Consider the following 72089-nt stretch of genomic DNA (forward strand, 5'->3'; position numbering starts at 1 on the left):
CGATTTATTAATCACCCTTAAATTCATATTCTTTGTAGAATCACACTTTATCAGGGGTATTGCTAGAGACCATCCTTGGTATTGATTTCATTACTTGTGGAAAGATACCATTAGCTGCTCCTGACAACAGCCACTGCTTCAATATCTACTGGCCCTATGGACACATGCCACTGCTTCATCCTCTGCTTGTCTAATGACACCTATTAACTGCTTCTTACTTCATCTGCTGGCCCTATGGACACACCAGCCACTGTTTCACTTTTCATCTGCTGGCCCAATGACACCTGCCCACTGCAAGGATGACAATGACTGCTCCCAGTCACCCGTTGTCACCACCTACTTCATCGGAGTTAAGAGATGCCTTTCATAGGGTAGCAGTATAATTTTTTGATGCTGGGACTGAATATTACTCCTCAAGGCTATGATTTTCACTTTTTTTTTTATTACTGAGGAGGTTAGGGTGTAAGGGGTGGAAAATAATCTCTGCTGTTTTTCGACAGAAATGGTTAGCAAATTCATTCAAAGCACAAAATTTACCAGAAAAAAAATTGTGTGGCATTGTGAGTGGGTTCACTTGAGATTGGGCTCCAATACGCCTCCGTGGCTTCTACGCGGCCTGAGGCAGTCTAGCGTGCAGCTCCAACGGTAGCTGATCATCCTCCCCTCTCCTGGCTGGTCACTGGATAAATGACTACTCTGGGGAAACTGTGGTAACCCGGATGTCCACACTGGCCCTGTGTCCCGGGAGTAATGGGCTCACCCCACCACAGGCTCAAGGGCCAATGTTACTGGAGATGAGCACACCGAGGCCACGCGCTAATGTAGTAAATAAATGTACCCTGGAAGTGGGGGTTGCCTCCAGCGGGGGGACTGGAAAGCGGGGTTGGGGGGGAATGAGCAGGGGTTACGGGAGGGTAGGGTAATTTGCAGGGGGTTGACGGAAGAGGGGTATCTGGACCCCCTCCCAACCCCCTCCCCACACCCATCTCTTTACCTTTTCACCCCCCTTCCCCCTTACCCCCTCTCGGACTAGCTGTATTGGAAGCGAGAAGGTGACAGGAGTAGAGGTGCCCAGCAGGGAGGAGGGGGGGGGTGACAGGAAGAAGGGATACTGAAGGAGTTAAGATAAGATCTTTCTTTGACCCTCGAATGACCACGACGATTATAATCACGGAAAAGGTTAAGGACATTAGGTTAATGACCAGGCTGAAATATGAATTTACTCTCTAATGCAAGTCCGAAAATAAAATAAAAAATCGCCGATTGAACGTAAGACTCGATAAATTATTTAGAAAGTTTTTTGCTGGATGTATTGTTGTATCATTCATCATTCTTATTTCTCATTTCTCAACTTGTTTCTTCTTATTTCTTTCCTCAACTTATATATATTTTTTTACTCCTGCTATTTGGTGCCATCTAACCCCTAAACACTGCAGCACTCAAGTCTTTTTTTTTCCTGATTTTTGCATTAATTAATGTCTTATATCTCATTTCTTAACTTCGATGTCGCATATGACCTTTAGGTTGTTGCCGCTGCATGAATTTACTCTTTTCCGTGAAAAAGGGATCGTAATGTCAATGTGTGTGTGTGTGTGTGTGTGTGTAGAAATGTGTGTTCCATTTCCCTCCGATTCTTGAGAAATCTGCGGCTAGCTCGAAATTTTGTGGGAAGGCCATCTTTTTTAGCCGATTATATGCTCCGAAGCGGAATTTAGTGAGGATTCTTATGGTATCTTCAAATTCCTCATACGTCTATTAGTTCCCAGAGTTACACCGAGAAAACTGAATTTTTTCTCTCGTCAGAGTAGCACTAACAAATAAAAACACTCATTAATTAATGTCTTATATCTCATTTTCTTAACATATTTCTCTCTTTATTTCTTTCTCAACTTGTGCATTTCTTTATATTTTTTCTTGCCTGCTCTTCGGTGTCATATGACCTAGACGTTGCCGCATCAGAGTTTTACCTTTTTTCCGTGAAAAAGGGATCATGTGTGTGTGTGTGTGTGTGTGTGTGTGTGTGTGTGTGTGTGTGTGTCCATTCCCTCCGATTCTTGAGTAATCTGCGGCTAGCTCGAAATTTTGTGGCTACCATCTTTTATTAGCCGATTATATGCTCCGAAGCGGAATTTAGTGAGGATTCTTATGGTATCTTCAAATTCCTCACACGTCTATTAGTCTCCCGAAGTTACACCGGGAGAAACCTGATTTTTTTTTTCTCTCTGCTAGTCAGAGTAGCCTAACAAAATAAAAACACTCATTAATTAATGTCTTATATCTCATTTTCTTAACTTATTTTCCTTATTTCTTTTCTCAACTTGCATTTCTTTATATTTTCTGTCTGCTCTTCGGTGTCATATGACCTTAGACGTTGCCGCATCGGTTTACCTTCTTTCCGTAGAAAAAGGTCGGCGTATCAACAATATTATTATTGTGTGTGTGTGTGTGTGTGTGTGTGTGTGTTCCATTCCTCTCCGATTCTTGAGAAAATCTGTGCGGCTAGCTCGAAATTTTGTAATGGGCCATCTTTTTTAGCCGATTATATGCTCTAGCCTTGGAATTTCAGTGAGAGATTCTTATGGGTATCTTCAAATTCCTCATATGCTCTATTAGGTTCCCAGAGTTAACCGAGAAAGCCCCAGTTTTTTTCTCTCTCGTCAGAGTAGCATAACAATGCTATACAAATCACCTTAATAATTAATGTCTTATATTTCATTTCTTAACTTATTTCTTCTTATTTCTTTCTCCTCAACTTACATTTCTTTATATTTTCTGGCCTGCTCTTCTGGTGTCCATATGACCTTTTAGACGTTGCCGCATCGAGTTTACCTTTTCCCCCGTGAAAAAGGGATCAAGTCAATGTGTGTGTGTGTGCGTGTGTGTGTGTGTGTGTGTTCCATTTCCTCCGATTCTTGAGAAATCTGCAGCTAGCTCGAAATTTTGTGGGCCATACTTTTTTTAGCCGATTATATGGCTCGAAGGAATTTAGTGAGGATTCTCTTATGGTATCTTCAAATTCCTCATACGTCTATTAGTTCCTGAGTTACACCAGAGAAAAACTGAATTTCTTTTTTTCTCTCGTCAGAGTAGCATAACAAATAAAAATCACTCATTAATTAATTCTTATATTTCATTTCTTAACTTATTTCGTCTTATTTCTTTTCTCAACTTGCATTTCCTTTATATTTTTCTGGCCTGCTCTTCGGTGTCATATGGACCCAGACGTTGCTTTTCGCATCGAGTCACTTTTTCCGTGAAAAGGGACTGTGTGTGTGTGTGTGTGTGTGTGTGTGTGTGTGTGTGTGTTCCATTTCCCTCTGATTCTTGAGAAATCTGCTGCTTGCTCTGTACCTGTGGGCCAACTTTTTTATTGCCAGATATATGTTCGAAAGCGGAATTTAGTGAGATTCTTATGGTACCTCTCAAATTCCTCATGCGTCTAATTAGTTCCTCGAGTTACACTGGAGAAAAACTGAATGTTATTCTCTCGTCAGAGTATGTCTAACAAATACAAATCGCTCAGAGCTCCTCATCTACGTTCCTTAGAAAGATTGCCATATGTTACTATTAAGAAACTTATCCCAACAACTGCAAAATTTGACGCACTTTTCATCGAAAAACTTAATTTTTAATAATTTTTTTATTTACTTTTTATGGCGCGTTTCGGCGTCATCGTCCGCCAGAACCTTTTACCCTTGATGACGCATGAAATGCACGGTCATCGTGCGCGAGAGGTTGTGTTAAGTCAGATTTATCTCAAATTCACTGTCTGGGCAGACAAATATTCGAAAAGAGAAGGCAAACCAGTTTGTAGATATATATAAATATGCCGTATATTCACGTCCTTATGGATATCTTCTTGTTGATTTTAGGTTAAATACTCTTGAATCCCTACAGTTTCGCTCAAACATTGTTGGAGAGCCTCCCAGATGACCGCGTATTCCAATGTAGAACTCCAGGAAAAAGGAACTTTCTTACATCGTTCTATACTCTCAACATAACGAACTCCTATGGTTTAAGCTTCTCAGCTACTTCTGATCTTACTCTCTTAATACTTTGCAGTTACTTTCTTTAAACCATCGAAGCCCGCCTTCCTGAAGTCCCAGGTATTAAGTCTTGTTTCTGCTGACTCTATCCTCCTCATTTAATATTAAATTTAATTTCCTTATGATCACTGTTACACTAATGAACCCCCAACCTCAATGTTTGCTTATTAATGTCCTTTATTAGTTAACAACAACAAATCCAAAATATTTTTTTCTTCCCTCGTTCGCACTGTTTTGTATATAGAACGAACTTACATTAAGCTGAACCCTGGCACACTCCTGGAAGAAGCAAATGGGTTCTACAAAGGGTACAATAAAATCCATTATGACCGATGAAGATGGCTTGGCACGTCACAAATGAACAAACTCACTGTCTTCTCTGTAAATACAGGTTTTAAAAGGTAAAGGAGTAAAAACATCATGACCATGAAAAAATCAGGAAACAATTACATTGTAAACTTATTTGTAATAGATGCAACGCTAAATGAAAAAAATCACAAATTGCAGCGTTTTTACTCATTTGCACATTATGCGATTGACGACATGACGTTAATCCCGCGTGAATTAACGCTACCTGGCTTTGAAAAATCAAACTAAGACCAAAACATTCAGTTCAGAAATACCATGAAGTCATCATAAATGACTTGAGATTTATTCCAACACGTATGTCTTTATGTCCTGTCTACTCATGGCTTTAGGCAAGTTCATTCATCAGCACTGGGAACGAGCCCATGTGCACACAACAGATGCTGAAAGATGTGCCAGCACCTGCGTTACCATTACTTGATCAAGGGAAAGCAGGTTTTTGTTAATGACTATATGGACTCGATGGAAACGACTTTCTGAGACACGTCTTCCATCCCGCGAAGAATTTTTTTTTCAATTCTGCTTCCAAGAAGCAGAACTTTCCAAAAGTGATTATAAAACATGCTCAGTAATGTTTGGAAAGTAGCTGGATGTCAGAGCCTGATGGACTATTTGTTGCTTTATGTAAAAGTGGATGTTGGCCTTCTATGTGATGTCTTCTAGAGTGGAGAGGTATTTTGAAAAACCCAGTGGAGGTTGGATATTGTAAATTATGTTAGCCTGCCAGGATTTGGCCTATGACTCTTTTTTGTTGGAAAAACACAGCAGGAATTAGAGATGCTTAGTAGCCCACATCATATCATTGCATTCAAACAAATGTGCATTAGGGGCTACACAAGTGTTAATGCGTCGTTTTGTACGCACCAATAACATCTACACGAACCTCAGTTTAATCCAAAACATGATAGAAAAACACTTTCCTTTCATATTCTTAGATTCTCTAACAGTCTTTATCCCACTGTAACACAAGAGAAAGTTACCAGCATATTGGAGATATGAAAGAAAACTAGGGATGAGACAGAAATGCACTGGTTTTTTTTGAGCGAGGGGGGGCTAGGTCAATCAAGCAACCGATGGCGATTTTTGGATCCACCTCTATTCCTGTACAATACTGAGGCTGTCTCACGTGAAGTCATTGAAAACGGATGACCTCACGTATAGAAGACACAATATCATCAATGAGATATATCGTCAGTCACACACGAATGGTATGAAGAAGAAAACCGTCCAGTACCGTGTAAGAACATAAAACAGATTGGAACACATGTTGCTCAGGAGAAAATACTGTTGCTCTGTCCTCCTTAAACTGCTATTCAACTAGGCCGGGTTGTTAAAAAATTGCATACTGTTTATATGTTTAAGCGGCTTTTCTTGCGGACTTCATTCAGGATAACATAAGAAGCCCGCAAAGGAGTGCTACTTGCCCTATCAAAGCACAATCAAGTGTATTTCAAACAGCATTTTTGGTGATACAGTGAGCGGCAAATATGGTAAGACATAGATATTGTCACCAACAGAAAAGTTTTGAAGCTGGCCCGAAATTATCCATACTTTAAACGCGTTTGTACCCCTCAATATTGATGGTCATGTATGATTTGTGATTCGCCATAAGAAATATTCGCAGGCAGATCATCCAAACTACATTGGCTACTACGTCCTAGAGCTGTCCAAGCTGCGACTATATGATTTCTTTACGGTATCATGAGGCTCATTACGGGGATCTGGAGCGAAACTAGTGTATTGTGACACTGATTCCTTAATAACAGAAACTTCAAACTCCTGATCTATTAACAGAGTACTGGGAACCGCTAAAGCTATATAAACACCAAGTAACTTTAGCTCCTCACATTCCTTGTACAACACAGACAACAAAAAAGCTCAGTTTCTCAAGTCTGAAGTGAGGAAAGAACCATCTCAGAATTTGTAGGTGTAAGAACAAAGTGCTACTCCATCCCCATGGCAGACAGTGACCGGTTGAGTTCAGCTAAGAGCGTTCCAAAGCTCATAAAGAAAAAAATTGCTCATCAGCGATACAAGACGTCCTATTCCAGAAGCAAACATTTACCTTTGGCTATCAGGGATTCACAGTGCGTAATGGACGAATGAGTACAGTAAAATATCCCAAGAGGGATATATGTAGTTCAGGACAAAAGACACTGCTTTAGCACCTTGGAGTTACGACCTTACGGTCATCCCGATAATTCTACAGGGGTAGAGGAGGAGGAGAAGGAAGCTGTAATCATAATTTGACCAAATTCAATAAACATTGAGTTTGTTTGACTTGTTTATATGTCCTTTATCAAAAATGAATGAAAAAACAATAATTGTCTTAAAATTTATTCGATTTGTGGAAACATGTAGACAAAACGCGTCTATGTTTCGATCTGGCTCATATAAAAAATAAAAAAGACTCGCGAAATGTGCGCGGCGGCGGCAAGCAGCAGGTCCTGCGGCGACATCATGCGACGACAGGATGCGACAGGATTGCGTGGGCTCGGGGCGGGGCGGGGCGGGGCGGCAGCACTGGGGCTAGTGGTGGTGACGAGTGAGGACCTGTGTGTGTAGCCAGACCACTGATTTAAGCGTGTTATAGAAACCACGATAAAGGAACTAGAAAATTATTTATGCTGAGAATAGCTTTATGGAATGTAATACACTTCAATATAAAGAAATTAATAAAGTCATTACTTACTTTTTATGAACACGTGTTAAAAGTTTGATGACATACGGGCATTAAAAACTTGCTGTAAGCGAATCTCATCACGTGTTCATCATTCCTCGAATATTCGGTCTTGGAAAACTCATACAAATTTTTCAAGAGTTTCTCTTACACCAAGTGTGAAACATTGTAGGCAAAGTACACGACATAAGCCCCGCACACATCCTTCGCGTGCTTTGAAGTCGAAATGCATTTTTATATATCCTGAGCCCAGGGTAAGCTATATTTAAAATAATCAGAGTATAATTTGAGGTCGAAGCATAACTATCTAAGAACACTATCATGTCCGGTTCATAGTAGAGACAAATCCAGTGTCTCATTTCTCTTTTAGAATAACTTGGTAGCGTGCTGCTGCCCACGCAATCCTGTCGCATCCTGTCGTCGCATGATGTCGCCGCAGGGCCGCTGCTGCCGCCGCCGCACATTTCGCGAGTCTTTTTTTTTTTTATATGAGCCAGATCGAAACATAGACGCGTTTGTCTACATGTTTCCACAAATCGAATAAATTTTAAGACAATTATTGTTTTTTCATTCATTTTTGATAAAGGACATATAAACAAGTCAAACAAACTCAATGTTTATTGGAATTTGGTCAAATTATGATTACAGCTTCCTTCTCTTCCTCCTCCTCCTCTACCCTGTAGAATTATCAGGATGACCGTAAGGTCGTAACTCCAAGGTGCTAAAGCAGTGTCTTTTGTCCTGAACTACAGATATCCTCTCTTGGGATATTTTACTGTACTCATTCGTCCATTACGCACTGTGAATCCCTGATAGCCAAAGGTAAATGTTTGCTTCTGGAATAGGACGTCTTTGTATCGCTGATGAGCAATTTTTTTCTTTATGAGCTTTGGAACGCTCTTAGCTGAACTCAACCGGTCACTGTCTGCCATGGGGATGGAGTAGCACTTTGTTCTTACACCTACAAATTCTGAGATGGTTCTTTCCTCACTTCAGACTTGAGAAATCCGAGCTTGTCTTGTTGTACAAGGAATGTGAGAGCTAAAGTTACTTGTGTCTATATAGCTTTTAAAGGGTTCCTGCGAGTACTCTGTTAATAGATCAGGAGTTTCAGTTTCTGTTATTAAGGAATCAGTGTCACAATACACTAGTTTCGCCCGATCCCCGTAATGAGCCTTCATGATACTGTAAAAGAAATCATATAGTCGCAGCTTGGACAGCTCTAGGACGTAGTAGCCAATGTAGTTTGGATGATTCGCCTGTGAATATTTCTTATGGCGAACTACAACTACATGACCATCATTGAGGGTACAACGCGTTTAAAGTAAGGACTTCGGGCCAGCTTCAAAACTTTTCGCGGTTGGTGACAATATCTATGTCTTCACTATATTTGGCCGCGTTCATCAGGTATCGACCAAAAATGCTGTTTGAAATACACTTGATTGCAGTTTTCTTGATAGGGCAAGTAGCACTTTTGCGGGCTTCTATGTTATCCTGAATGAAGTCCGCAAGAAAGTGCTTTGCAAACATATAAATAGCATGCACTTTTTAACAACCCGGCCTAGTTGAATAGCAGTTTAAGGAGGACAGAGCAAACAGTATTTTCTCCTGAGCAACATGTGTTCCAATCTGTTTTATGTTCTTACACGGTACTGGACGGTTTTCTTCTTCATACCATTCGTGTGCGGCTGACGATATATCTCTATTGATGATATTGTGTCTTCTGATGGTCAGTGGGAGGTCATCCGTTTTCTCAATGACTTCACGTGAGACAGCCTCAGTATTGCACAGAATGAGGTATCCAAAATCGCCATCAGTTTGCTTGATTGACCTAGCCCCCCTCCCGCTCAAAAACCAGTGCATTTCTGTCTCATCTAGTTTTCTCATATCTCCACATGGTAACTTCTCTTGCATTACAGTGGGATAAAGACTGTTGAAGTCAAGATATGAAAGGAAAGTGTTTCTATCATGTTTTGGATTAAACTGAGGGTTCGTGTAGATGTTATTGGTGCGTACAAAACGACGCCAATTGAAGGTACTAGGGATCACAGCAGCAATCAGCTCCTGAAATATTAGCCTGTCATGTTTTGGCAAAAAAGCTTTTATATTCTTATTAACATTTATTAATTACCCATTATATTCTTTGTAGATACACACTTTATGTATTGCTGGAGAATCCCAGCACAGTGTTCATTACTATGAAAAAGATACCATTAGCTGCTCCGGCAACAGCCACCCTTCAATATCTGCTGGCCCCGTCATGGACACCAGCCACTGTTTATCATCTGCTGGCCCTATGACACCAGCCACTGCTTCATCATCTGCTGGCCCAATGACACCTGCCGAGGTAAGGGATGACAATGAAGCTGTCCACCAGTCACCTACTTCATCGGAGTTAAAGAGATGCCTTTCATAGGGCAGCAGTATAATTTTTTGATGGTCATGAATATTACCTCAAGGCTATGACGGTCATTTTTTTTATTACTGAGGAGGTTAGGGTGGAAGGCTGGTGAAAATAATTTGTGCTGTTTTCGACAGAAATGATTAGCAAATTCATCTGTGGAAAGCAACAAAATTTACCGGAAAAAAATTGTGTGCCATTGTGAGGGTTCACTTGAGATTTCCAATACGCCTCTGTGGTCTAGGACCATGCTGCTCCTCAACGCGTTGGTTCAAATCCTGGGCAGTCGAACTACAGCTCACCGCTGATCATCCTTCTCGGGCTGGTCGATAAATGACGCTACCTGGAACCCGGATGTCACACTGGCCCTGTGGGCCTCTATTTACCTTTATTGGCTCGACTGACAGACATGGCTTTGTACGTCGAAGGTCACTGGTTCAATCCCCACGGCCAGCACTCTAACCTGGATTTTTCCGAGTTCCCTAGTGCCTTGATTAATTTCTCGGTGTTAAATGAGAAGATTTGCACTGGCACCCAGTCGGGTGTAACAAGATACGTTGTTACAATCAGGGCGTCATTTGGATTTCAAAAGTGGGAGGACATTAGGGCAGAGTTTTTATATATATATATATATATATATATATATATATATATATATATATATATATATATATATATATATATATATTTATTTTAAATCATTAGCTTATAAAACCTTTAGGCACCGATCATATTTGCATTTTATGTAGTCTGTGATGGAGGCAGGATATTCATTAGCACCTAATTAGACTCATGCTGCTCTCCAGTGCTCTCTGATGCACTCACAATCAAAGATGTTGTGTACCTCTATGGTAGCATTGAGTAATCTTAGGTCACCTGGTAAAGTGTTCACCTAAGTCCGACCCAAGCTGACAACATAAACCTCAGCGTGTTTGCAAGCTGAGTGCTTAGAATATTGGCATAATAATAAAAGATGCTGAAAACTAGATTCCACTACTTTATTGAATATATGAGTAATTATATACTGAATTTGTAATGGAGACAAGATAAAAAAGGTATGTTTTTCAGTGGTCATACCATGATCTCATGAAAATAATTAGGTTGACATATATAATTAATTACTACGTATTTTGTTATGACGACTATTGCACATTAATACCATAGCTTTGAATCCAATGATGAATATCTTCAAGCAAGACACAAATAGCAACAGATTGGTCACCAATTCACTCAGTAAACACAATACTCCACAAAAGTATACACTAATTCACAATAAAGTTGTTTTTCCACTTGGAACTTTGTAAACAGAAACCAAGTAACCTCGTTTTACTTCACTCATAAGTCAAGATGTAAGCGATGTAGTCGCCTCGACCTTTCGTTCCTCCTCCCTCACACTGGCAGACGTCACTAACAAACTTTCTTACCACCATTATCTCAATACGAATAACCGGCAAGAGTAATTTGTTTTCTAACTTGATTTTAAAGCAACAATAATTATAAATCATATTTTAAATTACATTTTAATGCAATTTTAATGTCATCTTTTTCATTTGCATGTGTGTACCTTTCTGCTGCAAATAAAAGTTTTTTTACCATGTTTCGTTTTCCTTAACTCAAATATTTCACATTTTAATCAATAACAAAGGCATCAAACACTAATTGTATGTTCAAGCTATGTAAGTTTTTTTTCTGTTCACATAAACTACTTCGTTTTCCTTTGGTGCCATTATTTTCAAATGGGTGCAGTCTATCACTCCCACAACACCGGCAAGTTGGTAAAATTCTACTTGATTTTCACGGACCTCCACCTTATCAAGGGGAGACTGGATAAACCTCCCGACTTCCTACGGGTCACTGAGGGCGGCCACAGTTTCCGCAATCACCCTGTTTACACTACTGTCTTTTTTTTTCTTTTCTTTTTTACAGCCAAGGAGACAGCTCAAGGGCGCAAAGAAAAAACAAACAAAAAAAAGGCCCGCTACTCACTGCTCCCGAACAGAGGTTAAATAAGTGTCCAAAATCAGAGGTCAATTTCGGGAGGAGAGGTGTCCTGATACCCTCCTCTTGAAAGAGTTCAAGTCGTAGGCAGGAGGAAATACAGATGAAGGAAGATTGTTCCGGAGTTTACCAGCGTGAGGGATGAAAGATTGAAGATGCTGGTTAACTCTTGCATAAGTGGTTTGGACAGTATAGGGATGAGCATGAGTAGAAAGTCGTGTGCAGCGGGGCCGCGGGAGGAGGGGAGGCATGCAGTTAGCAAGTTCAGAAGAGCAGTGAGCTTGAAAATATCGATAGAAGATAGAGAGGCAACATGGCGGCGGAATTTGAGAGGTAGAAGACTATCAGTATGAGGAGGAGAGCTGATGAGACGAAGAGCCTTTGATTCCACTCTGTCAAGGAGAGCTGTGAGTGGAACCCCCCACACACACACACATGAGATGCATACTCCATACGAGGGCGGACAAGGCCCCTGTATATGGACAGCAACTGTGCGGGGGAGAACTGGCGGAGACGGTACTGAACGCCCAGCCTTGAGGAAGCTGATTTAGTAAGGGATGAGATATGAAGTTTCCAGTTGAGATTTTGAGTTACGGATAGACCGAGGATGTTTAGTGTTGAGGAAGGTGATAGCTGAGTGTTGTCAAAGAATAGGGGATAGAAAACATCATTTTGAAGACTCTTTATAAAAGGCATAAAAGAGTCAGACGGGGGATGAGTAGGAGGAATATGCCCAGAATCGTCCAGAGTGGAGTTTTTAGAGAAGAGTTCAGCCTTAGAGATAGATGAGACGGCAGTGTTGCCGTCAGGACTGAGGAGTGGAGGGAAAGATGAAGAAGTGAAGTTGGAGGAGATGTTTTTGGCTAGATACTAGAAGTCACGGGAAGAGTTAGGGAAAGCAAGGTTTTGGCATTTTCTATTAATGAAAGAGTTTTTAGTTAGTCGGAGAATAGATTTGGCACGATTCCGGGCAGAAATGTAAAGTTCATAATTAGCATTAGTTTGAAGGCTCTGGTACATTTTGTGAGCTGCCTCTCTATCATTGACAGCACGAGAACAAGCGTGATTAAACCAAGGCTTTTTAGCGTGAGGAGTAGAGAAAGAACGAGGAATGTATGCCTCCATTCCAGAGACAATCACCTCTGTGATGCGCTGAGCACACACAGAGGGGTCTCTATCCTGGAAGCAATAATCATTCCACGGGGAATCGGAAAAGTATATCCTCAGATCGTCCCACCGAGCTGAAGCAGAATGCGAGAAGCATCGCCTCTTCGGTGGGTCCAGAGGGTGTACAGGAGCGATAGGACAGGATGCAGAAATAAGATTGTGATCGGAGGAGCCCAACGGAGAAAACAGTTTGACAGAATAAGCAGAAGGGTTTGAGGTAAGGAAGAGGTCTAGAATGTTGGGCCGGTCTCCAAGACGGTCGGGAATACGTGTAGGGTGCTGGACCAACTGCTCTAGATCGTTGAGGATAGCAAAGTTGTAGGCTTGTTCACCAGGATGGTCAGTGAAAGAGGATGAAAGCCAAAGCTGGTGGTGAACATTGAAATCTCCAAGGATGGAGATTTCAGCGAAGGGAGAGTGGGTCAAGATGTGCTCCACTTTAGAGTTCAAATAGTCAAATAATTTTACATAGTTTGTAGAGTTAGGTGAGAGATAAACTGCACAGATGTATTTAGTAATAGAATGACAATGAAGTCTTAGCCAGATGGTAGAAAATTCTGAAGAATCACGGTTGTGGGCACGACAGCAAGTGATGTCGTTGCGCACGTAGGCGCAACATCCAGCTTTGGATTGAAATTATAGAGAATGAATGAAGGAGGGAAGGAGGGAAGAAGTGATGGGGAAGAATGGAGGAGGAGGAGGAGGAGTAACCGCCTAGAGGGGGAAGAGGAGGTACATCCCACACACTCCCTCTTACTCCTTACTACTCTATCTATCTCTCTCTCTCTGAAAGAAAACAAGGAAGTAAAGGAAGAAAGAATGAAATAGAAGAAATTATAAAATATAGAATGAAAAGAAGGCGAATGAAAAGAGAAGGAGAGAGAGAGAGAGAGAGAGAGAGAGAGAGAGAGAGAGAGAGAGAGAGAGAGAGAGAGAGAGAGAGAGAGAGAGAGAGAGAGAGAGTCAGCTGTCCCCCCTTCTCCCCTTCTCAGTCAGCTGAAAAGGACACACCATCATCATATAATTATAATAATAATAATAATAATGCTAATAATAATAATCATAATAACAATAGAAAAAAAATAAAGAAAAGAAGGACAAGAATAGCAAGAAGAAAAAGTAGGTCAAAAGTAAAAGAGGAGAGGAAGAGAAAAAAAGGAAGAAATAGAAAAAGAAGAAAAAGAGGAAGTAGAGGAATTGAGAAAAATAATAATAATAATAATAATAATAATAATAATAATAATAATAATAATAATAACACTCACCTAACCCATGATGTAGATGTAGTTTTTTTTTCTTCTTCCTGTTCTTGCAACATATACCTATATAATTAAATTCGTGACAAAATATTAACGATATAACCGCACGCGCACACACATGCACAGACACTTTCACTATCACCATTATCTAGTATTATTATTATTTTCATCATCATCATTATTATTGTTATAATTATTATTTTCTAAGATGTTTCTAACTTATTTGCACATTATTTTACCTCATTTTTCCTTATTTTAATTTTCTAAGCATTTCGAAACAAATTTTCACATTTTGCCTTAATTTGATTTATTTTAATTTTCTAAGGATTTCCTAACATACTTTCACATTATTTTACCTTTTTACTTTTTTCTAATTTTCTAGGCATTTTCTTACTTTCACATTATTTTTAACTAATGTTTCCTTAATTTAATTTATTATAATTTTCTAAGGATTTCCTAACACACTTTCACATTATTTTACCTTATTTTATTTTTTTCGAATTTTCTAGGCATTTTCTTACTTTCACATTATTTTTAACTAATGTTTCCTTATTATTAATATCCAAGCTTTTTCTCATTATTTGAGTATCACTTTATATTTTTGACCTTATTTTTCCTTTCCATTATTTCTAAGCATCTTCTAACTAATTTTCACATGACTTTACCTTACTATCATTTTTTAGGCTATTTCTCACTAATTTTCACACGAATCTTACTTCATTATTTTCTAAGCATTTCCACACGCTCTTCCCCTTGTCTTTTCCTTGCTATCATTTTCTCTTTTTTTTTTCGTTAATTTTCCTTTTCAACACACGACTTCCCCGCTGTCTTGCCCTCCACCCTCCGCTCTTCTCTTTTTTCAACCTTATTTTAGCATTCCCACGCGTTAAGATTGGCACTGTATGATCTATGCCACCTCCTCTGTCTTTGCATGGCACTGCGGCACTCTGAGGAAACGCAATTTACTTTAAAAATGAAAAAAAATATCTGGCGCTAAAGCGGGGTGCAAGACATGACACCCCGCCATTTTCACTTCTCTCATCTTTTCTCTTATTTCAATCTTATTTCAGCCTTCCAGGGGGTTATAAATGGCACTGTATAACCATTGGCACCACTGATTTCTTTCTATGGCAGCACAACATTCCGGGAACACGTAATTCGCCTAAAAAATGTACAAATACAAGGTTGAAATTTCCCCGGGGTGGCACTTTCCCTCCCCTCCACTTCTCACCCAATTTTCCGCATGATGTAAGCTTTTCCAGGGATGGGATTGACACTGTATAATCTCTGGCACCTCTTCTTTCTTCCCTGGCACTGTGGTTCGCTGGCACTGCGTAATTTGTCGGAAAACGATAAAAAGGATTTAATATCACGGGTCACGCGAGCACCATCAGGGACGCCGCGCAGGAACTGATGCGGGCAGCGGACGCCGGACTGAGCCGCCGATGGTTCTGTACGCAGAGTCTACGGGATTACTATACGCAATGTTATAATTATTTTTAACTATTATTGATGTTATTATTATGATTCATGGAGGGAAAATAAGGAAAAAGATGTTATTAGGCCTTTATAAATAGGTGATGTGCGAATACATATTTGACAAGGCTTTCGCGGGCGTTGTGGGCGTTACCAGGGGTAGTTTTATGACCTTGGTGGTAGTTTGACCTTTCCACTTTACTGTAAACTTTAAAAAAAATACTCAATAGACACCGATTGACCTCTTTTCTGGCCTTTGAGAATAGTTAATGTGAGGGGCGGAGGCGTCTGAGGAAACATATCCGACAAGGCTTTCGTGGGCGTTGTGGGCGTTTCCAGGGGTAGTTAATGAGTCTGGTTGTAGTCTAACCCTTCTTCTTCACCCTGAGACTAAGTAAACAGTCATGATAACCCTTTAATCTACTTTTTGGCCTTTGAAAATAGTTATTTTGTGAGGCGGAGGCGTCTGAGCCCTGCAGAGAAGCGGGTGGGCGGGGCATCTTGCAAGGTTGCGTCACCCATTCATGTATTACTCACCCTATTTATTCTATGGCTACGGGAAGACCAATTACTTGCTCTCTTAGGCACACAGCTTCCCTATGTTTAAGGAAACAGCTCTATCACGCCCAAAACGAATAAAACGCAGCAGAAATTCCACAAAACCGCCCACAAGGGAAATAGATGAAGCGGTCACCAGCCACCTCACAGCGTACTCCGTGACCTCTGGCTAACCTTTCGGAGCTCAAGAACGCCCTATTGACAAGGCTTTCGTGGGCGTTGTGGGCGTGTCCTGGGGTAACTTAATGACCCTGGTGGAAGACTAACCTTTCTTCGTTACCATGAGCCTAAGAAAACAGTCCATAGAGTGCGATTAGACTCATTTTTAGCCTTTGGAAATAGTGGATATGTTCGCCCCCGCGGCCCGCCGTCTTTCTGTCATGTCGAGCTCGACCCCCACATAAGCACATTTGACAAGGCTTTTCATGAGCGTTGTGGGCGTTTCCATGGGTAGTTTGATGACCCTGGTGGTGATTTAACCTTTCTTCCTTACCCTGAATGTGCAAAAACACTCATGCAAACCCGATTGACCTCCTAGTTGAGCTTTAGAAATAGTCGACCTGGTCAACTCCACCGTCCCTGTCTTCTCGTCTGTACCCAAGGACCTGCCGGTCGGCCATATACGCCCATTTGACAAGGCTTTCGTGGGCATTGTAGGCGTTTCCAGGCGTAGTTTGATAACCCTGGTGATAGTTTAACCTTTCTTCTTTACTATGAACCTGAGAACACAGTCATGAGAACGCGATTGGGCTCATTTTTAGCATTTAGAAATAGTCGACGTGTTCACCCGCGACGTCTTTGTGTCTCTTCCTGAACCCGTTGGCACCCACGTATGCACATTTGGCAAGGCTTTCGTGGGCGTTGTGGGCGTTTCCAGGGGTAGTTTGGTGACCCTGGTGGTAGTTTAACCTTTTTTGTTTACCATGAATGTGCAAAAATACTAACGAGAACCCGATTGACCTCCTATTTAACCTTTAGAAATACTCGACGTGGTCACCCCGCCGGCCGTGTGTCTCCTCGCATGGACCCAGTGACCTGTTCCTGAACCTTACGTCGCCCAACTACCCCCATTTGGCAAGGCTTTCGTGGGCGTTGTGGGCGTTTCCAAGAGTAGCTTAACAACCCTGGTGATAGATTAACCTTTCTTCTTTACTCTGAACCAAAGAAAACAGTCAACAGAACCTGAATAAGCTCCTATTAGACCTTTAGAAATAGTAGACGTGGTTACCCTCATAGCTATGACATAATACCCTTATACAGCGCATGCTTGCCAAAAGGGGGCAGCACATAGCGGGGCATGTTTATACTTTTTCAGAGGATCCTTATACTTTTGACATAAGCTAATAGAGTGACTATGAGGGCATAGAAATGGCACCCTATAGTTGCCAGGAGTCGCCACTGTAACCATTCCCAACCCCTCATAGCCCCTCGGCAACCACACATCGCCCACAAAATCCCCACATAACCCCACGAAACCCCCATACGCACATTGTTATGGTTATGTTTTACTAACGAGACCAGAGCAATTTTCATGCTAGGAGCGGGGGTGTCATGCGGTGAAATCTCCCTAAACCTATTATAACCCACTTTCAAACCCCCACAACTCCCCCACAACCCCACGTAACCCCTCCCCAACCCACCACAACCACATATATAGGCCCTTGCCAACCCCTACAACCCCACTTGACCCCAACACACCCCTCCCTCAAGTGTCTTAAACAGCGATGGTCCGCCCCTGGCTTCCCCTACTCCCACCCCTCCCTCCTACCCTTCTCCTTGACACACTGTAAGGTTGAATGACACTGTGAGGATGACAGACAATAAGGTTGACAGACTCTGTGAGGCTGACACAGCGAGGTTGACAGACAATATGAGGTTGAGACACTGAGGTTGACAGACACTAAGGTTGACAGACCCTGTAAGGTTGACACAGTAAGGTTGAGACACTGTGAGGTTGAGACACTATGAGGTTGAATGACACTGTGAGGGTTCAGACACTGTGAGGTTGACAGACGCCATGGTTGACCCACTGTAAGGTTGAATGACACTGTGAGGTTGACAATACTGTAAGGTTGAATGACACGGTTTGGCTGACAGACACTGTGAGGTTGACAGATACTATGAGGTTGAATGACACTGTGAGGGCTCAGACACTATGAGGTTGACAGATACTGTGAGGTTGAATGACACGGTTTGACTGACAGACACTGTGAGGTTGACAGATACTGTGAGGTTGAATGACACTGTGAGGGTTCAGACACTTTGAGTTTGACAGACACCGAGGTTGACACACTGTGAGGGTTCAGACACTGTGAGGTTAAATGACACTGTGAGGGTTCAGACACTGTGAGGGTTCAGACACTGTGAGGGTTCAGACACTGTGAGGGTTCAGACACTGTGAGTTTGAATGACACTGTGAGATTGAATGACACTGTGAGGGTTCAGACACTTTGAGTTTGACAGACACCGAGGTTGACACACTGTGAGGGTTCAGACACTGTGAGGTTAAATGACACTGTGAGGGTTCAGACACTGTGAGTTTGACAGACACCGAGGTTGACACACTGTGAGGTTGAATGACACTCTGAGGTTGAATGACATTGTGAGGTTGACGGACACTGTGAGGTCGAATGACATTGTGATGTTGACAGACACTGTGAGGTTGAATGACACTGTGAGGTTAACAGACATTGTGAGGTTCATACACTGAGGTTGACTGACACTGAAACACTGTAAGATTGAATGGCACTGTGATGTTGACAGACACTGTGAGAATGAAACAGAGGTTGAATGGCACTGTGATGTTGACAGAAACTGAGGTTGACTGACATTGTGAGGTTGACAATCTGAGGTTGACACTGTTAGGTTGAATGACACAGTGAGGTTGACAATGCGAGGTTGACATTTTAAGGTTGACAGATATTGAGGTTGACAGACACTGTGAGGTTGAAAGACACTGTGAGGTTGACACACTCTGAGGTTGAGAGGCACTGTCAGGTTGACAAACTGTGAGGCTGGATGACACTTTGTGGTTGAGAGACACTGTGAGGTTGACACACTGTGAAGTTGACAGACACTGTGAGGTTGACATACACAGTGAGGTTGACAGACACTGTGAGGTTGACACACTGTGAAGTTGACAGACACTGTGAGGTTGACACACTGTGAAGTTGACAGACACTGTGAGGCTGCCACAGCACCTTACAGATGTAATACCCTTCATAACACACCCACCACAGCACCTTACAGATGTAATACCCTTCATAACACACCCACCACAGCACCTTACAGATGTAATACCCTTCATGACACACCCACCACAGCACCTTACAGATGTAATACCCTTCATAACACACCCACCACAGCACCTTACAGATGTAATACCCTTCATAACACACCCACCACAGCACCTTACAGATGTAATACCCTTCAGGTTAACACACCCACCACAGCACCTTACAGATGTAATACCCTTCATAACACACCCACCACAGCACCTTACAGATGTAATACCCTTCATAACACACCCACCACAGCACCTTACAGATGTAATACCCTTCATAACACACCCACCACAGCACCTTACAGATGTAATACCCTTCATAACACACCCACCACAGCACCTTACAGATGTAATACCCTTCATAACACACCCACCACAGCACCTTACAGATGTAATACCCTTCATAACACACCCACCACAGCACCTTACAGATGTAATACCCTTCATAACACACCCACCACAGCACCTTACAGATGTAATACCCTTCATAACACACCCACCACAGCACCTTACAGATGTAATACCCTTCATGACACCCACCACAGCACCTTACAGATGTAATACCCTTCATGACACCCACCACAGCACCTTACATAATTAATACCCTTCATGACACCCACCACAGCACCTTACATAATTAATACCCTTCATGACACCCACCACAGCACCTTACATAATTAATACCCTTCATGACACCCACCACAGCACCTTACATAATTAATATCCTTCAGGAGACCCACCAGAGCACCTTACAGATGCATATTTATTTTGGTAGTTCCAGCAGGGCCACCAGATGGCAGGTACAGTTCAGTGAAGAACCAAATTGCTTCTTTGGCTCTGCCAGCGCAAACTAGCATGCCAAAGGAAAGTAGAACGGTTGACTTGCATGGCGTGAACTCCTGAGGAATGAAGAAGGCACACGGGAAGGGAAGAGGAGAAAAAGACATGAAGAAAGGAAGAGATGAATGTGAAGTGATGTGATGACTGACATGACAGGAGGAGACTGGATGCTGCTGCTGCTGGCTACTTCAATACATCTCAAAACTCTCTGTATCATACACTCCCCAATACTTATGCAGCACACACGCACCGACATGCATACAACACCTCTCTTCAATACATCTCAACACGTCCTGCTGGGAGATCTCTGAACCATTACATTCATTTATACTCAGTAGTGGTGTATTCCAGGGAACATTTCAGGCATTGCATCTTATTCTTGTAAGTTTTGGCGGCTGTTCAGCCCATGGCAACGTTGCTGTACGGTTTTAAGTGTCTCCCTGTCTCCCTGCGTCCTGCTCCGATGACCCAGCCCATTAGTTGTACAAACGAATTTTATTTATAACAATCTAAGGAAGTAATTATTTTTGGAGATTTCAACTTGCCTCTAATTGCCTGGCATCAAGGAAGGCCCCCGTCAGTACACTGCCCTCCACTCCACCAGCCATTCATGCACTGCTTCATGTCTCCTGGTCTGCACCAGTGGGCGTCTGACCCAACTTTTGTCACATCTGGCAACATATTAGACTTAATTCTGACTTCGGATGGTTGGAGACGTGGATGTACCGGGTAATTTTCCCAACTGTGGTCACTCCCCATTGATTTTTCAGTAGGTACTGTTTCCAAGCGGGTACGGAGCAAAGGTACCTCCAGTCCTGTGACTGAGTATGCCTGGCACAGGGTGAACACAGGACAACAGACTCTCACCTGCATGATACTGACTGGCACTTTGAGTTTTCCAGTATGTCTGTTGATGCCGTGTTCTTGAGGCTTATAGAGCAATTGTGTCCCATCGGGTCTACGTTCCTATCACTGCGGCTCTAATTGTGTCTCCCTGTCCTCTGTCACCACTGGGTCCACTCTGGGGTGTCTTATTCATCGAGGGATTCGTGAATCAACAAACACATCTCCGGCTAATGACGTGAGATTATCCAATATAACGCAATTAAGATTATCCATTATGACGTAATATTATCCATTATGACGTAATATTATCCATGGAGGTGTTCATTCATGTATCAGCAAACACGTCTCCGGAGGCTGTGACGAAATATTATCCATTATGACGTAATATTATCCATGGAGGTGTTCATTCATGTATCAGCAAACACGTACGTCTCCGGAGGCTGTGACGTAATATTATCCATTATTACGTAATATTATCCATGGAGGTGTTCATTCATGTATCAGCAAACACGTCTCCGGAGGCTGTGACGTAATATTATCCATTATTACGTAATATTATCCATGGAGGTGTTCATGCATGTATCAGCAAACACGTCTCCGGAGGCTGTGACGTAATATTATCCATTATTACGTAATATTATCCATGTGTGTGTTCATTCATGTATCAGCAAACACGTACGTCTCCGGAGGCTGTGACGTAATATTATCCATTATGACGTAATATTATCCATGTGGGTGTTCATTCATGTATCAGCAAACACGTACGTCTCCGGAGGCTGTGACGTAATATTATCCATTATTACGTAATATTATCCATGTGGGTGTTCATTCATGTATCAGCAAACACGTACGTCTCCGGAGGCTGTGACGTAATATTATCCATTATGACGTAATATTATCCATGTGGGTGTTCATTCACGTATCAGCAAACACGTACGTCTCCGGAGGCTGTGATGCAAGATTTAAAGTCGCGCCTAAACAGCTGACGGGCTCGCCGGGCCCAGTGACCTCAACACCCACGTGAGGCATAGTACGGCACTGATATGGCTTGAGCCTTGAGGAGCCCCAGACCGGTAGAGAACACGTCCAGTACACGATCTAGCCTGTTACTTAGCATACAAAGGCTTAGGGAATCGTGAAGTACTCATATATGAACTCGTAAGCAAAACTTTATTCAACTGAAAAATGGCAACACCTCCTACCATACATACAGCCTTACACAAGCTGATACAGGCGTTATCATTGCACAGTGTGACAAACAGAAGATTAGTGTACATATCTTAACACTAAAACAACACTGGCATGGCCGCTGCAGCCTAAAATTATGAAGGAATATATCCGGTAAAGGCGTGGAGAATGGCAACACCTCCCGCCATATTTGCGGCCTTATTCGCTGAGACTGGTGTACGTTATTACTGCACAGTACGATAAACAGAAGACTACTGAACATATCTCAGTACTAAAACAACCCTACACGACATAATAAGGACCGGTACAGCCTTAACATATGGAGAAATGTATCCAGTAGTGAGGAATGGCAACACCCTACAGTTTCCATACTTCCAAAATTAAGCTCAAAGAGGCAATAACTGTATGATAAACAGAACACACAGTATGATAAACAGAACGTTGATTAACATATCACCAAAACAAACATTAGCAACACCAGCATGGCCGGTAAAGCCTCAGAACGTGGAGAAATAATATGACAGCTACTCGATCGACCGTCAGCTGGCGGCCCCAATGACCCGTAACTCGCACCACGTAACACAGTGATAGACAGCTTCAGGGGCTCATAAACTAGTACAAAACTCGTCCATTACAATACCTAGGCTTTCATTTAGCATAGAAAGACACCGGGAATACTTAAATCTGATAGCGACTGCCATCAGCTGGCGACCTCAATGACCACAAAACTATACGTCACATAACTCAATGATAGACGGCTTCAGGGGCTCCCACACTGGTACAAAACACGTCTGTTGCAATACCTAGGCTTTGTTTAGCATAGAAAGACATACTGAAGCGTCAAATGCTCATATACACACATAAGGAAAAAATGGTCAACTTGTGGGAAACGGCAACACCTCCTACCATGTATACAGGCTTATACCGTGCTTTGTTATCACGCAGCGTGGCTAACAGTGTACTAGTGAAGATATTTGACCACTGCAATACTGAAGAACAACAACACAATGATCGGTATTGCCTAAAAGCAGGATTAAATATATCGGCTTATGGCACCCTCACGCGGCAAAAAGGAAATTATTCAACAAGACTTTGGGCCCACGGCAACACCTCCCATCACATATACAGGCTTGTACGGGGCTTTGCTATCCCTCAGTGTGCTTAACAACAGACTGAACAAGATAACTAAACACTTTGATATGCAGGAACAACACTGCAATAACCGCTATGGCCTAAAAATAGGGTTAAATATATCCTCACATGGCACCCTCACGCCGCAACACACGATTCGTACCCAAAATATGCAAGTCGACTCGGCCAAACGGCAACACTTTTCAACACAGGTAACGCTCTCACAGGCCTACGAGGGCGTATATACCTGCACAGTGCGGGGAATATTACATAACTAAGCCTATTGTACCAGGAAGATAAACATAAACCACACTAGAGTCCCCGCCATGGCCTGAAAAAGGGAGAAATATACACTTGACGGCACGCTCCACATTCTCTCAATCAACCAGGCAGAATGAATGGCACCTGGCCGCATCGGGCGTACAGCCACTCCCGTTGAGGCCTATACTGGATCCTAGGGGTGCTGTAGGCCTATAAATCAACCTCAAGATAACTCCTGTCGCCTCAATACGCGATAATGGAAACTTTAACATTCCAAAAATTACATCGGGGTTGCGTTTTGGGGTTGACCTTTTGACCTTGAGACCCGGAGGAAAAGGAGGAGTTACGTTATCAAGGGAGGGAAAATTAACATAGGAGTGTTTCTACGGCTATATTGAGTCTATATCTATGTATCTATTTACCTATCTGTATGTCTATCTGTCTAACTACCACTGCAATAACCTCTTTCTATCTATTGACCATTTGTTGTGTATTTGCCCGTCTGTCTGTCTGTCTATCTGTTTATCTATCTACTTATCTATATCCGTTTATCTGTTTGTCTATCTATATCTCTGCCTATCTATCTATCTATCTATCTATCTATCCCTGTGCAATAACCTCAGTATCTATTGGTTTATTATCTGTTATCATGCAATAACCTGTGTAAATCTATCTGTCTGTCTAGCTATTTATCTATCCGCTTCATTCTACCCTCTCCACCTCCTCCTCCTCCTCCTCGTTTCATCTTTTCTTTTTATCTCCATCTCTCCCTCTATCTTCTCTTATTGTTTCCTCCTCCTCCTCCTCGTTTCATCTTTTCTTTTTATCTCCATCTCTCCCTCTATCTTCTCTTATTGTTTCCTCCTCCTCCTCCTCTCGTCTTTCTTCTCTTTCTCTTTTCAGTTTTCACTCTTCTTTTCCGCTTCCTCTATTTTCCTCTTTTCTTCCTCCTCCAATCCTCCTTTTCCTCCTCCTTCTCCTAGCTCATACATGTCTTTTGTTCAATATATACTTTCTCCTTCTATCTGGGTATATGCTAATTGTACCACCACTACTACTACTACTTCTGAAATGCCTGAATTTTTATCTTTACTCCCACACGACCACTGCGTGTAACGAAACACACGAGAAATGAATCCAGACAAGGGAAGTTTTGCCGGCGCCGGGGATCGAACCCGCGACCAGCGTAACGGGAGAGCCGCTCCTTTTCCAGTCGGCTAAGTGGGTTATGGGAGGCTCGGCCATCAGGCAAGTCGTGTCACTACACTACTACTACTACTACTACTACTAATGATAATAATAATATTAATAATAATAATGGATATGAAACATTGCTTGACTGTTTTGCACGTTCTATTTTGCTTTATTTAATTGGACAGCAGATAAAGACATGGTAAATACAACCAGGTAAACACACACACACACACACACACACACAGATTGAAGGAGATGGACTTGACGACACTGGAACAAAGAAGGGAGAGAGGAGATGTGATCATGCTGTATAAGTTGGTAAATAAGTTTGATGAGGTGGATAGAGATGATCTCTTCTCAACTGTGAGAGCACAGGGGCTGAGAGGATATGGAAAGAAACTTAATAAAGGAACCTGTTTGTGACTTGAAAAAGTAGGTTATAGTTTTCCACATAGAAGTGTTAACACATGGAACAGCTTGCAGGAAGAGGTGGTGGAGGCGAGCAGTGTCCACCAAACGAAGGAAAGGCTGGATGAATGTATTTATGGAGACGGGACTATTAGAGCTTAGCTCGGGCCACCTAGACTACAAATAGCTAAATACACACACACACACACACACACACACACACTTGTGAAAGCAGTGTAGCGGTACAGCGGTACAGTACCTATAATTTTTTTTTATATATATAGCCACGGACGCTAAATATATAGCTGCACCTTCCACCACCACACAACACCCAGCCGCACGTGCCCCAGTAATGAGATTCCCTTGTAGTTATGAGTGAAATCGTTATTCTGTTTTGGTAATGGTGGAGAGGGAGGAAGGGAGACCCGAGCCCCAGACCAAGGCCGAGCAGTGCCTGGCGGGGCGTGTTGACGTGTGTGTGTGTGTGTGTTGGTGAGCAGCGTTCATTGCAAGGTGTGTTCCTCCATATTTACCGCATAAAATGAAGACAAAGATTCTTGTGTTGCCCTGTAATGTGTTGTTCTATGGCTGTGTTGTTGTCAGTGCTAAGAGGCTGGGGGAGGGAGAGGCTTAGTGAAGCAGACTATGGTGATGCCAAGGTTATTTACTTTGTTGAATCTCGTCGACTACGGACACAGCTGAGGTGGACCTCCGCTGCTTCCCACTGGCTCCTCTCCTCTTGCTGAAGGTTTGTAGAAAAGATATATGAAGAGATAGTGATGTTTCATAAAGTAGATTATGAGATACTGGCACGGACCTAAAACGAATCTTTACCAAGACGATTTCCGTTGCCACTTGGATAACCTGGCGCTGGTGGCTGGTCAGGTACTGTTGACAGCCACTTGTCCAGGTGGTACTTGAAGGTGTCGGGTGCTACTGCAGTCAGGTTCCTTATGCTGGGAGGCACTGCATTGAATAGGCGTGCTCCAGTGTGGGTGAAGCTGTTGTGCACGATGGTTTTCACTCTTGAGGACTCTCTTGCCTCGCATTCATCTTCTGCCTCTCCGACTCAGGTTGCCTCTGGGGATGATTTGAGAATGTCTATTCGGGAGGAAATAGTAGAGATGGACGAGAGAAGAAAAAGGAAAGAATCAGTCATATTCAGGGGTGTAAAGGTCGAGTCTAATGAAGATGCAAGGACTAGCATTGCAAACATCACTCGCTATCTTCTGAATACCACTCCATCTATGTCTGATTTATTTTGTATTGATAGAATCAAGGGTCTTTACAGAGTTAAAATTGCCGATGATGACTCGCGTAGGAAGCTAGTGACGGAAGCAAAAAATCTTAGAAACAACCACGAGTTCAATGGCATTTATGTTAATAGGGATTTAACATTCAAACAAAGAAAAGAACTGTATGAGAGGCGACAAAGGAACAGGCTAGCTGGTGCCTCAGCTCAGCCTGTAGCCCAGCCTGCCAGTTCTGATTCTCTTGGCTCAACTGCCCCCCTACTACCCAACTAAATGTTAGTTTGTGTAATGTAAATAGTCTTATCAATAAGGTTGCATTTGTTAAGCACTTCTTATTTTCAAATAATGCACATGTATTAGGGGTTACTGAGACTTGGTTAATTAGTACTATTCCAGATGCTGCAGTTTCAATTACTAATTATAACTTATTCAGAAATGACGTTTCTGGTTCAGTTCATAAACATGGAGTTGGCATTTATGTACACAATTCTTACAGATGTCTCAACATGAACATCAAAATACCTAACGTCTGCTCAGTCTTTCTTCCAGATTACAAAATATTTATTGTAGTTGTTTATAGACCTCCCTCTTACTCTCTTCAAGACAATAATAAACTCATAGATTTTCTAACAGATTTTTGTACTAACAGGGAAGTAATAGTGATTGGTGATTTTAACCTTCCTTCTATCTCTTGGTTACTAGGCGGTGTAAATAATGTAACTGCTAATACTGATAAACTTTTTCTAGACTGTTTCACCTCATTAGGCCTCACTCAGTGGATTGATGAGCCAACAAACATCAGGGCAGGCAATACTTTAGATCTATTTCTCACTACTGAAACTGATCGAGTAGTCTCCTCTAATGTATTTCCCCCATTTCCCAACTGTGATCACTGTGTTATACTTTGTGGCTATATTTTCCAGTACAAACCTGTGAAGTCAAATGTCAGCGCTGCATCCCCTTTCTGGCCTAAAGCCAATTTTAAGCAAATTAATCAATTCTTGTCCACTGTAGACTGGGACTTTGAATTCCAGAATATGAACTCTAATGATTCATACAATAAATTTTGTCCTATATAAACTATCTTGGAAGAACATGTGCTCCACAAAAAACTCTTCGCTCCTCATCAAGTGCCCCTTACAAACCATGGGAATACAAACCTCCTAGAGCTCTTATAAACATCCGAAAGAATAGTTGGAACCATTACAAACAGATGAGAGCAGTACATGCTAGAAACTCTGTACTTGCTTTTGAAGCTTTGCAAACATTTCTGGATGTAAATTACCAGTACAGGAACTATTCCACTCAGAAACAGATTTCTTATGAGGAGGACATCCTTAATAATTACTCAGTTAAGCCCAAATTATTTCACTCGTACATACGCAGGAAAAAAGTAGGCTGTCCTTCCGTTGGTCCTCTCGGTAATGCAGAAAACTTAGTATCCGACCCTAAAGAGATGGCTCAGCTCTTAGGTGGTGCTTTTTCCTCAGTGTTTACCATACCCTCTGGTCTTCCACAGTCACCACACCAAATACATGATGGCTCCTTTCACCAGATACACTTCACAGTTCATGATGTTGCTAGGGAACTCGGTGCTATTAACCCTTCCACTGCAATGGGACCTGACTCTGTTCATCCAGTATTACTAAAACATTGCTCCACTAATTTAGCATATCCTCTGTTTAAAATATTCGTTTCATCTATAAATTCGGGGGAGATTCCTGAAATTTGGAAAAAATCTTCAGTAGTACCTATTTTCAAGAAAGGTAAACGAAGTGATCCTCTTAACTATCGCCCAGTAAGCCTCACTTCTGTTAGCTGTAAAATTTTAGAGAGAATAATTGTTGCTGCACTGCATAATTATTTGGAAGCCAATTCAATACTGAATGTCAACCAGTTTGGTTTTCGCTCTGGCAAGTCTGTGGAGGATCAGCTCTTACTTACGTATGATGCAGTCTCTGAGTGGATGGACACGGGCAATATGGTTGATCTTATTCTCTTTGATGTTTCAAAAGCCTTCGACACTGTTAATCACCAGATTCTATTTACTAAACTTAATTCAGTGGGCATTAATGGTGTTATTCTATCTTGGATCAAGACATTTCTATCCCATAGGACTATGGAAGTTGTAGTGGGCGGACAGATCAGTTCTTCATTTCCAGTAATTAGCGGTGTGCCACAGGGTTCTGTGTTAGGTCCTACTCTTTTCCTTATTTACATAAATCACATCTCCAATACTTTAGTATCAAACATAAAATTATTTGCTGATGATCTTAAACTTTATCTTCTGATAAAGCCTCAGAGCCTTAATACAGTGCTGGAGGGCATTAGTATTGTCCAAAGAGATATTGATTCTTTAATTAAAGTTGCAGAATCTTGGGACTTAAAGATTAATACTGACAAAACTAAACTCATGAGCTTTGGCACCGACCTCCGTCAGTCTTATGATTTGGGCCCGTATTCATTTTATACTGTTAAAGGCAATCCCCTAAGTTTCAGTTTTGCTGCAGTAGATCTTGGCATAACCACTGATCCATCATTAAGATTCCATCACCATATCCAATCTGTAGTGTCAAAGGCTGCTGGTTTGTCATATTCCTTTCTTAAGTCAACCTTGTGTCGCTCACCTTCCTTTATGGTTAAACTATTCATTACACATGTACGTCCACTTCTTGAATTTGCATCCCCAGTATGGAACACAGGTTATATTACTGACTTATCTCTTCTAGAATCAGTTCAGTGTCGATGGACTAAGCTTATCACAGGTTGTGAGACTATGTCTTATGATCAGCGACTTAAAACTTTAGATCTTTACTCTGTGAAAGGAAGACTATTGCGGGCAGATATTATTAAATGTTGGAAGATCTTCAATGGTATGTCAGCTATATCACCTACAGATCTATTCACCATGGCACCAACAAGGGATATTACTAGAGGGCACAAGTTCAAAATTTTTGTTCCTCACAGCACTTGCGAAGCCAGACATAGATTTTTCTCAGTTCGTGTGGTGAGGCTGTGGAACTCACTCCCCCCAGAGGTAGCAGAGTCAACCAACCTAAACTCTTTCAAGAAGGGACTTGCTGAGTTCCTGGGAGACACTTTATTTCATTACTGAGCTCAATCTACTTATTACCATTCTAAACAGGCTTTTAGCACACTTTCCAGTCTTATCTTTCTTTGTCTTGGATTTCTGTTGTTCTCTAATACACAAGAATGGCGTGCTAGCCACTGTGGGGTTCCCTCAAGGAGCCCAACCAGGTAAGAACCAGGTAAGTCTCCACGGCTGTGTGATACTGTTCGGGCAGGCAGGGAGGGGGCGGCCTGGTTCTCAGCGTTACCTTGGAGACTGGCTATTACCTTCTTTCTTCTTCTCCTCCTTTCCTCCTCCTCTCCTTCGTGCCTGTGTCAATGGCTTATTCTGTCTTTATCACGTGTTAGTCTCTACGGGTGTGTGATACTGTCATTGTTGGCAGGCCGGGGAGGGAGGGAGGCTTGTTCTCAGCACTGCCTTGGGGACTGTTTACCTTTTACCTTCTTCTTTCTTCTCCTTCTCCTATTTGGCAAGGCTTTCCTAGGAGTTGTGGGCATATCCAGGCTTGACCCTGGTGGTGGTGTGACCCTTCTGCACCGTAAACCTGAAGAAACACTCATTAGAGCACGCCTGACCCCCCTTTGACCTTTAGAAACAGCTGATGTGAGAACCAAAAGTGTCTTATGATACCGACCTCACCTTCAATCCAAGGTCTCACAAATAGACAAAAGAGGCTCAATTCTAATTTCTTACACAAGGCCACAGATGGGTGGGGGTGTTTGTCTAGTATTACACCCGGTGCCCCCAAGGCCCAGTCTGGTTGGCAGTGTCAGACGTTTCCACCACTCAACTCTTCCCAAAGGCCAAAAAGGAGATAAATCAGATTCTAATGAGTGTTATTGTAGGTTCATGGAACAGAGGAAGGGTCACACCACCACCAGGGTCATGAAGCTACCCTTGAAAACTCCCACAACTCCTATGAAAGCCTTGTCAAATGTGTGCACTTGGACGATGAAGTGCTTAAGAACATGACCACTGTCTTTAGGGTGTTTCACGGGGGTGGTGCAAGGGCTACAGATGGGGTGTTTGTCTAGTATTACACCCGGTGCCCCCATGGCCAGGCCTAACAATACTTGCTATGATTTTGTTATGGGTCACTCAAAATAGGTGAATACTCTGAGCCTTGCCGTGCCTTCTCAACACTGGCCTGTGACGTCTGGTGTGTGTAATTCCCTGCCAGATTAATATTTAGGAAGTTATTGGGACTGTGTAGATTACCTTTGGTCACACCACTGCCAGTGATAACAATGGTGAAGCATATTTCATATTTATCCTAAACAAATAACCTTAACAAATCTAACCTGATCAAACCCAACTATGGATAATGTTGAAGTGAGGGCAGCCACCTCTAGCAAAGTTAATACAACATGGATTCTTTTGTCATCCCTGAATGCAGTACAATAACAAATGACCTCCGGAAAATAGAAAGGGGGTGACGCCCCCCGCTAGGTAGGTTATGTAAGGTTGAATTAGGTTAGGTTGGTTTGAACTAGTTGGGCAAGCGGTGTCGGCTGACGGAAATACCCAGCGTGGGATTTAATGATTTTATTTAGTGATTTCTGGAGAAAAAAAACAATGAAGAGAATTGTATTTTGTTCAGAAACAAGCAGTCGGTGTCTCAACATTATTAGGCTGCCCTCTCCTCAATAGTCCCCCTGACTGTTTCTGTCCTAACTTGCTTCACCCCCAGCCCAAAATGCAGTGTGTCAGGCTGTGTTCATTAACTTCTAACATAACTATTGAATTTTCTTTAATTTTCCAAAAGTTATTATTTGCTGCCCTGGTCTTGGTCTTGGTCCTGGTTCGGGAGGTAGTTGTCCCTTTCGGATCCAACTACAGCCTTCATAACGGCCTACTCCCTCAGGGCCAACTCCCTGAAAATCCAAAAATAAAATATAACCGTCTGAAAGAGCCCGTAGAGGCACAGATGGGGACATCTACAGGAGTCCACCCTATCCGGTGCGCTCTGCAAAGGCTCTCTCTAGGAATTCCTTAACCCCTTCTATTGTTCTTCTGGTCATTGTCTGCAGTGTACTCAGACCTAGCAAGAATTCTATCACCCCTCCTACATCCCCCTCTAGCATCCTATTCCATACTTCTGTTCCTAATTCCTGTGTTATTATTTCTACCAAACTCTGCCTAACCCTATCATACCTAGGACACTCTAGTAGCATATGTTCTACTGTCTCGTCAACCCCCCCTTCACACATACGGCATACCTTGCTTCCCCCATTTGCCCACCTGTATGTCCTATTATTCACCTCTAAGGATTTAGTCCTGGCCTTGAAGAGCAACACACACCCCGGCTACCATCGTAGAAGGCTTCACACTTGGGTTTGGCCTTCAACTTGTACCATTCTAGAGAACTCTTTGCCCCCACCCTTTGGCTCCAGTCTATCTTGCCCCTCTCCTGAACTCTGTCATTCACTGTACGCTTCACTTCCTTCACCTCCCCCCCTAGCGTCATCTCCGAGAGTGTGAAGCCCTCCAGCCCACATCTCTTGTCCCAGCGTATGCTAGACTTGCTCCACTTCGTCCCCTGTCCCGCCCACTCATATACCTTGCGCGCCCATCTATTCTCACTCATCTTTCTTAGCCTGACTTTGTACCCTAAAACTGCTTTACCTATTCTTTCCTCAAAGGTGCTCCAGCCTACTTCCCCTCGCACTGCATCTACCGCCGCATACCTGTTGGCACCCAGAGCCAGCCTGCCTACTCTGTTCTGTACTACCTCCAGCTTATCTAGCTCCTTGACTGTCCACCTCATGCATTCTAGGCCATACATGAGGCCTGGTACTGCCATGCCCTTCCATATCCCCCTAACTACCTCATACCTGTTAGCTCTACATCTAGCCACACTTCCTAGCCTTCCTACCCACTGATTTGCCCTAGAAATTCTATTCTGTTTGGTCCTATCTGTTCCATTCTCGTCAACTATGATCCCTAGGTACTTGTATGAACTTGTACGGCCTGTGTTCATCCCTCCTAGCGCCCAGGTCCTTCCCTCGTCCGTAGCCTCAGCATTTACTACTACTACTACCTGACTCTTCTCACTACTAAACTTCATATCAAAGTCCCTCCCATACTGTGCTACTACATCCAACATTTGTTGTAATTCCTCACTATCCTCACTCATGAGCACAATGTCATCTGCATGCATGAGACATCCTAGCCGTTCACTCCCCACCCTTATCCCATACCCCGATGCCCTCAACCACTCTGCCAGCTCCTCTGTGTACAGCCCGAACAGTAGCGAGGACAGCACACACCCTTGCCTAACCCCTCTACGACTGTTGACCCACCCTGTCTCTATATCCCCTAGGTTGTATACTGCCCTTGTGTTCTCATACTATCTATTATCCCTACTACCCTCTCACTCACTCCTATTCTAGTCAACAATCGACTTAACAAACCCCTATTTACCCTATCATACGCTTTTTCTATGTCAAGGAAAGCAAGGTATACCTTGTTAACTACAAACATGTTGTCCTCCCCCTTCTGTCCTTACCAAAACCATTCTGTTCCTCCCCCATTACCCTGTTTCTTTCGCAGCATTTACTCATCCTATCACTAAGTAGACCACTGAAAATCTTTCCTATTGTGTCTGTGACAGCTGTGGGCCTGTAGTTTTTTAACTCTTTCCTACTCTTGTGCCCCCTTTGTGTAGCAGAGTCACCCTACCTTCGTTCCACTTCCCCGGTACTTTTCCCTCTAACCAAATCTTTCTAAACAGCCTATACAGCCCCTCTATTACACCTGGCCCTCCTTCTTTATAAAACTCATTAGGAATCCCATCCCTCCCTGTTGCTTTCCTAGCCTTGAGTGTCTTTACATATTCCCTGATCTCTTCCCTACTGAAGCAATCCCCCATAGCCTCAAATATTTTCCTGCTAGATTCCAAGTGCACCTCCCCTAACTCTACAGGCTCACTCACCCCGCTATCTCCTCCCAGAAGTTTTTGATTTACCTTTTTATTTCTTCTTCCCTTTCACTGCTCTGATTCCTGCTACTATTTCTTCTAAATTGGGCTGTTACCTATTTTCCTCCCCCCTCAGGAAGGCATACCAGTCTCTTCCCCCCTCCTCTCCCTTCTCCCTGAGCTCCTCTACTGTCTCCCTCTCAGTCTCTGCCCTCGCCTTCCTAATGAGTCGCTTTACCTCCCTTTGCTATACCGCTGCCTCGTGTTTTCATATTCTACTCTACCTGCATCACCGTTTATTTCCTTCCTCAATCTCCTGGTTCTCTTATTCAGCTCCTTTCTCTCTTTCCTTGCCTTTTCGACGTCTTCGTTCCACCACCTCTTTCCCTGTTTCCTACCTCTTCCTATCTCTAGTACTCCTAACCTCCTCTTGGCTGTCTCATTTACTATCCTCCACATCCTGTCATTCGTTTCATCCACACTACCATCCGCTCCCCATTCTACACATGTTAGGTCTCTTCTGAAGGCCTCCCAGTCACCCCCTCTCATGTTCCAGCGGCAATCTTTATTCCTGTTCCCCCCCTCCTCCCTCTGGCCCTGGCTAACACAATTTAAAACCATCATATTGTGGTCACTTACTATATTTGTGAGCCCCTCCTCGTCTATCCACATATCCCTAACCATCCTCCTAGCCTTCTCGTTTACAAGGATATAATCTATAGCTGACTCCCTTTCCCTTTCTGCCCAGGCTACCCTTCCCTCCGCTATGGTTAAATTTAATATTTCTGAGTCATGCTCCTCCACAAACTCTAATAACAAAGTCCCATTTCTGTTTATCTCCTCTCCTAGGATACCAATATGTCCATTCATGTCTCCCATGGCAATTACTTGCTCCTGTCTATTTTCTGCTATTACCCTCCCTACCCTCTCATACTTCCTTTCCTTCTCTACCCTTGCACCCGTCCCTTCCACTGTCATGTAGCACACTACTATGATTAGGTGCTCCAACCTACCCTTGTCCCTGTACCCTGTTCTCACTGCTAGAATATCCTCGCTTGCCTCGCTGGTACCCACATCTAGTTCCTCAAAAGTTAAGCCCGAGTCCCGTTTTATAAATAAACCTACTCCCCCACCTTTCCTTGGGTTTTTACTCCTTCCCTTGGCTATAAAATTGTAGTCCCCTGACCTGACTTCTAGTCTTTCCCTCAGCTGGGTCTCGGTAACCCCCACCACATGGAAGTCCCACTCCCTCAATTCCTTAGCCATGTCCTCTAACTTCCCTACTCCCCATCCCCTAACATTTAGGCATCCCAGACGCCTCCCATGCTCCCTTGCCTCCCTCCCCTTCTGTCCCTGCCCTACACCGCTATGGTTTTTGTTCCCCCTAGGAACTGCACTCAGAGATCTAAAGGCAACAGTGTCAGTATTAAATTCTCTCAAAATAATTGCCATAAATGAAATATTATTCAAAATTGTGGTAATATTCCATGAGTTGAGCCGTCTCGCTGCAAGGGACACCTCTTTGCAGTGTGAAGCAGCTGCCTCGTGCACACTCAACACACGGCCGCGCTTCTCTCTGTTGGAAGTCACTTGTTCGTTATATATTAGTACTGTGAAATGTGGTCTGAGGGGGCATGTGTCGAGCACAGGCCAGGCTATGTTAGGTTAGTTGTAGCTGGATTCGGTCAGGTTAGATTGCTTGATTGTCCATGATAAATAAATAAATATTGTCTGGGAGCATATATTGAGATATTTATTTCCTCTTATTGAATTTTGGCAACAGAGCACAGGCCAGGCTTTGTTAGGTTAGGTTTACTTGGATTTGGTCATTTTAGATTGCTTGATTATCCATGATGAATAAATAAATATTGTCTGGGAGCATATATTGAGGTATTTATTTCCTCTTATTGAATTTTGGCAACAGAGCACAGGCCAGGCTATGTTAGGATTCGGTCAGGTTAGATTGCTTGATTGTCCACGGTAAATAAATATTGTCTGGGGGATATATTGAGGTATATATTTCCTCTTATTGAATTTTGGCAGCAGAGCACAGACCAGGCTATGTTTGGCTAGTTTAACTGTTTATGATAAAGAAATAAATATTATCTTGGGGGGATATGCTGTATTGAGGCATGGGCCAGGTTTAGGTTAGGTAGAGCCAGCTTAGGTTAGGTTAGTTTAATTGTTTATGATAAAGAAAGAAATATTATCTTGCATGGGATATACTGTATGGAGGTAAGTTATGTTAGGTTAGGTTAAGTCAGGTTAGATTAATTAGTTGTTCATGATTAATACATTGCTAGCTTGTCGCTGCATTGTTTGTTGTTGTCTCAGGTGGACGTCGGCCCGGTGGGTGTACTTCTGTAATTTTACTAATTATTATAAGGTAATGATTGATTGATTGATTGATAGTTTATTGTTGCAGGGAAACAACAAAGGAGAAGGGAGGAACATGCCATCCCAACCCCCAGGCAGTACAGAGTGTGATTATACAACTAGTAATACATGTGGAGGCAGTACCAAGAAACGATAAAGACACAATGGCAGGAATGAATGCACAACAAGGGAGGGGGGCGGTACCTGCCGGCCTCCCCCTGGGCAATGATGATGTGTTGTCTGTGGCAGTGTTCACCCACGAGGCGCCCCAGCTGGTGATGCTGTGCCGGGTGTGTTGTTCCCTGAGCAGTAATTATGCTGTGCTCCAGGTTAGCTGAGCCTATAGAATGTACTCTAATGCTTTATTGCTTGTTTTTGTTACCAAGGTATGTTTAGCTGATGTACTGTAACATTTTGGGGCTGTTTTATTATCAAGGTATATTTAGGTGAGGTTATAGAATGTACTCAATACTTTATGGGTTGTTTTTTATCAAGGTATATTTAGGCGTTGTATATACTGTTTTATTATCAATGTATATTTTTTGGATGTTTTTATCAAGGTTTACTTAGTGAGGTTATAGAATGTACAGTAATCTTTTATGGGGCTTTTTTATCAAGGTGTTTTGTTGGGCCTGTTTTTATCAAGGTTTACTTAGTGAGGTTATAGAATGTACAGTAATCTTTTATGGGGTGTTTTTTATCAAGGTGTTTTGTTGGGCCTGTTTTTATCAAGGTTTACTTAGTGAGGTTATAAAATGTACAGTAATCTGTACATTTTATCAGGGTGTATTGTTGGGCCTGTTTTTTATCAAGGTTTACTTAGTGAGGTTATAGAATGTACAGTAATCTTTTATGGGGCTTTTTTTATCAAGGTGTTTTGTTGGGCCTGTTTTTTATCAAGGTTTACTTAGTGAGGTTATAGAATGTACAGTAATCTTTTATGGGGCTTTTTTTATCAAGGTGTTTTGTTGGGCCTGTTTTTATCAAGGTTTACTTAGGTGATCATAAAATGTACAGTATTTTTTTATGGGGCTGTTTTTTTTATCAAGGTATATTTAGGTGAGGTTATAGAATGTACTATTTTCTTGGGGGGGGCTTTTTTATCAAGAATATTTAGGTTGTTATGAAATATACTCTAATATTCAAGGGGCAGTTTTTTATCAAGAATATTTAGGTTGTTATGAAATATACTCTAATATTCAAGGGGCAGTTTTTTATCAAGAATATTTAGGTTGTTATGAAATATACTCTAATATTCAAGGGGCAGTTTTTTATCAAGAATATTTAGGTCTGGTTAGATTAGTTAGTATTTATTTTATTTTAGGTTGTTAGGTAAGTTAAGGTTATTTATTTATTTATTTATATTTTTTCTGTGGTTTCCAGCACTGGTGGCAGTGCTTCCAGATGGTCATCCTCAGAGCACCACATTCATCAGAGTCGGCCCCAAAACCTTCATGGGCACTCCAGTAATGAGGTCCAATCAAACCACCATCCAGGCCCCTCAAGAAAGCCTACTGCCGCTATAGGCTGGCACATAAAAAAATAAATAAATAAATAAATAAATAAAATGAATAATAATAGTAATGATAACTGTTAGGTAATGTGCCGTGGGTTATGGTTAAACTGAGATTGGAGTGGCTGCACCTTGCAGGGACTTGGTACCTTATTGTATTTGTTTATTTATTGTCTCCATATCCATATTTGTCCAGGTTTCTTAAGTTTCCACAAGCTCTTTGCCTCCATCACCTTTTCTCTTAAGTCATTCCCAGTGTTTATGTTTCTCCTTGGAAAGCTGTAGTCCTTAGTATCATGACGACATGTTCCCTTCCTCATGTTTTCCTGTGACTTCCTAGCTCTGCCTTCCCTTCCCTTGTCAGTAATAGGTCTTTATCACCTGATTCCTGCAAGTCACTCATTGGTTCACATCCTGCAGTCAGACCTTCTCTCTCCCCTTTTATAGAAGTGAATGTATTGATATTTTATGTGAGTGTAAGGAAGTGACCCTTTGTGTTTTGTGCAGGCATTACCCGGTGGGCGTGCTGCTTGACCTCCCCTGACCCGGAACCTCACGGCACACTTCCCAGAACAGGACCTCATCCACTAACCCTCAAGGTAGGCTAGAGTTCCTTGACAGAGAGAGTACATAGGTGGCCCTGTGTATGAGGCTGCTGGGCGCCATTATTGGCCCCTCGAGCACTAGGCACGAATGGTCTGCTGACCCTGTGCCGGGCTGTGCCCAAACCAACCCCTCGAGCACGGCGCCAACTTTGAACTGAGGTATCAGAGACATAGTTTTTTCCTATTTATGGAGTGGACACGGCTGCTTTTTAATGTAGCAATGCCTCTCCACCAGGCTTGCTGCTGTAGTAACAGGCCGGAGAGGGGAAACAAAGTTTATAAATTCCCAGCAAGTCTGCTGAGAAGATAGAGTTGTGCCAACAAAGTCAGTCTTCTTGGGAGGAAACCATCTTGTTGGTCAGGTTGATGCCAGATATGCAGTGTGTGTGTTTTGCTATAATAACTGCCCTCCCTGTGTACTGTCTATGGGGATTATTGTGAGAGATAATGCTACAAGGACTGAAACAATCGTTCACCTCACTGTCACCAGAGGTCCAGACATGGTTGCTGATGAGGGAAGCTGTCGCCCATATGTCCAATATTATTGGGTGTGATCTCTCCCACAGGGCTTGAGACCCATAATGGATATTTCACAGTCTCATAAATGGCAGTCTCACGGACTGGATGTGTTACAAGATTTTGGATAAAAAGAATTGATGTTACTTCCGATATGCCATTCATCTTGGTAAAACTCCAGAATCACACCCAACTCACTCTAATGGTTAAAACTTTCTTTTTTAGTTATTATTAGATATTACTCGTTTCTGAGATTTTAACATGCGGGTAAAGTTAGTGTTTGAGAGTGCTGGGCTAGGTACTACTTGCTCATGTGACGGCTCTTCAGCCAGAGACTCCTCCAGGTAGAGCTACAAGTCCCTCTTTATCTAACAGCCTGATGGATAAGGCTGCACAGTCTTCATTTCCTTGGGTACCAATGTCATTATATATGGTGAAGACATTTTTATACAGTTAATATTCTCTTAACCTATTTTGACCCTCAGACAAAATGAAATATGTTTAAATAGCCTTAGTATTTTATTGTATTATTTTTTCATCAACAATAAGCATTTCAATATTGAATTAAACTCAGTGTTATTGAACAATAATCACTGATGAATTATCTTCACAATTCCTTGGAATTGCACAGTAGACTACATTTATTGCCCAGCTACATCCTAGTGTAATAATAATAATAATGATAATAATAAGCTTATTCACCAAGAGCAGATTACAAAGAATCGTGAGATATTTCATGTTTCTGAAAAGGTCTTGGCTTACAATGACAATGAATCAATTTTAATTACCGTTTGCGTCCTGAGATTTTGTTGATGCAGTTAAGAAACAAAGAGAAATAAGTTTAAAGAAAATAATATTGAAGAATAAAAAAGTAAAAAGTAAAACTTTTAAACAAAAAATTAAAAAAGTAAAAACCTTAAAAAAAGGTCTATCAATGTAAAAAAGGTGTACCAATGTGTGCACTGATTATGAGAGGGCGCTTTACATATTTTTGTTCAACCTCCGTACTACACAAGGAATTGTGGAGTTTCTGTACTGCTCTGTCCTGCACCTGACGGGCGGCATCCTGCTGCTGTGTCTGCTCTGGCGACGAGTTGCTGTTCGCTGTGGAAGCAGGTGTGAGTGCGCCGATTTCAACAGCTTCTTCCCAAACCCGAGGGTGAGCTGCTCTCTCCTTTCATCCAGCCTGGGCAGTCCAAACCTTGCCAGCGTGCCGGTGTAGCTGCGATAGTAGTGGCCAAGGATGATGCGACACACTCTCTTTTGGACGGATTCCAGAGCAGTTCGTTGTGCGGCAGTGAGGGCTGGATGCCATACTGGACATGCGTACTCCAGCACGGGTCGGGTCCTCTGACAGTACAGGGAAATTAGCTGGTCCTCTGTTGCTCCGAAGGACCTTGCTCGGAACAGTATAAAAAGTCTTCTGGACGCCTGAGTGAACATGTGGTCCACGTGGTCTTGCCAATTTAGACTTGAGGTGATGACAAGCCCTACCACTTTAGCTGAACTGACCTGCAGTATTTCACTGCCACAGAGATGAACAGTTGGGAACGCCACGTCCCTCTTGAGGAAGCTGATATTGATGATCTTGCATTTGCTTGGGTTTGGTATTAGTTTAAGCTCCTCACACAGAAGGTGAGCTGTGGTGACTTGTTCTTGGACTGGGTTATTTTGCAGGTCGGTTGCTTTGGTCACTGCGTATACAGTGACGTCATCAACAGACTTGGCTTTACACGATGACTGAAGCAGAAGACTGTTGATGAATGCTAGTAACATGACTGGCCCAATGCATGTTCCCTGGGGCACTCCACAGGTTGTTGGCAGCCACTCAGATGTCTCGCCGTAATATCTTGTGCACTGCTGTCTGTCAGTAAGGAAGGATGTTATGAACGGCAGCAGTGAAGTTCTGCATCCGAGGTGGTGTAGGTGGGTCACTGCTACACTGTGATCCACGTTATCAAATGCTTTCTTGAAGTCAATGAGACACAGTTGGGCTACAGTGTCTCTTTGCTCCAAGCCTTTAAGTATGGCGTCCAAGAGGTACACCATGTACAGCGTGGTGGAGCGCCCCTTCAAGTTTCCAAACTGCTGGTGGTCGATTTTGTGTAGAATGTCTGCAAGAACCAGGTTTGCTACGTGGCCCTCCAACGTCTTTCCGAGTGTGTCTGTGAGTGACACAGGCCGTAGTTGTCCAAGGCTGGTAACATTTGGAGCTTTGGGGAGTCCTGTCACTGTCGAGCTCTTCCATCGTGTAGGGCAAGATGGTAAGCAGCTGTTGTACATGATCTCCAAAGGTTGACACAGTTCATACGCAAACTCCTTTATTAGTTTTAACGGGAGTTCACCGGGGGAGTGGCTTTCTTTGTTTTTATTTTCTTTAAGTCTTTATATATGTGTAGTTTAGAATAACGAGGCGGAGGAAGCGATGGCTGGTGGGCCGGTACTACACCTGGGCCGATGGGTGGGTAGTTTGTACATATGGCAGCGAAGTGTTCGTTAATCATATTTGCAATTTGTCGATGGTCATCAAGGTTAAAAGCCGAAAGATTCACTGGTGTGCGTTTAGGTTCAGTTAACATTGTGATACATTTATTAAGACCACTTTCATTTTGCACTGACTCAAAAATATTCAACCTTTGCTTGTTTGATTTTCCTTTTTGAAGCAGAATTATATTCACGATATCGCTCTGTGTGACGTTGGTTGTACGCACGGCGCTTTTTGTTTATCAGACGTTTTATTTCTGGGGTCATCCACAGTTTGTCATTATCTCGTTTGCGCCAAGATTTAAGGGGAAATGTGTTTCATACTGGTGCTTCAGGACGGCGAACAGTGCATTTTCTTGTTGTTCCACGGTTGGCATTATTTGTAAGAACGACCAGTCCACTGCCGTGATCCAGAATCCGAAGCTCCTCACGGACGAATCCTTGAACGGTCTGTATTGGAGGGTGCGATGTTGTGGGGGAGGTGGTAGTGCCGTAGGTCTTACCAAAACACATTTATGTCTACTAAGACCAATAGGGGCAGATATTCGGGAGAACAATAATCTGAGTGCATGTCTGTTAAAATCAAGTCTATCACTGAGTTTTCATGGGTCGGCTGCGTCACTAGGTTTCGTATATGGAGAGCATCACACTCTGTTCTTATCAAGACCATTAAAATCACCAGCAATAACCACCTTGCAATCAGTGTGCGTTGAACGGAATAAATCAACACTAGACACCACACGGTTAGTCAGTCCGTCATGGACAGGGGAATCTGGTGGGTAGTATAATACACACAATAATATTTGTCCTATTCTCCTAACACTTTTCAAAGGCACCCATAAACACTCTAACTGTGGAGGAACAGCGATTGGTGCTTGTACAGCATTCATGGGTTGTCTTGCGTACACACACGCCGCCACCACGGCTGCCTCGGTGTTTGTGAAACAAATCATAGTTACTAAGTTCGTACATGAATGATGGTTTATTGATTGAAAACCAGGTCTCACTTATTGTGATAACATCGGGATCCTTTTGCTCAGCGACCAGACATAACTCTTCAAATTTATTGGTAATACTTGTGGGATTGGTAAGAAGCATCGAGGGGGGTTGGGAGGGTATGGGGTTGGGTTGTCTAGGGATGGGGGTGAGAAAGTGGTGTGATATGGAAGGGGGGCTGGGGGAGGGGTCACGGGGCTGGGTTATGTGTGTGTGTGTGTGTGTGTGTGTGTTAACACAAGAGAGCAGCAGGGCGAGTAATGGGATCAGTGTCCCCTCCCACCTCCCCGTCATTACTTTGCACTAATTTTCTCCATCGTCTAAAGTTTACTGCAAGCAAGTAACAGAAAGGAAACGAGGTGCCTTGGCGTTGATGGAGCCTTGGTGGTGTGTTGGCACCGTAGCCTGTGACAAGTATATTAGTAGGTCGAACAGCTTACCACGTTCAGGAGGCAGCGTCCCTCCCTGCAGGCAAGGGTCACGCGAGGAAGGGATTTGTGGGTGAGAGAAAGACTTCCTCAACTACTGCCAATATTTTTCTGCAACACTAAGTATTCTTACCCTGAAATAGAAGCGTTTTTAGCCTCACGTGCCTGTAGTAGCGACGTCCAGAATCCCGGACAAACTTTGGGGGTAGAAATCTACATATAGGAATGGTACAAAGTTTATTTAAAAAATGTTCACTTAAATTAGATGTTATTCTTAACTCTTTGAACTATGAAATAACTAAGCATGCTGTGGGTCTTGCCCTCCTCCTCCTGTTGTTTCTTTCCTCTTCCTCCCTGTCTTGTTGCAAAATGGTGTTGATAGAAATGTCATCCGTGACCTCACAAGCTCCATCCCCTCCTCCAGCGTCACATCACCACCTCCAGACACACACAGACTTTACTTTTCTAAATATATCTTGCTAAATTATAGGTGTGTCTTATACTCCGGTGCATCTTATGTGGCGGGACATACGCTACCTTAGAAATTAGGAAATGTACTTTCCAAGGAAAAAATGGACAAAGCGCATCAGATCTAAGTGCTGAGTGTGTCTGGCTACATCAGTGGTCTGCACATTAGCCAAAAGGAAAGAATAGATAAAAATGTTGAGGGGAGTCTGTAGATTAAGCCGCACAGTGTTGTGTGGGGAAAGTGTACTCATACTTGTGCCGGCCAATGGGGCGTTGTGTGTGGGGGTAAACTTTACCAATTTATTTCCCGCATTGTTTCCTGCCATTGCATGGGTGGATGGTGGATGGGAGGTGTCCTGGCCCATCTTAGGGTGACTCAGCAAGGTTTTCCAGGCCTATCAGCGTGTGTCTGTCCCAGCCAGCAGAGCAGAGCTGTGAGGGAGGGCAGGGCCTGGCCTTAGGTTTGTAGGGAAGCATTACCTTAATGTTGCCACATCCAGGGAAGGTGCAGCAGGCTGTGGAGGTAATGAAGGAGCCTGCACCACATGTGACAACATTGCCATACACACACACACACACACACACACACACACACACACACACACACACACACACACACACACACACAGGGTAGTTGGCTGGGGGAGGGGGTGGTATGAGGGTGTACGGGTGTAGGGGAGTCTTCAGGGCTGGGGAAGGCCTATTATCAGGCTCTGGCATCGGTGAATAATAATAATAATAATAATAATAATAATAATAATAATAATAATAATAATAATAACTGTGTTGGGTAATGTGCCGTGGCTTACAGATACATTCAGACTGTAGTGGCTGTACCTTGCAGGGAATTAGTATCTTATTGTCTTATTTAATTATTGTCTCCACGTCTATATTTGTTCAGTTTTTCCTTAAGCTTCCTCACACTCTTTGCCGCCTCCTTCCTGTGACTTCCTGACTCTGTGCCTTCACCTACCCTTTCCAGTAATAGGTCTGTGTCATCTTCACCTACCCTTTCCAGTAATAGGTCTGTGTCATCTTCACCTACCCTTTCCAGTAATAGGTCTGTGTCATCTTCACCTACCCTTTCCAGTAATAGGTCTGTGTCATCTTCACCTACCCTTTCCAGTAATGGGTCTGTGTCATCTTCACCTACCCTTTCCAGTAATAGGTCTGTGTCATCTTCACCTACCCTTTCCAGTAATGGGTCTGTGTCATCTTCACCTACCCTTTCCAGTAATGGGTCTGTGCCTTCACCTACCCTTTCCAGTAATAGGTCTGTGCCTTCACCTACCCTTTCCAGTAATGGGTCTGTGCCTTCACCTACCCTTTCCAGTAATAGGTCTGTGTCATCTTCACCTACCCTTTCCAGTAATAGGTCTGTGTCATCTTCACCTACCCTTTCCAGTAATGGGTCTGTGTCATCTTCACCTACCCTTTCCAGTAATGGGTCTGTGCCTTCACCTACCCTTTCCAGTAATAGGTCTGTGTCATCTTCACCTACCCTTTCCAGTAATGGGTCTGTGCCTTCACCTACCCTTTCCAGTAATAGGTCTGTGTCATCTTCACCTACCCTTTCCAGTAATGGGTCTGTGTCATCTTCACCTACCCTTTCCAGTAATAGGTCTGTGCCTTCACCTACCCTTTCCAGTAATAGGTCTGTGTCATCTTCACCTACCCTTTCCAGTAATAGGTCTGTGTCATCTTCACCTACCCTTTCCAGTAATGGGTCTGTGTCATCTTCACCTACCCTTTCCAGTAATAGGTCTGTGTCATCTTCACCTACCCTTTCCAGTAATAGGTCTGTGTCATCTTCACCTACCCTTTCCAGTAATAGGTCTGTGTCATCTTCACCTACCCTTTCCAGTAATAGGTCTGTGTCACCTGATTCCTCCAAGTCATTCATTGGTTCATATCCTGCAAGCAGACCTTCTCCCTCCTCTTGTACAGAACTGAATGTATTGATATTTGATGTGAGTGTGAGGAAGTGACCCTGTGTGTTGTTGCAGGCATTACCTGGGGGGCATGCTGCTTGACCTCCCTTGCAGGGTCGCCTTGCTGCCCTGGAACCTCCCGGCACACTTCTCACACTTCCCAGAACAGAATCTCATCCACTGCCCCTCAAGGTGGGTATATGTGCAGCCCGACAGCCTGCTTTTTCCTAGGTAGACAGATCATCATCATCACCACCATCATCGTCATCATCATAACAATCATCGTCAGCATCATCATCATCATCGTCATCATCATCATCATCATCATCTTCACCATCATCTACATCATCATCATCATCACCATCATCGTCATCATCATCATAACCATCATCGTCAGCATCAAGAGTATCAAGATGCCTCTCCAATTGAAACTGGCCCTCTCTTTTTGGCCTCCTGTACTGCCTTCCTTCAGCTGGAGCAGTGCTTGATAGTCTGCTGTCTCATTTTTGTGGCTTCCACTGCCGTAAAAAAATCACCATCATCATCATTCTCAGAGAAAGTAGAGTCCTTTCCAAGTCTCTGAGTGTGTCCAGCCAGCCTCACTCTGCCTGCAGGCACTGTTCAGGCTTCAGCAGGCCCTCTGGTCAGGCCCAGGGTCTGTAGGCCATTCTGCACTGTGTCATCATGTCTGCCTTAGTTACCCTCCACCTCAGCTGCAGTGTATCCTCGTCTAATGTAGGTTTTTGTATCTGTGCCTCCAACTTGTTAGAGAAAGTTTGTGTTGCAGGGACTAGAGGAAACTTTTTCTTTGGCCCCTTCCCTAAATCCCCTCTTTTTCTCCCCTTCACTCGTGAGTGCCCTTACGTAGCCACATAGAAATTAGAAAATACACCCTGCTGCCGTTCACTAAGTTAGAAAAATATAATGTGAGCACAGTGGAATTTGAGAAAAACAACACTTTATTGACCTCAAGAGAGAAGTGTGCACACACCAAGCCTGAGGGGAGGGAGAGACTGGCTAAAAACCTTCCAAGTTGAGGGAACTCACAACACATCTCATTAACTTACTAGTGTTCTGCATTGCCTCCTCTTCTTGCCGCTGCAGGATGTTTCTCTTAACCTGTCCACTGCGATTGTCACGGATTTTGCCTTCACTGTTAGCCTGGTAACACACCCAGGTCTTTCTCTGGCTCTGTGGTGGATAGTGGAGTGTTTCCCATGTGGTATTGGTATGCTGGATATCCCCTCCCAAGGTGCAGGACTTTACATTTTTCTTCATTGAATTGTAGCAGCCACTTTTTGCTCCATTTCTGTATCTTGGTGAGGTCTTCTGGTAGGAAATCCCCAGTCAAGGGGTTAATGTGCAAAGTGGCAGGTGCCTGTCTGCCTTGGCTTCCTTGGTCTGTGTCCATGCAAGTGTAGACTGAGACTGCTTCTTCCAGCTGCCTCACCACCTCATTGGGAAGCGTTGTTGGCTGTGATTAACACCTTCTGGCACTCCACATGACTCAGAATGGGATGCAGGAAGCATAGTCTTGGCCTCCACCTCCCCCTCCTCCTCCTCCTCCTCCTCCTCCTCTTGTTTTCTTTCCTCTTCCTCCCTGTCTTGTTTCATAATGGTGTTAACAGAAATGTCATCCCCTCACAAGCTCCCTCCCCTCCTCCAGCGTCACACCACCACCTCCAGGCAGGGTTCGGGCAGCAGCAGCAGCAGCCTCTATGCAGTGTGTGCCACAAAATGGGCCTGGGAGTAGCAGGGAGGGGCGGCAGGGTGGGGAGGGGGCGGCCTGAGGCGAGGAGGAGCGGGGTGCTGATTAGTTAGTGGCTGAGAGCGAGAGACATCAAGCATTATGGTAATTTTTCTGTGGTCGAGTTAGAGTTCCCTACCGTGGAATCATGCCCGGGTTAGACGAATTTACTGTTACAATAAACTGCGTAAGATGAAAAGTTTTGTTTAGTCGGCGCAACATCTGTGGTCATATGCCGGAGAGAGACAGGAGGGGGAAGGAATTATAGGAGAAGGGAACAGATCCCAGGAGACGGGACACAACCCCAGATTAATACCTGGTACCCATTCACTGCTGGGTGGACAGGGGCGTAGGGTATCGGAAAAGCTGCCCAAATGTTTCCACTCCACCCGGGAATCGAACCTGGGGTCTCAGTTGTGAGCCGAGCGTGCTAACCACTGCACCACGAAGCCCCCTCTGCGTAAGATGAGGATAAACTGTACGGCCTCTCTCACCCTCACCCTGACACCCTTCACTCCTCTCCATCCGTACAGCCAAAGCACCTCAGCAACCAAGGGTATGTAGGTCTTTCTGTACTGTATCATCCTGTGTCTTTTGTGATCTTCCTCCACCAACACTACCCATCACCTGGTGCCTCCCTCACCCTCACCCTGACACCCTTCACTCCTCTCCATCCATACAGCCAAAGCACCTCAGTAACCAAGGGTCTGTAGGTCTTTCTGCACTGTATCATCCTGTGTCGTCTTTGGTCTGCCTCCACCAACACTACCCATCACCTGCTGCCTCCCTCACCCTTCGCTCCTCCTCTCCATCCATACAGCCAAAGCACCCCAGTGTACCCAGGATCTGTAGGTCTTTCTGTACTGTATCATCCTGTGTCTTCTTTGGTCTGCCTCCATTAACGCTGCCCATAATCTACTGTGTTGCTCACCCTCACCCATTCTCTCCTCCTGTCCAGACCACCTCAGTCTTCCCCTCCTCACTGCAACACTTCACACAGCCAAGACTCATCCCACCTCTCAGACCATTCACCGTGATTTAGTATGCAGTGTCACCGTGATTTCTTGGACTAATTCTCCGACCAACAGGGGAGTAAGATAGAAGCTGTGTCTGATATTGGTTGAAATCTTGCCTCTCCTGCCAGGGCAAAATAAAGTACACACAAAATATCTGGGAAACTGAACGTGGGAATTGTGATGCAGTGATTGGAAGACAGGCACAACAGTCTGGTATTAGGAAATGTAAGGATGAGAGACGAGTGGGAATTTAAGGGAATAGGAAGAGATCTAATGTGAGGAAGGAAGTGTCAAGTGAGAGACTGGTACAAGCAGAGGTACAGAAGGAAGGTGAGGGAAGTATTTGGCAGAGCAAGAGTAGGAGTGAAACACAGTGCTGGAGTGAGTGAGGATGTGAGAGTCTTAACCCCTTGGCTGCAGATTTCCTGCCAGAACACCTCACCAAGCTACAGGACGGGAGCAAAAAGTGGCGGCTACAATGCAGTGAAGAAAAATGTAAAGTCCTGCACCTTGGGAGGGGAAATCCAGCACACCAATACCACATGGGAAATGCTCCACTACCCACCACAGAGGCAGAGAAAGACCTGGGACTGTATGTTACCAGGATAACAGTGAAGGGATATCCAGCACACCAATACCACATGGGAAATGCTCCACTATCCACCACAGAGGCAGAGAAAGACCTGGGACTGTATGTTACCAGGATAACAGTGAAGGGATATCCAGCACACCAATACCACATGGGAAATGCTCCACTACCCACCACAGAGGCAGAGAAAGACCTGGGACTGTATGTTACCAGGATAACAGTGAACAGCACACCAATACCACATGGGAAATGCTCCACTATCCACCACAGAGGCAGAGAAAGACCTCACCACAGAGGCAGAGAAAGACCTGGTACTGCATGTTACCAGGATAACAGTGAAGGGAAATCCAGCACACCAATACCACATGGGAAATGCTCCACTATCCACCACAGAGGCAGAGAAAGACCTGGTACTGTATGTTACCAGGATAACAGTGAAGGGATATCCAGCACACCAATACCACATGGGAAATGCTCCACTATCCACCACAGAGGCAGAGAAAGACCTGGGACTGTATGTTACCAGGATAACAGTGAAGGGATATCCAGCACACCAATACCACATGGGAAATGCTCCACTATCCACCACAGAGGCAGAGAAAGACCTGGGACTGTATGTTACCAGGATAACAGTGAAGGGATATCCAGTACACCAATACCACATGGGAAATGCTCCACTATCCACCACAGAGGCAGAGAAAGACCTGGGACTGTATGTTACCAGGATAACAGTGAAGGATATCCAGCACACCAATACCACATGGGAAATGCTCCACTATCCACCACAGAGGCAGAGAAAGACCTGGGACTGTATGTTACCAGGATAACAGTGAAGGGATATCCAGCACACCAATACCACATGGGAAATGCTCCACTATCCACCACAGAGGCAGAGAAAGACCTGGGACTGTATGTTACCAGGATAACAGTGAAGGGATATCCAGCACACCAATACCACATGGGAAATGCTCCACTATCCACCACAGAGGCAGAGAAAGACCTGGGACTGTATGTTACCAGGATAACAGTGAAGGGAAATCCAGCACACCAATACCACATGGGAAATGCTCCACTATCCACCACAGAGGCAGAGAAAGACCTGGGACTGTATGTTACCAGGATAACAGTGAAGGGATATCCAGCACACCAATACCACATGGGAAACACTCCACTATCCACCACAGAGGCAGAGAAAGACCTGGTACTGTATGCTACCAGGCTACCAGTGAAGGGATATCCAGCACACCAATACCACATGGGAAACACTCCACTATCCACCAAGGAGGAAGAGAAAGACCTGGTACTGTATGTTACCAGGATAACAGTGAAGGGATATCCAGCACATCAATACCACATGGGAAACACTCCACTATCCACCACAGAGGCAGAGAAAGACCTGGTATTGTATGTTACCAGGATAACAGTGAAGGGATATCCAGTACACCAATACCACATGGGAAACACTCCACTATCCACCACAGAGGCAGAGAAAGACCTGGTACTGTATGTTACCAGGATAACAATGAAGGCAATTACAGCAGACGGGTTGAGAAGAGTTCAGTGTCAAGGGCAGCCTGGGACGTAGTGGGACACAAGGTGTGTGGAAGAGGAAGGGAGGGAATGCATGCTGGACAGACGATACAAAATAGACAGTTAAGGAACAGTAGGGAAAGTAGACAGAGTATATGACTATTTTGGTAGAGTGACATCAACAAACTGTTTAGAGAACAAAAAGCTTTCTGAAAGAAATCGAGATAAATTGGGGACTTCAACGGAGAAGTCACACAACTGTAGGCCTATGAATCACCTGGTTTAAGGCTGCTTTTTCTGAAACTTACTTCACCGCACAATGCAGCAAGAATTCAGGTGCCAGATACTGCTAAAAACAGTACTACCGCTTTGATTGGTTTGGTCACAACTTTTACACCAACGCCTCACATGGCCAAGCTTGTGAGCAGGGTGAGGTGCCGGAACACTGGAGGAGGGCCGTCACTGTGCCACTGAACAAATGGGAAGGAAGAAGGGATGATTGTGGCAGTCACGGGGAATAAGGTGACTCAGTGTGCCAGGGAAGGTGGAGGGAAGGGCTTTAAACGAAAGGGTGAAAAGAATGATAAAAAGTGTCGGCGATGAACAAGGGGGTGATAGGGAAGGGAGGGAGGTGTAAACATATGTTTTGACTGTCAGGATGCCTTGATTTTGTCCAGCTCTTCTGAGTCTGCCAAACAAGTAATGCTGTAGTTATTTATCCTTAAGACAGGCTGTTGAGCCCCTCTTCATGTCACTACAAAAGTCAACACAAACATGTACAAACATCCTGAGGCTGTCCACACTCCACAAAGTTGTTCAAGTTATCCGAGCCCAACAAATGCCGGTAATGGTGAGACTGTTCTTATTGCAGAGGTTGTTGAGTCACTCTTCACGTCCTCCCTGAAGGAAGCCGGCGGCCTGAAGCACCGCGGGCAGGTCACCACCACCAGCCTGCAGGCCAGGGACCACAAACACCTCTGGATGGGACTCTGGAATGGCAGGCTTCACTGTGGCTTCACTAAGGTCTCCTCACTCTTATATATACTCAATTTTGCATCAGTACACATGTCATCGTCATTGTCATATATTGGTCGGTATTATCAAACGCTTTCGTCCATCACATCAACTGTTTCCAAAGGCCAAACAGGAGATAAATTGGGTTCTCATGAGTGCTCTTTTAGGTTCATGGTACAGAAGAAGGGTCAAACTACCACCAGGGTCATAAAACTGTCCTTGGAAATGCCCAAAATGCCTATGAAAGCCTTGCCAAGTATGTGTGCTTGGGTGCCAAAATGTTGAGTTATACATCCCATTATTTCTCTGCTATAGGATGTAGGTCTTTCACAACTCTTTTTGGCAGCTCTTCTATACTTTATTTTATTGGAGCAGAGATTAGTGTTTTTTTCCCCCTGGAGTTGCTTCCTTTAATGAAAACAAAGTCCATTTGTCTCTGTGTCTGATGTTAATACACTTCATCCTGCCCCACAAAGCTTCTAATTTCACGTCCTGCTTCTCTGTCTGCCCTGACTTACACGCTGGCTGGGTGCTTTGGTTCCTCAGCTGTTGTGAGGTGCATGAGATGAAGTGCACAAGTCCAAGCCTCACCTTTCATAGGCACCAGGACACCTTTAACCTTTGTCTGTTCCCTGGTCCAGGACACTCAAGGCCTGTCTCCCCATGTTGTGCCTGGCATTCTTCTCCATTCAGCTTGGCACATTTCTTAACTTCTCTCTGGATCTTGTGTGAGGTGCAGAGTTTATGAAGCACATTTTGGGGCTGGGAATATGCACAGACTGCACCCTTCTCCTCAGGGAGAGGGGCAGGTTTATAGTCATAATAATACAATGTTTACCAAAATTGTTCCATTCCATTTCTCTCCTGATTTCTTATTCATTTTGTAGGCCTGGTTTGCAGTAATTAGGTAAAGTTTGGGGCACATGTTACAAGTGGGCCTGGCTGTGGTGCTCATCTCCATCCCTCTGGCCCTTGAGCCAGCACCGGGCAAGGACCCTTCAGCCCCAGGACATGGCCACTACAGTATCTGGGTCACCACAGCTGCCTTGCCCAGGCTCCCTTTTATAGACCAACCCAAACGGAAGGATGAACAGCTGGGTGGGTCGTCACTATAACCCAGACCGGTGTGTTCATAGCTAGCCGTCAACCTCTCCACCAAGGGAGCACACTGGTTGCTGTGTGTGTCTACTCTTTCAAAGGTTGCATTCCTCATTATTATTTTTAGCCAGTACCAATTTCTTCCTTCTATGTCTTAAAGTATAGCTCACCTTTCCCACTTGATGCTCCTGGAGTAATGATGTGTAAATAAAAGACAGAAATGACACCAGTGTAATTGTTTAATAGTGCAAACATAAATATGTATTACTAAACACTTCTCTAAGGGGTGTGTGTTTGTACACAGCAAACACTGCCTGGGTCACTGTAACAGCAGCCTGCCCCTGTCCCTGCAGAGGAAGGTGTTCCGTCAGTGTAACAGGAGAAAGCTGAAAGTAAATGTCAACAAAAGTAAAGTGATGGTTTGTGAGTGAAGTAGAAGTGAGGTTGTAGATTTTGTATGCCCATATAGAGTGGGAATTGAATGTGAAAAAGAAAGCAAAATAATTTTGAATGGTGAAGAAATGGAGGAGGTCAATGAGTTTAAGTACCTTGGATCAGTTATGTGTAAGCATGGTGGTATGGAGGGAGAGACAAGAGAAAGGGCATTGCAAGGAAGAAGGGTGGTAGGGTCTTTGGGACGAATCATGAATGGCAGAAGTGTGAGCATGGAGGTAAAGAGGGATTTGAGAAATACAATAATAGTACCAACCCTCACATATGCAAGTGAAACGTGGGCCTGGAATGAAAGTCAGAGGTCTAGAGTGCAGGCAGTGGAAATGAGTTATTTGAGGAGTGATTGTGGTGTGAGTAGAATGGATGGAATGAGTAATGAAAGTGTGTACGAGCATTTTGGAATGTGTCACAGGGGTGAAGGGAAGAAGTGTGGAGTGGTGGAAGAAGTGAAGTGACAGACTTTAAAGTGGTTTGGCCACATGGAGTGAATGGAGGAGAGTAAGATAACCAGAAAGGTGTATGTGAGTGAGATAGAGGGAGGGAATGCTAGAGGACGACCTCCAGTGAAATGGAGGGATAGGGTGCAAGAGTACGTTAGGAGAGGGTGGAAAGATTTTTGAGAAACTTTGAGCAGGCAAGGAGGGAGTGTCTGGATAGAGAAAGTTGGAAGCTCTTCTGCCGTGGCCATCCCCTGGTGGGAGCTCCTAGGAGCAGGCGTCGATGAAATGATGATGATGATGATGATGGGTCTAGAACAATGTTTTCAAAGTCACAATCAACAAACTAGCTCTGTCTTGCCCCTAACCTTAAAAATCAACAAGAAATGAGAACACGCCAGGTTTGCCAAGACCCCCAAAGCTCCCCCAATAACAAATAAGATCACTAGGTTTTGCTGAAGTCAACACTAAACCTTCTTCCTCCTCTTCCTCCTCCTCTCAGATCAACCGCACGTGCAAGACATGCCAGGCTCTGATGTCCAGTGTGGAGGAGATCGGAATTCCTATCATGAGGAGACACACAACACCACACCCTCACCGGACGCCAGCAAGCTATTGCCATCCTGTAGTCGCCACACCTCCAGGCTGGTCGTGGCTTGGGGGGGAACCGTACATTTTCTCCTCAGTTCTGTGTCTTAATTTTAGGTTTGTTTGTACATCAAGCTTGATATTTGCCATCCTGAAGTCCCCCTCACTGCCATGACTATACTCTTGCTCATTCCTATGCTATCCAGATCCCTTATGCAAGGGTTAACCACCATGTTCATTCTTTCATCCCTATTCTATCCAAATCCCTTATGCAAGAGTCAAACAGCATCTTCATTATTTCATCCCTGTACTGTCCAAATTCCTTATACAAGAGTTTACCAGCATCTTCATTCTTTTATCCCTTCCACTGGTAAACTCTGAAACAGCAATAGCCTCCCTTTGTCTGTATTTTTACTCCTGCTCATCCCTATACTATCCTGATCCCTTATGCAAGAGTTGAGCAGCAGCATCTTCATTCCTTCATCCAGCAGGGAGTTCTCCAGGCACACGCCAGCATTGCCGCCAAGGACTTCACACTGCACTGCCCGAAACACCCGTCGAGGGTGATGAGGATGAGGAGACAGTCAAGATTGTGCAGTGGGTGAAGAGCAATGAGCCAATGGTAGGAATCTTGTCTCTCTGTCTGTATCTTAAATGTATTTGCCCTTCACTTACCCTGTTTGAAAAGTCTCTTGTCATAGAAGTTGCTGCTGGGACTTTGATGGAGTGGTTTGTGATCCTGGTGATGGCTTTACATGGCTTTTGCATCTTGAGCGGGGAAAACACCAATGAACACCCGGTTAGTCTTTTCTGTGGCCTTGGGAAACAGTCATGGTGGGAGCCTGACACGTTAAGGATGACCTCACTTTGTTGTAGAGAGTCTCATTAGTAAGGAAGCATGTATGAATTTTCTGAGGCAAGACCTATAGTAACTGTTTGGGGCTTTGTTAGGCTAGGTCAGGTTAGCTTCTCAATATTCTGATGTAATAAATATTCTAGGCGAGTACAGGCTGATTCAGTGTTTTAAGGAGACAGCCAGCACCTCACAACAGTCATCTGAGGCAGTGCACTTGAAAAGATTGGCATTTCCTTCTTTTTATTTATTTTTTCTTTGGTCGAGATGGAAGTCATGGCCACCCAGTTTAAGAATCATTATGTAAGACACTGTATTTCTGTGCCTCAGTCTGTGTTGAGTTCCCTGACCCTTGTTGCTGTTTGCCCAGTGCTTGCCACAGGAGGGAAAGGGAGCAGAGCCTATTGTGGGGAGTAGAAAGACTGGTTTTGTGGAATTTGTGTGTAGATGTAGTGGCTGGGTGTGTCTCTTACTTGTCTCCTTCACTTGCATACCTCCTCCTCTCTTAACTCTTGCTCAGTCCTATGCTATCCAGATCCCTAATGCAAGAGTCAACCAGCATCTTCATTCTTTCATCCCTTTCCCTGGTAAACTCTGGAACAGCCTCCCTTCGTCTGTATTTCCACTCCTGCTCATCCCTATACTGTCCAAACCCTTTATGCAAGAGTTAACCAGCAACTTCATTCTTTCATCCCTTCTGCTGGTAAACTCTTTCCTTCCTTCCTCTTGTTCTTTTTCTTTCTTTCTCTTTCCTCCCCTCCTTTCCCTGCCTTCTGTTCCTTCTATCTCTCTGTCTATCTTGCCCTTGAACTCCCTCCTTTGACCCCAATAAACAGAAAAAAAAAAATTGTGGAGGCAATGGCAGCGTCTTCAACATTAACATGTTCCTTCCTTACTTACCCCCAGGGAGCCACCATCAAGCAGGACGACCAATCCGGAGCCATCATCATCACCCGCATCATGCATGGCTGACTGCTCCGGCCTCATCCATGCTGCCGACGAGGTGCAGGGGTCAACACCTTCAATGTGGAGGGCAAGACACCGGCGGATGTCCACAAGATGCTGGTGAGGGAGGGAGGGAGAGGGAAGGGAAGGGAAGGGAAGGGAAGGGGGAGAGAGAGAGAGAGAGAGAGAGAGAGAGAGAGAGAGAGAGAGAGAGAGAGAGAGAGAGAGAGACCTATATGTGCCTGTGGGCTGTGTTAGTGACTGAGAGAGAGAGAGAGAGAGAGAGAGAGAGAGAGAGAGAGGCATAACTGTTGGTCAAATTTTGTTCTCTCTTTTGCCTTGCTTTTCCTGTATACTAGCTCTGGATGAAATAAAGCTATCATTACTATTATTATTATCATTATTTATTTTTCCGAGCCCACAAGTAACCAACCCACCTCCTGTCCCCTTCCAAGTGCAGGCGGAGGGCACCATGACCTTCAGGCTGCTCCCGGCCAGCAGCTCGGTGCACCTCAGGGAGAGCAAGGTGAGGGTGCACGCCTACTTCCACTATGACCCCAAGGAGGACAACAAGCACATTCCCTGCAAGGAAGCCGGGCTGCCCTTCAACAAGCTGGACATCCTGCACATTGTGACCCAGGATGACCCCTACTGGTAAGCCCTGGTGACCTCATAATGAAGCTTTGTGGCTCTCAGGTGATCCAGTGTCCCGCTTGACCTGCCCCACTCATGGGGAGCTATGCGGCTCAGGCCAACTGAGTGCTGGTGTGTGACATTGCCCCTGCAGCAGCCCTGCTAGACCAGAGGACTTGACCGCTGCAGCGGTGCATTCTGTCCACTGGTGAGTCACACGGCTCCCCGTGGGTGTGGGGGTGAAACACACTGACACTGGATCAGCTGGGCGCACCAAACACAGCGTTCCACACAGCAGCCCCATCACAGTGTTCCCTCAGCAGCTCTTATAGGCGACCCTTTACTGAAAACAACAATCACAGTCAAAGGAAACATTTGTAGATGGTGCTGCAAAGGTGTCACTGGCCACTCACATAACTACATCGTCTGCCTTATGTACAAACACTGCCCCCCGTCTGCACAACGACAGGCCAGCCCGAGGCAGGGCTGCTGCAGCACCAGAGGGGGCTGCCGTGTGTCTCGCTGGGTGTGGTGGTGGGGGTGGCAGTGGTCACGGTGGCAGAGGTCTGGGCTTTCAGTGAGCAAACACACTCCCAACATCTGTATTCAATAGAGAGCACACACAGTCAGAGCTTTCTCGTTGCTTTCCTTATTGGTGGTTATGTTCATCTATAAATGTAGGTTGGGTTGTTTAAAGCACACGAGACAGAGCACAAAAAGGCATTTTCCAATGAGTTCCTGTCTGTTTTTATTTTTTATTCAAAATTTTCACCCAAACCCAAACCCAACCATTTCAAATAGTCTGTTTGGACGGCGGATTTCTTGGGTCCTTTCCTCCCCTCTGCTCTGCCGCTCACTCCCAACACCTGTTTTTCCCTCTCATGTGTTAGCTACAGGTAACATAGGAGAGGGAAAAACAGGTGTTGGGGCTGTGTGGCAGAGCAGAGGGGAGGAGAGGACCCAGGAATCTACCGCCCAAACGGACCATTTGAAATGGTTGGACATTTTTCAGCCTCTTAATATCACTAGAGCCAGGGCCCCACTGTAGACCCTGAGTCCCCTCCATGGAGTATGAACACTAGGAGACAGTAAAGTAAGGGGAGGGCAGGGACAGAACAATGCCTGATGAGCTAACAAGAGGTGTGTGTTGCTTCTTGCCTTCAACTCACCAATGTCAGCAGGAGAAACAGTCTACACTACAAGTAGCCTCAGCCCCTACCATCACGGCTGACATGCCCAATAAGCCCCACAGCCTCCCTCACCCTCCAGGCCAACATCAGCATCAGCTCCAATTTCTAACACTTGCTGTAGTATTCATGCATTGGGTCACCTTCATCAACACAACAGAAATAACCTGAGGCAGGCATCAGTCACACCAGGAAGGGGGGGTGGCTGAGGGAATAAAGTCCCTATTTTTAAACATATCAGTGACTCAGTTTCCGTTTGAAAAGCCTCTTGTAGCAGTTGCTGACATTTTCATGGAGTGTTCTGTGATCCTGGAGACAGTGTTACACAACTTCTGCACCTTGGACGGGAAAAACAGCCACATGAACACCCGGTTAATCTCCTCTGTGGCCTTGATTAACAGTCATAATGGGAGGCCGAGACGTTAAAAATAGGGACTTAAGTATCATGGCAGGGACCTCAGTGTGTTGGTGGCCATGTCTGGCTCATAGTGGTACCAGTGCAGAACGCCTTGTAAGGGTGCGTCCACACGGTCGAACAGTGTCCGTCGGACAAACGCTGCTACCAGTTAACAATGGAAAGCGGAAAGGCTCGCTGATGACGTCAGAAGCGAGCACCAAGAGGTGTACCAGACACTGCCCATGTTCGTAGTATCGGACACTGCCTGGTGGGACAGAGGCTTGGAAGTGTACGATACTGCCAGGCACAGGATGAACAAAGTTACTTGTTAACCAGATGAACTGAGGCTGTCAGTTGATTAGATCTCACCTGCCCTGTCAACATGGCTGACCGTACGTCTGTCACCTGTCTCTCGAGCCCATATTAACACTGACTTAGATACCCGAGGGTTGCCAGCGAACATCAATTTTGAACATTGTCTGCCGGTCTTTGCCTGGTGGACGGAGTAGAAACTATGGTACACAACTTCATCTGGTACCACTGTTTGTTGCCATATCAACTTCCCTCATTTCAACGCCTATGACGTCATCCTGCTTCGCCTTATGGTAACACAGTGTCTGTCCGACAGACAGTGTTTGACCGTGTGGACGGACTCTGACGGTTGTTGTGATGTACAGGTGACGGCTTGGTGACGCAGGGCATGGAGGACACAGCGCTGCAGTGGCTCAGCGAACGCCTCGGCCACCCAGACAACTTCACTTCTGTGATATTCCTGCCCAGACCAAGGTATCAGCTGTTACACATTAAGGGATGTTTTTTATATGGGGGTGTGCTTTTTGTTGTGTGTTAAGATGGGAGGAGGAGGTATGCAAAGGTCATGCAGGGAAGGGAGCAAATGGAGACTTTTGCTGGGTCTCATTTTCCTTACTTAGTTTTTTCCTGTTAGTATTGCATATTAGTTGGAATGATGTGGACAAACTAGCTAAAACGCTCTCTTCGTAATGGCAGACCTTGCATTAGTATAACCAGTGGCCCAGCAAGTGAAGGCAAGTGAAGAGCTACTTGGGGTGTGGTGAGGCTGTTAGGTGAGGCTGATGGCGGCAGTGCTTCATCTGTGCTCTCAATAGAATGGCGACCCAGCAAGTGTAGGAATTGAATGGTCAGGCCACACAAAAATTGGCTGGAGAGGTGAAATAGAATCTTGCCTGGAGTGAGGTGAGCTACACTGATGGACAGACAGAGGTGGGAAACCATGTGCTGAAGTAGAACCCTGAGTGATATATAATGAGATGGACGTGAAATTATTACCTTAGCCAGGGCAGGATGGATCACACAAGACCAGACGGAGGGAGATATGGAGAACTAGGAGTCATAGAAGCCAGGGCAGACAGCAGCCAAGGTGGAGGGATGAAATAAGAACCTTAGCCAGGGCAGGATGGATCACACAAGACCAGACGGAGAGAGATATGGAGAACTAGGAGTCATAGAAGCCAGGGCAGACAGGGAACCAAGTGTAGCGATGACATTAGAACCGTCAGCAGAGCAGGATGGAAAACACTAGCATCAGGGAGAGAGAACTGAAGCTTGCTCCGAAAGGCTTTTTGTGCAGTGGACTAGTACTGGCTGATAATAATAATAATAACAATAGCTGATAATGATATTAGATAGTAGTAATGACTGGGGGATTGGTCTCCAGAGCATCCCAGTTTTCCTTCCTGTGTTTTCAAGCCTTTGTACAAACTTGCTATGGCAGACTAGAAAGTTTTTTGAGTATTCATTATCATCATCATCATCATCGTTGTTGTAAGTCATTAATAATCCTGTGCAGGAAAAGTGTTTCCCTGAAGCTTTCCTCCCCAGTGTCTGGTGCTGAGGTGCCCCATCCCAGCCACTCACTTCATCTCTTCCTGGTTCTCTGCCCCTGTGTCTGGTGCTGAGGTGCCCCATCCCAGCCACTCACTTCATCTCTTCCTGGTTCTCTGCCCCTGTGTCTGGTGTTGAGGTGCCCCATCCCAGCCACTCACTTCATCTCTTCCTGGTTCTCTGCCCCTGTGTCTGGTGTTGAGGTGCCCCATCCCAGCCACTCACTTCATGTGTGCCTGGTTCGTGGTTTGCTGTGGCTCATGTGGTTCCTGGCTTGACACACTGTTACTTTGGTTGTCTCTTTGTTATCATTTATTTGAATGTTGATGTGACCTTCTATTTATTATCTTTATTTGTTACTAGAATATTCTGAACCTTTGTTCCCTAATCTATGATGCTATCTTCCTTGTAAATCTTTCTCTCTTTCTCATTTCCTCCAGGCAGTGGTGGGCACGGTTCCACTAACTGCTAATTAGCAAAGCTAACTTTTTTGTTACTTTTTTGCTAGCTGATTATCGTTTTCACTAACTTTGGAAGCAGCTAGTGGACCAATTAGCTTCTGCTACATTTAGTTCCTCCTCCGCTAACTTAAAGTCCACTAAAAAGTTCATACAGGTTTGTTTTGTCCGTTGTGGGCAGACACAGCACCAGTTGAGCCACGTAGCGCAACAATTCTAGTGCTTCCACTTTTTGGTAAACTATGCCTTAAAGTTGGGTAATTGGACAATTATTAGGGAAACTTTTGGGTATTTTAGGGTAACGCATCTTCCATTTCCAACTCATTGAACTTGGGATTTAATAACAAGAATTTAATATTTTCCACCTGACAAGAAATAAACTTTAAATAATATAAATAAAAGTGACAGTTATGGAAAAAAGTAAAATGTGCGTAAATTTGCTGGAATTTTTGGGTAAAATATACGGATTTAGGAAAACTGGGCTTCTTTCTCTTCTCTTTTTGTTGTTGCTCTTTGGGCTCTTTGTTCAGTTCAGCTGCAACGTTGTCACTGCAATTGTGTTCATTATTGTCGCCTTGTTTATCATTTGATATCAAAGTCATGGAAGGTGACCGGAGTGAGGACGTTTTTGTTCCGCCTGAGGATGCTGGCCCTGTTAGGGGGCCGTCAGCAGCTGTGGGTGAGGCGGAGGACACTCAAGCTGACGGCCAGGAGTCCCAGAAGATCTGGAAGCCGTGGCCCCACCTGGAGAAGTACTTTGTCCTTAAATCAAGAGATATGGCGAACCCCAATGTCTTGCACTTCTGGTGCGTCATGTGCCACCCCAAGAGGACCATGCATGCTATACCTTTCTAGAAAGCTCTATGTCTAAGCTACAACATTTTGAAGATTCAGGTCACTAGGTCTGTTTTTAAGGGTTTTAGAGCCAAAATACTAAACCGGAGCTAAATCCATATAAAAAAGTTAGCGGTTAGAGGTCAGCGTTAGCTTCCACTAATTTCTTTATCAGTTTAGCGGTTTGGCGTAAGCGAAGCTAACTTTTAGTTAGTGCATTACCAGTCAGCGAATCTAACTTTCCGGTTAGCGGTGCCCACCACTGCCTCCAGGCAGCTAGACACAAGGGAAGTTTGTTGGCCTGATTCTGTCCTAAACAGTGATCATGTCATCATGAGCCAGGCCACAAGTCCCCACCAGTAGCCAGCTGCCTTGGACTCTGAAGAGTCAACTTTCCCCGGATGAAGGTGATTGCCAGGTGGCTGCAGTGCAGGCCACAGAGAAATTACGTGAAGCCGTACATACAGCTCTGTATCTATAATAGGGCAAAGGGCAGACTGAACACCTGACAGTTTATTTGTACAGTAATTCCTCACTTAAGTGGACTAATGGAAGGGCAAGGAGTGTAGATCGATGCTAAAAGTCTGTTGAATTGAATGTATGATTGGTGCCAGCACCATTTTGTTTGTAAAGAGTGGGGCAGCAACCTGTGGGCCTCGCCATTCTCTGTGTTGTTATGATTGTGCTGAGACAAAAATAATGCTCCATTAATTGAGGATTTACTCACAGGGCAAAAACTCATTTTAATTCACATGTAATCAATCAGCAAGGGCATTCATTTATAAGTCATCATCATCATCATTTTGTTTAACGTCCGTTTTCACTTCCTGAGCGGCTGGACACTTTATGACTCTCCTCCATTCCACTCTGTTTTCTGCCCTATGCTCATCCAATCCCATCAATGCCAAGTCTTCCTGTATACACTTCTCCACGTTTTCCTAGGTCTACCAACTGGTCTCCTTCCTTCTACCTCCAATCTCTCCAAAATGCCCAGCACTGTATCCTCCCCTGCTCTCTTCACATGTCCAAACCATCGGAGTCTTTCCCTTCTGAGCACTGTTTCCAGGTCCTGTACTCCACATCTGTTAGCTACCTCTGCACTGGACACCCTGTCTTGCCACCTGATGCCCGCCATATACCTCAGCCTTCTGCGATCATTTGCTCTCAATACCTCTATCAAGTTTCTAGTTAGAGCCCATGTTTCTGCTCCATACAACATCACTGATCTAATACACCCCCCTTTCCCAACTCTGGGGTCGCGACCCCAAGTGGGGTCGCTAAGCGATTTTCTTGGGGTTGCCAAAACCTCAAAATATCAAACATGGTGTTATTCCATTATAATAACACATATACAACTAAACTAGTGGGGTCGCAGTCATGTCTGGAGGTGCATGATTGGGGTCGCCTGAAAAGAAGGTTGGGAACCACTGTAATACAGTCATCCCCCGCCGTTCGCGGGTATTTCGTTCCCGGACTTCGGCGCGATGCGCGAAACCGCGAACGGCGGGACTATAACCCTATGGGAAAATATGCATTTGGGGAAGTCACCTCTGACACGTCATATAAAACATGTTTTTTTCGTTCTTTTTAATGACTGAAATGAGACAAGACCTTGTTAGACAACAATATGTAATCAACACTCACCCTGGGGTCAAAATTTAGTAGCACAGACCCAAAGTAGCCCAATTTGCGATAAGTAGCCCAATCTGGCAACACTGCAGTGTGGCGGCGCGTGAATTTTTTTTTGGATAATGCTATGAGAAAATCTCGACCAATAGCAGTCGTCCCTGAGTGAGCTGCTGGCCAAGGAAAGCATGACGTCACAGTCTAACCGTGACGTCACTCAGGAGCAACCTAACGTCCATTGCCCCGCCTCCTCCTCTCCTTCCCCTCCTCTCTGCCTCCCTCCTCCTCCTCCTCTGCCTTCCTCCCTCCTCTCCCTTCCCCTCCTCTCTGCCTCCTCCCTCCCTCTCTGCCTTCCTCCCTCCTCTCTCCCCTTCCCCTCCTCTCTGCCTCCGTCCCTCCTCTCTGCCTTCCTCCCTCCTCTCTCCTTCCCCTCCTCTCTGCCTCCCCTCCTCTCTGCCTTCCTATTTAGCGTCAATGCATCCGCGTATACATGAAACTGGGGCCGCGTATAAGGGGGGTCTGGTGATTGACCGCGAATACGCGAAACCGCGATGGGTGAGACCGCGAACGGCGGGGGGTGACTGTACACGCTTGGTACACCCCTGCTCTGCTCTTTAGAGGGATGCTACGATTCACAAGTAGACTAGTCACCTCCCTCCACTTTAACCACGCTGCCGCCACGCTCGCTCGCTCACTGTCCTCTCCACTCCTGCCTCACAGTCCAGAACACCTCCCAAATAACAAGAAATGTACTATCTCATCCAGATCTCCTCCATTCACCTCTAGTTCATCCCTCTCAGTTTCTTGTCCTTGCTGTCTCCTTACACAAGCTGGGCATGTAAAATTCTGCACTCCTCTTACACTTCTGAGGCCTGAGCATCAAAGGTGGCACCACTGCCTGCAGCATAAGACTAAATTTATCCCTACTCCCTTCCCACAGCATCCACCTGAGTGTTTTCCTGATGTAATCTTCTCTCTTGCTTCTTTTCCAGTCACCATATACTTTGTTTTTTCCATATTAATATTCAAACCTCTCTCCTCCATTCCTTCCTTCCATTTATTAAACTTTTCTTCCACTTCTTCTGCTGTCTCTGCATTTACTACCAAGTCATCTGCATACAGCAGCTCCCATGGTGCCTCTCCTCCTGCTTCCTTTGTTGCCTCCTCCATTACTGTTATAAACAGGAGCGGGCTAAGGGCAGAGCCCTGCTGAACCCACACTCCAATTTTGAACTCATTTGATGTTCCCGCCACTGTTTTCATTCTCGATTTTGTTCCTTCATTTAGTGCCATCACTTATTCAACCAATCCTTGTGGTACTCTTTGTCTTCTCAATGCCCATCTTATAATTCCCCATGGTACTCTGTCAAATGCCTTCTCTAGATCTACAAAAACATGATACAGTCTCCTCCTCTTCTCCATGAACCTTTCCTGAAGCTCTCGCATAGTATATATTGCTTCAGTTGTTGACCTCCCAGGACAAAAGCCAAACTGACATTTATCAGTTCTTATCATCCTTCTCAGCCTCTTCTCCAGGACTTTTTCATACACCTTCCTGCCATGCTCCAGTAACCTTAGCCCCCTAGAGTTACCACATTTCAAAGCATCTCCTGTCCCTTTAAAAATGGGTATAGTGTAGCTTCCTTTCCAGTCTTCTGGTATTTCTCCCTTTTTTAATCCATGGTTTAACACTCCTGTCAACTCCACCACACCTTCCTTTCCTGCTGCTTTTATTAAATCTACTGTTAGCCCTGAGGGTCCTGCTGCTCTATACCATTTTCATTTCCTTAAGTGCTTCTTTTACTTCTTCTTCCATAATGTTTTCTTGTGGGCCTTCTACTTTCTCAGTTTCATTTATCGTATATTCATTTTCCTCATTTAACAGTTCACTGAAATGTTTACTCCATCTTTCCAATATCTTCTTTTTCCACCCTGATGTTCCCTCTTCATCTTTTACAAACTTTGCCCCAACTACATCTCTCTCTCTCTCTCTCTCTCTCTCTCTCTCTCTCTCTCTCTCTCTCTCTCTCTCTCTCTCTCTCTCTCTCTCTCTCTCTCTCTCTCTCTCTCTCTCTCTCTCTCTCTCTCTCTCTCTCTCTCTTTTGTTGCAATTTTAAACATCTCATTTTTTTAATTTCTCCCTTCTCTCTCCCTCACCCACTCATCTGTTGCTTTCCTCTTTGCCTCCGCTGCCTCTTTTCTTGCCTTTTTCTTCTTTTCTTTAAACACCTCTCCATCTTCCTCTTCCTTTGTCTTCTGCCATTTCTTGTATGCCTCCTTGATGGCCTGCTGCACTATTCCATTCCACCATCATGTCTCTCTTTCCTTTCTTGTAAGTCCTTTTGTTTCGCCACACACTTCTTTCCCTGCTTTCATGATATTTTTTTTCAATTGTTCCCATCCTCCATTATTTTCCTCATTTTCCCTTTTCACTCTTTGTTCAAACTCTTTTCTGATTTCCTCCTCCACACACACACACACACACACACACACACACACACACACACACATTTAGCTCCTCCCCTTCCACACACACATTCCCCCCACCGCACACACATCCACCCCCCCTCCTCCACACACAAACATTCACCCCATATCCCCCACCACATACACACATATTCACCCCTCCCCTCCCCCCCACAAACACAGTCCCTCCCCCCCTCCCCCTCACAAACACAGTTCCTCTAAACCATGATAATTAGATGTGCTCAGCAAGGGCGCGAACCATGTCAACACAATCCGCATGTACCGACTCGTGCATCTCCCCCGCCCGCTTGGAGCAACAATACGTCTTGCACTCAACGGATGGAAGATACTACAGGACGATCGTTAGGGAGGAAGGACGCGGTACTTATAAACAGTGATAATCAGGAGGAATTAGCTGTAGGGCGCGTCAACTATGCTATATTACTTTTTGTACAGCAAGGGAGGCAGGTCAAGGACAAAAATACAAATACAGCAACAGAAAAGCTCGCACACGCAGCTCCGGGAAAGGAAAACAAGAACGAGAGGCCTAAAGAGAGGTCAAATAAGGGTGGAGAGGTGTCTTGATACTCTCCTCTGTAGACGCATAATTCTAAGAGATGATAAAATTAGTTGCAAGCAAGTGATATCCCTAGAAATTCTTAGATACCAGAGGATGGTCATTAGCCGGAGGAACACGGTATTTATAAAGAGTGGTAATTAGGAGTACTTAGTGAGGGCGTTTGTTACGAAGTCGTCTCTACTGCATCACCTTGTCCTGTAGACGCATAATACTGAGATGATAATTAGTCTTAAGCAAATGATATCTCCAGGAACGATGATTAGGAATGCTCAGTGTGGGTGTGTCTGTCCTTGCAGGTCTTTGCGCCATAAGCAGAATGAAAAAAAAAAGAATAAAAAGTCGACTATACTACATCTCTTTACACAACAGAATCAAAACAGTAGATGATAATTAGTTGTTAACAAATGATATCTCTAGAAATGATTAAGAATACGTAAGTAAGGGCGCGCCTCAGCAAGTTAACTCTACTGCCACGCTTTATCCCGTAGATGCGTAATACTAAGAGACGAAAATTAGTTTACACATGATAGTATATCTAAAAATGATAATAGGATATGCTTAGTCTAGGCGCGTCTGTCTTTGCAAGCCGACTATACTACATCCCCTGACACAGAAGATACTAAATACTAGATGAGAGTTAGTTGCAAACAAATGGTATCTCCAGCAATGATTAGATAAACTCAAGTGTGGGCGCGTCTTAGCAAGGAACAATAAGAGGAGAACAATAGAAAGAACAAGATGAACAAGAGCGAGAACTGGAAGAAGAAGAACACGGAGAAGAAAAACAAGAAAAACTAGACCAAGAAGAATTATAATAGGTACAAGAAGACGAAGAAAACAAGAAAAACAAGAAAATAAGTAGAAGAAAACAAGAAAAGGAAGAAAAACAGAACAAGAATAGAAGAGAAACAGCTATACTACAACACCTCACCCTGCAGACGCAAAACACTAAGAGAAGATAATTACACGTAAACAAATGATATCCTAAAAACGAAAATTAAATTATACCCAGCGTGGGCGTGTCTCTGAAAGTCAAGTGTACTGTATCGCCTTACACATTGGTTGCAAAATACTTGATGAAAATTAGCTGTACGCACACGCCTCTCAGCGAAGATAATTAGATATAGTCAGTGTGGGCGAGTCTTTGCGAGTAGGGTATATTGCATCACTTGACATAGTACATAGATGCATGTTACTAGATGAAAATTAGTGGTTAACATATCTATATACAGTGATGAATAGATACACTCAGCGTGGGCGTGTCTTGGCAAGTCTAGTACGCTTAATCATCTTACACAGTAGATTCAAATGACTAGAAGATGAAAAATAGTTGTTAACACATGCAAGATTTCAATAATGATAATCAGATATACTCCTCGTGGGCGCATCTTTGTAAAACTAGTATAACAGGAGATGAAAATTAACTGTTAACACACGCAAGCTCTAAACAATGATAGTTATATATACTCATCGTGGGAGTGTCTAATGTCAACACAATATCGAGTGTTCAGGATTGTGTTTACCTTCTCCAATACTTTCCAGCAGCCACTCGACGCATGATACTAACTGATGGTGATGGTGCAAACATTCGCTGATAAAGGGAGGGCGAGGAAGGAACACAATCGCAGGAGGAAATGATAATAATTGGAAGTCTTTTCCTTTTTAATACTGTGGATGGTGATGATAATCGAGCACATGATATCTCCAAACAGTGATGATTGTGTGTACTCAGTGCTCGGTCAAGTCATATTGCGTGGATGCTTCTGAAATGAGTAATAAAGATACGTTTAAATAAATGCTTAATCACTGCAATCATAAAGTCTTCCTGAAAATTGCGAGGAAAAGTCTACATTGTTCGTGGCGGTAATATATTTTGGGGTTAAGAGTACAAGCTTTTATATATTCGCTCGGTGAAAAACATAACTCTTCTCCCAATATGCTTCCGAAATGGGTATTAAAGATACGTTTAAATAAATGTTTAATCACCGTAATCTTAAAAGTCCTGCTGAAAAGTGCGAGTAAAAGTCTACAATGCTCGTGGCTGTAATATATTTTGGGGTTAAGAGTACAAGCTTTTATTTATCCTCTCGCTGAAAAACATAACTCGTCTCCAGGTATTTTAAGAGCTTGTTTACACTCGTTTTCGCCGTCGTATATTGAGGTCAGTGTGTGGGAACATTGTGCAACGCGTCTGGCTGTACCTCGCCCTGCCTCGGCCTTGTCCCTCAGCCAGATACCCGGTGAGCCTCCCTAACCTAGCCTGAGCGCGTTCTCCCTATCTCTCTACTGGTATGTGGCGGTACTCTTGAACAGGGAAGCTTGCGTTAGGTTAGGTTAGGTTGGGAGTCATTTAGGTTAATTTTGAATGCGAATCACAATGAGAGTATATTCCAGAACAACCCGTGGTTAGTTTCGAAGCTACAGCCGAACATTTTTACTCAGGGACCACATACCATTTCAGAGATTCAGAATATGCACCCCACCCCGCCCTGTACAACACCCAGCACCCTGACCCACCCTGACCCACACCTCCCGCCGCTCTCCCCCCCCCCCCAAGGCCCCCAAACTAGCTTCCCCTCATCCCAATCCCCTTGTTATGCGACACTTGCTTTCTGTCTATTAACTGGCTCTCATCTCTTCCTTCCCGAGACCAAGATCAATAAATCTGCATATTATTTCAGGGGATTACGTGTCACTCCCGCAGCTGCTTAGTTTGGCCGATGTGTGTGTGTGTGTGTGTGTCTGTGTGTGTGTGTGTGTGCGCCCCGCCCCGCCATGCAAGCAGCTCAGGACCCTCCGCCCCTGGGTTTCGATTTAACGCTGTAGTAAATTAGGAGAGAAAAGTCTAATGCTTGGCCCGGATCGCCGCTAAGGAGGGCTTGTGTCTGGTCCCTGCTTGTCGGGCGTCCATCGGCGGGTCTGTGTTCGCGGGCAGCTCACTCATAAGGCTGACCCCGGGGCCGAGGGAGGAGGCTGGCCAACGACCCCCGGGCAGCCAGAGGGTCAAGCACTCGGGCCGGGTAACGCCGCGGCCAAACACGGCATCGCAGTCTTATTAAACATTTCCTGCCAGCCGGGCGCGAGAGCAGACCGGATTATAGAAAATGCTGAGGTTTTTTTCGTGTTTTGAGAAGCGTTTCGAAAGAAGTGACGTGGTTTTTGAGGCGAGAAAACCTAATACATGCATTTCTTTTTGTTTAGGAGCCTAAGTTGAAGGAGAGCTGTGGTTTATGAGGAAGAAAAAGCAAATTCGTATATATGCATTCATGTTTTGCTTTTCAGAGTCGTTGTGAAGAGATGTTGAACTTTTGGGGGTGAGGGAGAAAGCAGTATTAAGTGTGTGTCTCGCTCAAGTAAAGTGCTATCTAACTGAATTAAAGATAAATCTCAATAAGTACATTTTTTTTCTGTTTCAAGGACCAACTCATATAAATGCAGAGTTGTTTTGCTCTCCAGAACCGTTGTAAAAGAGATGCTGCGCTTTTGGGGTGTCGGGAGAAAGCCTTAAAAATGTGTCCCGATCAAGTGAAGATGAAACTATAATCTAAGTGGAAGGAGAGCTGTGGTTTATGATGAAAAAGGGAAGACCCACTCGTTGAAATGCAGTATATTAGTTTCCTCTCCAGTCATTGTGTAATGGCCCGAAATGTACTACAATTGTAATGGTATTTTTCCCCATGTAAATATAGTTAACCTGGGGTGTTTGCGCAACCAGTTATATATGTATGTGGGTTTCTCATGAGAGAGAGAGAGAGAGAGATTTACATAGATTTACATAGAAAATCAGACCACACAGACCCCATGGTCCAGACTTGGTGGTCTGTCCTTAAACCTAAGTGATTTTACATTAATCAGAAGACTCCAAAACGTTGCATTTCTACTCTAGTTGATATTAAGTTGAAGGAAGTGACGGTCGAGCTTATTTTTGAAGGAGTCAATCGTGTTACACTGGACCACTGACGGTGGAAGCTTATTCCATTCTCGCACTACAACGTTGGTGAAGAAAAATTTGGTGCAATCTGAATTTACTTGTCTACATCTGAGTTTTACGCCATTGTTCCTCGTGCGCAAAGTGTCATCTATCATAAACAATGTTGATCTGTCTACATTCGTGAAACCATTAAGTATTTTAAAACATTCGATCAGTTTTCCTCGGAGGCGACGTTTCTCAAGAGAGAACATGTTAAGGGTAGAAAGCCTTTCTTCGTAGGATTTGTTGCGCAAGGAAGGGATCATTTTCGTTGCCCGACGCTGAACACCTTCTAATTTAGCAATATCCTTTGCATGGTGGGGAGACCAAAACTGTACCGCATATTCCAAGTGGGGTCTGACTAAACTGTTGTAGAGCGAGTATTACATCTTTATTCTTGAATACAAAGTTTCTTTTAATGAAGCCCAACATTCTGTTCGCTTTATTTGCTGCATCGATGCATTGCTGTGAGAATTTGAGGTTTGACGCGATTTTGACCCCCAAGTCTTTGACGCATTGAACGCTTTTGAGTTTAACGCCGCGCATTTCGTATTCGAACTTCTTATTCCTCGTTCCAACTTGAAGGACCTGGCACTTGTCTACGTTAAAGGGCATCTCCCATCTATCCGACCAAGCTGAAATTTTGTGCAAATCCTCTTGGAGGCTTTGCCTGTCTTCGTCAGTGAGAACCGAGTTGCCAATCTTTGTGTCGTCTGCAAATTTACTAATGCGGTTATTGAGTCCAACATCCACGTCGTTGATGTAAATAATGAAGAGCACTGGGCCAAGGACCGAGCCCTGAGGGACGCCACTAGTGACAGGCGCCCACTCTGAGTTAAATCCGTCGATCACTACTCTTTGTTGTCTGTTGCTCAACCAATTCGCGATCCATTGGTTTACTTGACCGTCAATACCTATTTGCTTTAATTTGTAAAGTAATTTATGATGCGGGACTTTATCAAACGCTTTCTGGAAATCAAGATAGACTACGTCCAGTGATTTGGTTACGTCATAAACAGTGAAGAGGTCGTTATAAAAGGTTAATAGGTTTGATAGGCAGGATCTTTTGTTTTGAAGCCATGTTGTGAGTCCCCAATCAATGAGTGGCTTTCAAGGTAATTCACAATTTTGTCTCTAATTATGCCTCAAGTAGCTTACCTACAACCGAAGTTAGACTAATGGGCCTGTAATTACCTGGTACTTTTTGTCTCCTTTCTTGAAAATCGGTGTCACGTTAGCCTTTTTCCAATCTGAAGGGACGATGCCTTGTCGCAAGGACATATTGAATACGGTTGTGAGGGAGGAGAGTATTTCGCTCTTTGTTTCTTTCAGCAGAGTTGGATATACTTTGTCAGGTCCAGGACTTTTATTTGTTTTAAGTGAATGGAGAGCTTTAAGGACTTCATCGGTTGTTATTTCAAAATTAGGCAATGCATGCTCGAGATTTACAATAGCACTGGTGTTGGTGGTAGCGAGAGGAAGACTGTTAGTATTAAACACCGAGGAAAAGTAATTGTTTAAGAGGTTTGCAATGTGTTGGCTGTCAGTCACTAGTGCACCGTCGCTGTTTGTTAAAGGTCCAATACCACTTTTGATCGCCTTTCTGTTGTTTATGTAACTGAAGAAAGATTTCGGATTATTTTTACAGTTGGCTGCAATATTTTCTTCGTATCTACGCTTTGCCTGACCTACTAGTCTTTTTACTCGTCGCCTGGCATCATTATAAAGTCTAATGTTTTCGGGCGTGCTTTGTTCTTTCTTTAACCTGTAAAACAATTTTCTCTCATTGACTGATTGTTTAATTTCGCTATTAAACCACGGTGGGCTTTTATTAGTGTTAATTCGCTTCTCGCACATGGGGACGAATGTGTTCTGCTGAGTGAGTAAGTGATTTTTAAGGCTTAGCCAGGCTTCCTCTACGTTGCCGTCATCTGATAGTTGTATTTCTGTTAGTTTTGTCGGATTTCTACGAAGTTAGCTCTTTTGAAATTGGGCACCTTTACTTTATTTTCAGTCACTGATGATTGAGCTTTAATGTCGACGCGCACTAATTTATGATCGCAAGAACCGAGGTGTTCTCCTACCGTGACACTACTGACTAGGTTATCTTGGGTTGTTATAACAAGGTCGAGTATATTATTTTGTCGAGTTGGCTCAGAAACCATTTGGCTTAGATAATTTTCTTCTAGAAATTCGATCATTCTATGTGACTCGCCTTCTGTACCTGACAGTGTCGCCCAGTCGATATGGGGGAGGTTAAAGTCTCCTAATATCAGTGAGTCGCTGTTATTAAGTGACTGCCTTAAGACGCTGTACATTTCAAGGTCGTCATCGAGTGATTGCCCGGGAGGCCTGTAGGTGACAGATATATTTAAGTTGACTTTTGCAATGTTTACTCGTACGCACAAATGTTCAACGTTACTGTTTCCCGGTGTTTTGTCAGTGGGTTGCAAATAGCTTTTGACATAAAGGGCGACGCCACCGCCTCTACGGTTTACACGATCTTTGTTGAAGAGTCTGTAGCCATCTATGTTGTATTCGGAACTTAAATCAATATTTGTGGTGTCGATAAATGTTTCGGTTATAGCAATTATGTCAAAATTTTCTGTTAAAGCAAGACATCTCAAGAAAGGAAAGAAGGAAAGAAGGAAGTACACAAGAGAAGGAGGAAAAACATGAAAAGTATGAGAGGAGAGAGAGAGAAAGAAGTTTGAGAGAGAAGGGAGAGAGAGAGAGAGAGCGAGAGGGAAGAGATGGGTGTTGAAACAAAGAGGCCTGTTGTGCTCCCATATCTCCCCTACAATCTGTAGTGTCAACAAAATTCAGAGGTGTCAGGGGTCAAAACAGGGTATCGTTGCCAAAAGTGGTCAATCTGCCTTCTTTTAATTATTGCGGGAGAACGGTAAATATTTATAATGGAAATAAAATACCAGAGACCTTATATTGATATTGGAGGCCTACCAAGGAAATCTCAGGTCTCAAGCAGGCCTAACCTGCGGTCAGTTTGTCACTCCGTGACGTGACACCAAGGCATTTTGGGGCCGAGACTAACGCCCCTTCCTCGCACTAGGTTGTGGGAGCGAGCTCATTCTCAAGAGCGACATCGCCCCTTTCAGGTGAGGA

At 44.1% G+C, this 72089-nt stretch overlaps 2 long non-coding RNA genes across 7 annotated transcripts; both read left to right on the plus strand.

Annotated features, from left to right (window-relative positions):
• Positions 1-25501: 25501 nt before the first annotated feature.
• LOC126993654 (uncharacterized) lies at positions 25502-53143 on the plus strand. 6 transcript variants are annotated; one of them, XR_007748105.1, is made up of 7 exons: positions 25502-25615; positions 35791-36070; positions 37125-37853; positions 44758-44874; positions 50436-51777; positions 51981-52068; positions 53069-53140. It is a non-coding gene; the product is annotated as an uncharacterized LOC126993654 (long non-coding RNA). The 6 variants fall into 6 exon arrangements; XR_007748101.1 differs by having other exon boundaries at positions 25526-25850; XR_007748102.1 differs by having other exon boundaries at positions 25542-25850; positions 50436-50587.
• LOC126993655 (uncharacterized) lies at positions 53140-55061 on the plus strand. The gene is made up of 3 exons (XR_007748107.1): positions 53140-53271; positions 53643-53776; positions 54914-55061. It is a non-coding gene; the product is annotated as an uncharacterized LOC126993655 (long non-coding RNA).
• Positions 55062-72089: the final 17028 nt, after the last annotated feature.

The sequence above is a fragment of the Eriocheir sinensis genome, unplaced genomic scaffold (genome assembly GCF_024679095.1).
Source record: "Eriocheir sinensis breed Jianghai 21 unplaced genomic scaffold, ASM2467909v1 Scaffold650, whole genome shotgun sequence".
NCBI lineage: Eukaryota > Metazoa > Arthropoda > Malacostraca > Decapoda > Varunidae > Eriocheir > Eriocheir sinensis.